This window comes from Ascaphus truei, chromosome 6 (assembly GCF_040206685.1).
Source record: "Ascaphus truei isolate aAscTru1 chromosome 6, aAscTru1.hap1, whole genome shotgun sequence".
NCBI classification, from domain to species: Eukaryota; Metazoa; Chordata; class Amphibia; order Anura; family Ascaphidae; genus Ascaphus; species Ascaphus truei.
In genome coordinates, this window is record NC_134488.1 from 66756933 (window position 1) to 66828716 (window position 71784).

Genomic DNA, 71784 nt, shown 5'->3' on the forward strand with positions numbered 1-71784 from the left:
GGGGATGCCCCCTCATGTCCCCGCTTCCCCCCCCGCTTCCCCCCGGTCCCCGCGTCAGAGAGCACGTCGGGTGATGGGAGCGGGGGATGACCCCTCATGTCCCCGCTTCCCCCCCCGCGTCCCCCCCCCGCTTCCCCCCGGTCCCGCGTCAGAGAGCGCGTCGGGTGATGGGAGCGGGGGATGCCCCCTCATGTCCCCGCTTCCCCCCGGTCCCCGCGTCAGAGAGCGCGTCGGGTGATGGGAGCGGGGGATGCCCCCTCATGTCCCCCGCTTCCCCCCGGTCCCGCGTCAGAGAGCGCGCCGGGTGATGGGAGCAGGGGATGCCCCCTCATGTCCCCCGCTTCCCCCGGTCCCGCGTCAGAGAGAGCGCCGGGTGATGGGAGCGGGGGATGCCCCCTCATCCCCCCGGTTCCGCGTCAGAGAGCGCGCCGGGTGATGGGAGCGGGGGAAGCCCCCTCATGTGGGAGCGGAGCAGGAGATGGGCGGGGGAGCGTGGTGGTGCTGGTCATGGCCTGTGTGTGTGTATATAGGTGTGTATTTATGTGTGTGTGTGTGTGTGTGTATATATGTGTGTGTGTGTGTGTGTGTGTGTATGTGTGTCGGAGTGTGTGTATGTATGTGGGAGTGTGTGTATGTATGTGGGAGTGTGTATGTATGTGGGAGTGTGTGTATGTATGTGGGAGTGTGTGTATGTATGTATGTGTGTGTGTGTGTGTGTGTGTATGTATGTGGGAGTGTGTGTATGTATGTGGGAGTGTGTATTTATGTGGGAGTGTGTGTATGTATGTGGGAGTGTGTGTATGTATGTGTGTGTATGTATGTGTGTGTGTGTGTGTGTGTGTGTGTGTGTGTGTGTGTGTGTGTGTGTGTATGTGGGAGTGTGTGTATGTATGTGGGAGTGTGTATTTATGTGGGAGTGTGTGTATGTAAGTGGGAGTGTGTATGTATGTATGTATGTGTGTGTGTGTGTGTGTGTGTGTGTATGTATATATATAGGAGAATGTGTATGTGTGTATGGGAGTATGTGTGACACCAGAGGTACCTCCCCCCCCCCCCCCCCAATCAGTCAGTCACCCCTGCCCCGGTCAGTCAGTCACCCCTGCCCCGGTCAGTCAGTCACCCCTGCCCCGGTCAGTCAGTCACCCCTGCCCCGGTCAGTCAGTCACCCCTGCCCCGGTCAGTCAGTCACCCCTGACCCGGTCAGTCAGTCACCCCTGCCCCGGTCAGTCACCCCTGCCCCCCTCTCTCTGGTCTCCCCCCATCTCCCCTCTCTCTGGTCTCCCCCCGTCTCCCCTCTCTCTGGTCTCCCCCGTCTCCCCTCTCTCTGGTCTCCCCCTCTCTGGTCTCCCCTCTCTCTGGTCTCCCCTCTCTCTAGTCTCCCCCGTCTCCCCTCTCTCTGGTCTCCCCCCTCTCTCTGGTCTCCCCCGTCTCCCCTCTCTCTGGTCTCCCCCGTCTCCCCTCTCTCTGGTCTCCCCCCTCTCTGGTCTCCCCCTCTCTGGTCTCCCCCCTCTCTGGTCTCCCCCCTCTCTGGTCTCCCCTCTCTCTGGTCTCCCCCGTCTCCCCTCTCTCTGGTCTCTTTCTCTCCCCCCTCTGTCTCCTTCTCTCTCCTTTCTCTTTTTCTCTCTCCCTCTCTCTTTTTCTCTCTCCCTCCTCTGTCTCTTTTTCTCTCTCCCTCCTCTGTCTCTTTTTCTCTCTCCCTCCTCTGTCTCTTTTTCTCTCTCCCTCCTCTGTCTCTTTTTCTCTCTCCCTCCTCTGTCTCTTTTTCTCTCTCCCTCCTCTGTCTCTTTTTCTCTCTCCCTCCTCTGTCTCTTTTTCTCTCTCCCTCCTCTGTCTCTTTTTCTCTCTCCCTCCTCTGTCTCTTTTTTCTCTCCCTCCTCTGTCTCTTTTTTCTCTTTCTCTCTCTCCTCTCTCTTTCTCTCTCTTCCTCTCTCTCCCTCTCTCTTCCTCTCTCTCCCTCTCTCTTCCTCTCTCTCTCCCTCTCTTCCTCTCTCTCCCTCTCTTCCTCTCTCTCCCTCTCTTCCTCTCTCTCCCTCTCTCTCCCTCTCTCTCCCTCTCTTCCTCTCTCTCCCTCTCTTCCTCTCTCTCCCCCTCTCTTCCTCCCTCTCTCTTCCTCTCTCTCTCCCTCTCTCCCTCTCTCTTCCTCTCTCTCTCTCTTCCCGCCTCTCTCTCTCTCTCTCTCTCTCTCTCTTTCTCTCTTTCTCTTTCCCTCTCTCCCTCTCTCTCTCTCTCTCTCTTCCTCTCTCTCTTCCTCTCTCTCTTCCTCTCTCTCTTCCTCTCTCTCCCCCTCTCTGTATCTGGATATCTTATTTACCCTATATATCTTAACTGTCCTATACTACACCAAAATAACCTATACTGCTTTCTTCCAGATCTGACTCAAGCTTCACACGGGAGACATCGGAACCCCCCCCTAACCCAGGAGACAGGTAGGGAACACATTCCCTCCAATGTATAACATTGCGGGAATGAGGTACCTGGACATTGAGGGACTGCGGATCAGGTAAGATCCCAGGCGGGATTGCTGCTTTAGATATTGTGAAGCGGGGACGTCCAGACACTGGTTAAGGGGTTCAGGAAACTAGTCATCCACACCTGGCTTTTATTTCTAGATCGACACTTACACACACACACACACACAACTAAATACATTTGTCAAAAACGAATGTTGTTCTGACTAGGAATTTATTAAATGTATTTTAATTTTAATTATATATTTTATTTTAAAGCGGGGTTGGGGGCGGGACTAGGGGCGGGGTTGGGGCGGGACTAGGGGCGGGGTTGGGGGCGGGACTAGGTGGCGAGTAGATTTTTTGGTTGGGCGAGTAGATTTTTGGGTGATTTGTCGAACACTGTATATATATATATATATTGTGATGTCCACACCACGTTGCAGTCTCTTTTATCCAGATCAAAGGCAGGGAAACGTAGTATTGATACACAGGAGGGTTTATTTGCCAGGTACAAAGCAGGAACAGGGTTAACTTATAACAAAAAAATAGAAACAAAAACCTAACTCCTTTTCAGAGTTCTGACTAATACAGCTTAGTCCCTAACTAACAGTGGGGGAAACTAAGGTCTTTCCCCACTTTAGACACTGTACCTGCATCTTCCCTTTGCAGTATCTCACAGGGCTGTCTGTGTGTGCCTTCAGATCAGCACAGCAGCAGCACAGGAAGCTGTCTGTGCTGCCTTTTAACCTTGAAGCTCATTAATTAGGGCACAGGTGAAAGTGAAGGGCACACACCCTGGAAGGTGCTGGGTCCTATATACCTCCCCTCAAACAACTTCAATATATCACAATATATATAATCAAAAACAAATAGTCGGTACCGTTCTGTGGCTAACTTAATGCTTTTATTTGTGCGAGCTTTCGAGTTACTGTACAGAGATCTCTTCTTCGGGTGATGTTACAATGGATTAAGCCAAAAAATTTACTTTCAAACAGGACAGCTAGGAATTTATTTCTTTGGATGAAGCTTGGCTAACACGGTACAGATACCTCTACAACTATATATGTGTAGCAGGGTCCCCCCTCACCTGCGCAGAGTAGCGGTTACCCCCGCACCATATCAGCTAGCTGAGCGGGCTAGTGCGTCGCCGGGGGCTCCCGGTGGCGACGGAGGCAGAGCGTCGTCATCTTGGTTGTGTCCGAGCATGCGCGGAGGGTTTGCGCATGCACAGACGCGAAGCGGCGGCCATTACAGAGAGGGAGGCAGGTTGCAGATGGCACTCCGTAGTGCAGGGACCCCACAGTTAGGGCGATGCGGCGGCCATTACATAGTTGTGCAGGCTCAGTGGAGACTAGCGGCGGCCATTACACATTGCGCACGCGGCCCCAATGATAAAGAGGTCCTGAGTGGACTACAACTCCCAGCAGCCTCTGGGGCTGCCCTTTCACCCAGATCACATGCAGCCAGACAGCCACTAAGGCTACAGATTCTCATGCTGCATTTGGATACATTGTTGTGTGCTGAGTCAGGAGGCAGACAGTGAAGCACACGAGTTAGTTGGAGCTGGGAGAAGGGAGGGGGAGTTAGTGGTGTGTGTAGGGAGCAAGTGCTCCTACACACTAGGCCAGGTTACCCCCTAGACCCCAGCTAGGCTAGGGTGACCAGATTTTGAAAATTAAAAACCGGGACATTTTTTATTTTTATACATAACAGTTTATTTATTGTAGTACATTTATACTTTACTACCATTAGTCCTTGTTACATAGTTGTGTGTGTGTGTGTTGACCTCACTAATCGAACAAAAAAAAACCCAGATGTGAATGATTCTGAACCCATTAACCAGTGTCAGGATGCCGCCTCTTCACAATTTCTAAAGCCGCAATCCCGCCTGGGATCTTACCTGATCCGCCGTCCCTCAAGGTACTATACTGGAGAGGAGGTGTTCCCTACCTGTATTCCGATGTCTCCCGTGTGAAGCTTGAGTCAGATCTGGAAGAAAGAAGTGTAGGTTACGTCGGTGTAGGTATATGGCAGTTAAGATAAGACAGGGAGGGTGAGAGAGACAGAGAGAGAGGGTGAGAGAGACAGAGAGAGGATGAGAGAGACAGATAGAGAGGGTGAGAGAGACAGAGAGAGGGTGAGAGAGACAGAGAGAGAGGGTGAGAGAGACAGAGAGAGAGAGAGAGAGGGTGAGAGAGACAGAGAGAGAGAGGGTGAGAGAGACAGAGAGAGAGAGAGAGAGAGAGAGAGAGAGGGTGAGAGAGACAGAGAGGGTGAGAGAGACAGAGAGGGTGAGAGACAGAGAGGGTGAGAGACAGAGAGGGTGAGAGACAGAGAGGGTGAGAGACAGAGAGGGTGAGAGAGACAGAGACTGAGAGACAGAGAGACAGAGAGGGTGAGAGAGACAGAGAGGGTGAGAGAGACAGAGAGGGTGAGAGAGACAGAGAGGGTGAGAGAGACAGAGAGGGTGAGAGAGACAGAGAGGGTGAGAGAGACCGAGAGGGTGAGAGAGACCGAGAGGGTGAGAGAGACCGAGAGGGTGAGAGAGACCGAGAGGGTGAGAGAGACCGAGGGTGAGAGAGGGTTAGAGACACAGAGAGAGAGAGAGGGTGAGAGAGACAGGGAGAGAGAGAGAGAGACAGGGAGACAGGGGGAGAGGGAGACAGGGGGAGAGGGAGACAGGGGGAGAGGGAGACAGGGGGGGAGCCACACACTGGTACACACACACTGGTACACACACACTGGTAAACACACACACACTGGTACACACACACACTGGTACACATACACACACTGGTACACATACACACACACACTGGTACACACACACACACATTAGTACACACACACACACACTGGTACACACACACACACACTGGTACACAGACTGGTACACACACACACACACACACACACACACACACTGGTACACACACACACACTGGTACACACACACACTGGTACACACACACAGTGGTACACACACACACACTGGTACACACACACTGGTACACACACACACTGGTACACAGACACACACACACACTGGTACACAGACACACACTGGTACACAGACACACACTGGTACACACACACACACTGGTATACACACACACACTGGTACACACACCACACACACTGGTACACACACACACACACACACAGACTGGTACACACACACACACACTGGTACACACACACACACACACTGGTACACACACACACACACACACACTGGTACACACACACTGGTACACACACACACACACACACACACACACACATACATACACACACACATACACACACACACTGGTAAACACTGGCACACAGACACACACACACTGGTACACAGACACACACACACTGGTACACACACTGGTACACACACACACAGTGGAGTACAGACAGAGGCAGCCACAAGCAGGCAGTCCCGAGCAGGCAGCCCCGCCTCCCCCTGCACCCACCCCCGCGCCCATCTCCCGCACCAAGGGGGGGGGGGATAGGAGCACCGGGACGCAAAGGTACAAACTGCCGCCCCCCCTCCCCCGGCGGGCAGCCACGGGTTCCCGGGGCAGAATGGGGGGACACCGTGCAGCCACCACTGCCCGCCCCCGTGCCCATCTCCCGCACCAAGGGGACCGTAGGGGAAGAGAGCGCCAGGACAGGAGGCAACAGATCAAAAACCCACCTCATATCCCCTAGCGGGCAGGAGACACCGCGCAGAGGAGCCAGGAGCGGGCAGAGACACACCACGTGTGCTCTGCCGCAGGATCGGAAGCCCCGCCCCCCAGGCACGCTGGTCCTGCACCCCGCCCCCAGGCACGCTTATCCTGCCCCCCCCCCAGGCATGCTGGTCCTGCACCCCGTCCCTAAGCACGCTTATCCTGACCCCCCCAGGCACGCTGGCCCTGCCCCCCGCCCCCAGGCACCCTGGCCCTGCCCCCCCCCCCCACGGCGCCCTTCCATCCATTCCCACATGCCGGGCCTTGGTGAAGGATGATGCCGGGGGGCGGGGCTTAATGCCGGGACGCAGGGGATTGGCCAACAAGGTAGGAAACTGCCGGGGGGGGGGTGCATTAGAAAAAAAAAAATACTTACCAGCCGGGCTGCTGCAGTCTCCTCCTCCGCGCCGCCGCAGACTCGCGCACATCAAACAGCGCACCGCAGCTAAATACTAGCGCACCGCCGGCAACGCGGAAAAAAAAAGGGGAACACATGGAGGAAAAACCGGGACATTTCCGGTACACAGAGGAAACCGGGACAGCTCTCGAAAAACAGGGACTGTCCCGGCAAAAGGGGGACGGGTGGTCACCCTAAGCTAGGCCCAACTCACCAGTAGATGTTTAGCTGCTGTGTAGGGAAGGCCCTAAGTAGGGACTTTGCCCTATTAGCAGTTAGCTTAGTCAGGGAGACAGCTGCAGTACTGCGTGCTCTGACGAGGGAGCAGTGTGAGAAGTGTGTCTGGGATCAGACCTGCATCACTCAAGATAGAGGCTGTATGGAGAGATTATCCGGATTGGAAGCGGACGCCATTGCTGCGGATTCAGCGCTGGACGCAGACGGGTCCTTTCCTGTTGTTTGCTGTACTCTGGTGCAGGAGCCCCGGGCAGGTATTTCTACAAGTGCACCAACTTACAGGCGCTGATCACGCCTAGTGGGTGGGTTGCTGGACTATTGGGACACTTGTGTATAGCGGTGGGGTTGAGGTCAAGTGAGGCCAGGTTAAGGGGTGACACGGCTGTGTTGCTGTTATTGATGTGATATGATGTGATGTTATTGTTCTGCCCATATAGTAAACAGTTTATACTTCATTGTGTTTCCTATTTGTGGGTCCTGTGTCAGGGGTCATTCTATATGCCTGGAATCCCTGCACAGGTGGAGGCGCTGTAAGCATACGTTCCAGGATACACTCCAGGCTCCCAGTGGCGGAGGTTCAGGCCTCCTGTGAGCCTATTAGGTATTGCACCACACTGGTAACACGGGTATATTTCCACACCTGCACCCTATCTGCGATTGGGGGGGGGTGCAATATGTGTTATATATATATATATATATATATATATATATATATATATATATATATATATATATATATATATATATATATATATATATATATATATATAGCAAATAAAAATATCACTTGAGCACAGTCACATGTCTCAGACAGGTCTGCAGCCCTGGCTCTTCCTATTATCTCTTAGCATACAGCGCTTCCACTGCAGCCAGGCACTCTGGGAAATGACATGCAAATGAGCACACAGTGTCACCTTTTACTTCTTGTCCATTTTAACACGGACCCCTAAGAATATGCCTGCCGTATTACACAGCGTTTCAGCACAGCCTGGGATAAAGAAGTGCAGAGCCAGTAACCTTACCCACAGAAAGCTATTTGGATTATCTGGGTCTCATCAGTGTGAGGCTTGTGAACAGTGTGTGTAAATATATAAAGAGTGTGTGTGTGTGTGTGTGTGTGTGTGTGTGTGTGTGTGTGTGTGTGTGTGTGTGTGTGTGTGTGTGTGTGTGTGTGTGTGTGTGTGTGTGTGTGTGTGTGTGTGTGTGTGTGTGTCAAATTATATGGGTAGAAGAGACCTACTGTAAAATCAGTATGCCAGATCCAAAAAAACATACAAAACAAACTGACAGACAAACAACATAATATGACAATGAAGAGGGGACTGGGAAAGGGGAGTGGAAACAAAAAGAAAAACGTAAGGATGGGAAAGCCAAAAATAAAACCTTGAATACATGATAAAAATAAAACCACTGGAACTTCCAAACAGTTCTGACCGCTATCCGCAGGATCAACCACCTTCCTCGATACTTCTAAAAACAAAAAGGGACAGCGCGGGCTCCATAGTGTAGCTAGTATAGGTTTTATTGACATGAGCTAAAATCAGGTCACTCACAGCAATTCGGTAGGACATGCGCATCGGACATAAACACCAGTCTCCTGTTGTTCGTCTGCCGGTATGGAGCTGCAATCTCGTGACTGCAGGCGTGTTAATATCTTCCGCGAGAAAAAGTTTCTGAACCCCAACGATAATTACCAAAATTCCAATGTTTTGCCATGATAACCTTCTTGAATCAAAATGAATCTTTTCTTAAATATCCAATAGGGTTTATAGTAACCAATTCCATATCTTTAGAAACAAAATGATGTAGGAATTAAACAATGAGTAATTAAGAGTCATGGTATGTGCAAAACTAAGTGAAACCCTGGTTTTATCAGCTAAATTAAAGGGGGGTAATTAGAATCAGGTGTTTGAAGAATTAGGTAGCTCTACAGTTCTTTTATAATTAGGTAGATCTACACTTGACAGTTGGGATGAGGTTCTTCTGTTTGAACGCAGTGGTTGGTTTTCACCAAATATAAGGTTTCTCATTTAGGCCAAAAAGATCTACTGTTGACTTGTCTGTCCAGAGAACATTGTTCCAGAATTCTTGTGGATCATCTATGTGCTCTTTGGTGAACTTCAGATGGGCAGCAATGTTTCTTTTTAGAGCAGTGGTTTCCTCCTGGCTACCCCTTCCATGAACACCATTCATAAGTGTTTTTCTGATAGTTGAGTTATGAACACTCACATTAGCCAATGCGAGAGTGGCCTGCAGATCCTTGGATGTTACTCTGGGTTCTTTGTGACTTCCTGGATAATTTGCCAGTTTGTTCTTGGAGACATTTTGGTAGGACGACCGCTCCTGGGTAAAGTGACTGTGGTCTTGAACTTTCTCTATTTGTAGACTGTCTGTCTGACAGTGGATTGGTTGGTTTAAAACCAGAGACAGAACATAAAACACAGACAGAGCTCAGTACACATCCAGTGAAACTCATACACGGTACAGTGCCTAAATATATATGTATAAATATCTATTAAATAAAATGGTCTTTTAGTTTAACATTTTTTGTCAAAATTGTTGTAAGCCCCTGAGCCACTGCACGGCAGACCACATTTCCAGGGGTCCCTAACACTAATATAAATACTTAATAACCTGTGCAATACCAGGAAGAATGATTTATAATAAATCTGTCAATATTAGTTGCAAAGTTCTAAGTCTGATTGAAGCTTTTATTCACCTGTACATTACCAGGAAAAGCACTCTGAATTAGATTTGTCACAACCATACTGCAAGCAGGCAAGTTCCCCTGAGTGTGGGAGATGCTAAGCAGTGAGCTTTTAACCATTTAAATGTGGGAGGGGGTAAGCTTCAATTAGGTAGGTGGTTGCCACCCTCCAATCAGCTAAGGTGTCTGTGTTTTATGTTCTGTCTCTGGTTTTAAATATATATTGCCATGCTCAGTAGCACTCCTCTGTGACACTCATATGCTTATATATATGTTGTGGTTATTTTGGGGGTTCAATAGGAGCTTGTTAGGTGTCCAGTATGTTTTACAGTGGATTGGTGGGGCCCCAAATCCTTACGATATGGTTTTGTAACCCTTTCTAGACTGTTGAGCATCAATAACTGCTTTTCTGATGTCCTCTGAGATTTCTTTTGATCGTGGCATGACATGTTTCCACACAAATGTATGGTGAAGACCAAACTCACAAAGTTTCTGATCTTTACATAGGGTGAGGCCTCCCAAACTCACACCTGAAGATCTACCTAATATTTAAACACCTAATTCTAATTATCTCCTTTAATTTAGTTGATAAAACCAAGGTTTCACTTATTTTTCACATACCCTGGCTCTTAATTACTCATTGTTTGTCTAATTCATACATCATTTTGTTACTAAATACATGGAATTGGTTAATATAAACCCTATTGGATATTTAAGAAAAGACTGGTTTTGATTCAAGAAGATTATCTTTTTCTATTTTCTATTAGAAGAAAAACGATGGAATTTCCGTAATTATCATTGTGGTTCACAAACTTTCTTGCCACTGTATGTTGTGATTGAGACTTTATCAACGTTGACTAGTAAAGCTGCTGTTTGTATGAACAAAGTTCCTGCGTCCATCATTGCATCACCAATGCCCAGCCTGCCCGAATCCAGCACGCTGACAGGGTATTAAAGAATGAACAAGCCCATTTATGAGACACAATGTAAACTCCTTAGGATGCCGAGCAGGGAGGGTTACATATATAAATGCACAAATTCAGCTTATTCTCTCACTATGTGTTCCCTGTTACTTTCTCTCTGAATACAACAAGTAAATTATGGTCAAAGAGAACTAGAAAACAAAGATCCCCAATGTTTGCACTCTACTTGAGTAGACCAAAAATAAGGTACAGTTAAATCAGCAAATTGATAACTTACGGAGAATTGTGAAGTGAATCACATGGGCATGGTGATACATATTATACACGAAGAGACTGGTCAAAATCCTCAAATATAACAAAAACAATAAAACTTTTGTAACGGGTATTCCACCCCACCCAATAGCAGATATAGTGTGGTTGCGGGGAACTCAGTGTTACCAGGTGTGGTGCGTTACCTGTTAGGCTCACAGGAGGGCTGAGCTTCCGCCACGGGGAACCTGGGGCAATTATATTATGAGTAACCCTGTACTCGGTGCAGCGCCTCCACCTGCGATGGTTCCTAGCAGAGCAGGAATTGTTCCTCGCAGGACACATATAAATAACCAGCACAACGTATATAAACAATCAATGACTTTACTTGCAGCAACCATAAACGTACTTGCATATATATCAACAGGTGTCCCTCCCTAGAGGAGACACTGACTACTGCGTCTCGCAGCACGCTAATCCCCTATCACCGGGTGATCCCACCCCGTGTCCAGTAACCTCACACAATGTCCCGTACTCTACAGAGAAAGGATATGTGTGACTGCGCAGTCACTATTTAAAGCTAACAGGATTGTTGGTGCACTTGTAGAGTTAGAGTACCTGCCGAGCACTCCAGTGCTCGGATCTGCAACCGCTTCGAAAAGGATCAGACGAGCTCCTACACGATATCCAGGATCCACCCGCGTGGTGATCCGTCAGGGGCGATCCCACCCTGAAGATAGTCCAGCTCTATTTAATGACAGAGACTTGAGCCCAAGTCTCTCAGCAGGAAGCGCCGTGTTCACTGTGTCCCTAACTAACAAATAGCTAATGGGGCAGGGTCCATAACCTAGGGCCTGTCCCTACAACACTCAGCTACTGTGACTCAGGGCTATCTGGGGCCTAGGGGGATGCTGGCCTAGTGCAGGGAGTCACTGACTCCTGCACCCTACCTCCTTCCCCTAGCTGCTCCGGTCACCAACTACTCACGTGCTCACAGCCCGCGAAATGTATCAATCTCCTTGCAGTGAGATGCTGCAGCCCTATTGGCTCCCTGGGGTCATGTGGCTCTGCCCCTGTGCACCCTGGGGGTGGACTGCTCTTCCCTGCACATGCGCGACCTCTCTGTGTCCTGCCGCGATATAGTGCTATCAATGGCGGTGCCCTGCTCCGCGAGCCGCCGGGACCCTCGCGACGCGACCGCGGCCCTAGCAACGGCCCGATCGCGTCCCCGGCAACCGGCCCGCTCACGTCCCCGTCAACCGGCCCGCTCGCGTCCCCGGCAACCCGGCCGCATCATTGGAGAGACGTGCTGTGCTCGCGCCCGCACCGACAGGAGACCTGGCTACATCCTCCCCCTGGTAAAATCCCCAACATCCTCGCTTGGGACACAACTCAACCATGTACAGAAATGATATAATAAAAATGCATTTCAAAATACAACTTAGCACATGCATGACTCTAAACGATATTGCACAATTCTGTGAGCATCACAATCACAGATTGGATCTTGCTCCGAGACCACTGCTGAGCCTCATAATGGGGTGCCCCAATTTGGTCATAGGTTACCCGAGTTGGAGGGTACCTGACTCTTTGGTTCCTGCGGAGCTGTTCTTCGGCAACTCCCTCGGGGGCGTAATAAACACAGTCCTGAGGCTCAGCCTCTTCCCTTGAGGGGAGAATTGTCTCTGAACAGTCTCTGTTAGGCACAAAACACGGGCTCTGTGCATCCAAAGGCTGGCCTGTTGGTGCCACCCTAGTAGGCATTGGCCTACGGGGCCCTTTACCCGTAGCTCCTCCGGGAGATGCCCCTTCTGTGGAGTAGTCCCTTTGAGAGGGTCCTTCCATAGGATCTTCAGGAGATTCAGAGTGGGTCTCGTTATGGACAGTCTCTTGACCCATCTCTGATAAGTCGGGCTCACCGTTGAGCGGTGTGGCCTGTATCTCTGTTTCCTCATCTCCCACTTGTGGGATGGGGAGAAGATGATTACGGTGCCATACCTTTACCAGGCCTTCAGTGTCTTTGATGCGATAGACCGGGAGGCCAGGCATCTGAGATTCTATTTCATATACCCCGTCTCTCCATCGGTCGGCCAGTTTCTTTTCCCGGGACTCCCAGATTTCTAAGCAGCACAGCGTCCCCAGGACGAAGTTCCCGAAATTTGACGTTATGGTCGTATCGCCTTTTATTTCCAGCGTTCAGCTTAGCTGTAGACTTCTCAGCCTGTTGATAAGCCTGCTGTAAACTGTCTTTAAGTCTTTGCACGTATTTGAAATGGGAAGCATTGTGTATCCCATCCGTCGAGACTCTAAGACGTACATCCACTGGCAGTCTCGCCTCTCGCCCAAACATTAGGAAGTATGGGGAGAATCCAGTTGACTTCGTGTCTGGTACAGTTGTACGCATGCAACAGGGCCTCCACGTGTCGACTCCATTCAGTTTTCTGAGCACTCTGCAGAGTTCCGAGCATGTCCAGTAAGGTTCGATTAAATCGTTCTGGCAGGGCATCTCCTTCGGGGTGATATGGGGTCGTTCGTGATTTGGCGATGTTCAGCATTTTGAGCAGTTCTCGGATCAACATGCTCTCGAAGTACCGACCTGGGTCGGAGTGAAGGCGGTTGGGAAGACCGTAGTGCACGAAGTACTTCTCCCATAATATTTTCGCCACTGTGATGGCTTTCTGATCTTTCGTAGGGAAGGCCTGGGCATACTGTGTATAATGGTCCGTGCTGACCAGCACGTTGCATATTCCCCGGCTATCGGGCTCAATGCACAGAAAGTCCATACACACAAGGTCCATTGGGCCAGAACTCTTCAGATGGCCCATGGGAGCTGCTCTGGTGGGCAGGGTCTTGCACTGTATACACCTAGTACAACGGCGACAGTGGCGTTCTACGGCCTCTCGCATCTTGGGCCAGAAAAAGCGGTCTCTGACCAACCCAAAGGTCTTCTCTATACCGAGATGTCCATGCTCATCATGTAGGGACTTCAACACCATGTATTGCAAGTTCTTAGGAAGGACTAGTTGTCGCCTATCCGGGTGGTTGTGGTATTGCACCACCCTATAGAGTAAGCAGTTGTCTATTTCGAATTTATCCATTTCCCGCCTGAGCAAGGCCACCAAGTCATTGGGAGCCCGCTTCAGAAGAGCTGGGTTCTTTCTTTCAACGGCTTGTCTAATGACACTAATGACAGGGTCTCGTATTTGGTAGTCCAGCAGATCTTTCCACCGCAACACTTTGTCAGGCGTTATATTCATCCCTTTTGGATTGCAGTAGGCGGCTGGTACAGCCTGCGACTGGCATCCCAAAGAATCTGCCACCCTTAATTCTGAGAAGGCCACTTGATCGTTGATGATGGCGGCAGTGCTACACATAGCGCGCACCCCTGGTCCCGGGAGTTCTTCCCATTCCTCATCATTTGGAGTAGCACTTAGCCCGGGTCGTCTGGATAGAGCGTCAGCCCCTACATTCAAAGGTCCCGGCTTATACTTCAAGGAGAAGCGGTAGTTGTTTAGGGCTGCCAGCCATCGGTGTCCTGCGGCGTCCAACTTGGCCGAGGTATTGACGTACGTGAGGGGATTGTTATCCGTCCTTACCTCGAACGTAACACCATACAGGTAATCGTGGAGCTTCTCTGTGATCGCCCACTTGAGAGCCAGGAACTCCAACTTGTGGACGGGGTATGTCTGTTCACTGGGCGTCAGACTGCGGCTGATGTAGGCTACAGGCCGAAGACCCTCGGGGTGCTTCTGGTGCAGGACGGCACCCAGTCCATTGAGACTGGCATCCACATGCAGAACGTATGGCTGTTCGGGATCCGCATACGCAAGCACCGGCACTTCGGTCAGACATTTCTTCAATTTCAGGAAGGCCTGTTCACACTCAGACGTCCATTTATCACTAAACGGTTGGCGGGCCGATACAGCCTTCCTTCCGGTCTCTTCAGGGTATATCTTCAACAGATTGTTCAGGGGTTTAGCTCTACCAGAGTACCCTTCCACAAAGCGATGGTAGTACCCACAGAACCCCAGGAAGGATCGTAGTTCTGTGACATTCTCGGGACGCGGCCAGTTCACGACCGTTTCTACTTTGGCAGGGTCGGTGGCGATCCCTTGAGCAGACACGATGTGCCCCACATAGGTCACCGAGGTGTGACAAAATCGACACTTGTCTAGGGACAATTTCAACCCTTCCTTCCCCAGACGGTCTATCACTTTAAGCAGCCTTTCTTCATGCTCTTCCAGAGTTCTTCCAAAGACAATGATGTCGTCTAGGTAGACGAGACACTCCCGGGGGTTCATGTCCCCGATAGTCTTCTCCATCAGTCGTTGGAAGGTAGCAGGGGCCCCACATATGCCTTGGGGCATACGTGTAAATTGGTAGAACCCCAGGGGGCAGACGAAGGCTGTTTTCTCCTGATCCTCCGCATTCATAGGTACCTGATAGTACCCGGATCGTAGATCGAGCACGCTGAACCATTGGCTTCCGTTCAGAGCATTCAGGATCTCTTCAATGCGAGGGAGGTTGTACTGATCCGGTATCGTACGATTGTTCAGAGTTCGATAGTCGACACACAGTCGTACGGACTTGTTATTTTTCCGCACCACCACTATGCGTGACGCGTAGGGCCCCCGAGACTCCGTCAAAATCCTAGCGGTTTCCATGTCTTGAATGACGTTCCTCACATCGTCCACATCCCGCGGGGCGATGCGACGAGAGCGTTCCCGGAATGGGGTGGCATCACTCAGTCGAATGGTATGTTGGGCGCGGCGACTGCACCCCACATCCATCTCACTCGTGGAGAACACATGCTGTCGTTGATTCAACTGGGTTGTCAGCCGTTCTTTCCACTTGGTGGGCAGCGTCGACTCGCCGAAGTTGAAATCCAGATCGACTAACCGCTCATTCACGGCCGCCGCCTTCACCTGGGGCGTGGTTTCTACAGGGCTGACCGGATATATGCAACCCAAATTTTGGTCGGCATCAAATTCCATCAGGAAGGGGGAGAGATTCTGCACATACACGTGGGTGCGGAGAGGAATCTTAGTCGTCTGCTCCCTCACTTCGGGTAGTATCCTATACCTTCTCCGAGTTTCTTCTTCAGGGGTACTTTCCAGAGAGAAAAGCTGATCGTTCCCATCTCGTTCGGGATAACAGCACCAGACGGCCATCCGTTGCACTCCCCCTGGTAATATGATCGTCAGTCCGCGTTGACGATTGTAGAGATCCCCGTGACGCTCCAGGGCATATACCCGATTGCACTCTTCTCTTAGGACGGGATCTAGGAGAGAATTGGCTAGCGGCCACTCGTTAGTCTCTTTCAGGTACGCTCGGATTACCGCTTGCACTATATCAGTGTTGGTTCCCAAGATGATTGGATACTTGCACTGATCTTGGGGCTCCGGGCATACCATTGCCGCTACATGCATGGGGTGTGTATTGCCGGTGTTCAGTTGAAGTATTTGCAGTTGCACCCTTGCAATCCCATCGATGGGGTAGTCTTTATTACTTAACCCCCTAACCTTCATATGTTCGGCCGACCTCAGGGGACAGTGTCTAAGGTGCCGGTCATAGAACTTGCGATATATAATGGTCACTTGTGATCCCGTGTCCAGTAGGGCCGATGCATAGATCCCTTCCACTACCACCCGCACGATGGCCGCGGGGCCTACTTGACTGTAAGCTTCCCGGGGGCGGGCGTCCTCCCCGGGATCGACGTCAGCAGGGACATTGGTGATTACAGCGGGGGGTTCTGAGTCCGACTCGGCAGTTTGTACTCGGCATATCATTGCCCGGGCGGGGTTCCTTCTATTGGGAGGTTTTTCCTCCGGAGGATCCTCCCTTTCCGGGCAATCGATTGAGAAGTGGCCCTTCTTGTCGCAGTTATAGCAAGTGATTTCCCGGCGGTCAGAACGACCCCTGTACGGGGAAGACACTTTCCCGGAGGGGCTAGGTTTGGAGACCCGGACCTTGTCGGCGGCATCTTCTTCCTGAATCGGGGGTTTTCTTGGCCTTCGCCGCAGCCGCTCCCGGAGGTTCACTCGTTGGAGACTCCTTAGTCTTCTTGAGAGTATGCAACTGGGCGTGGGCTTCGTGTTCTTTTATCTCATCTATTAGCTCCTCCCAAGAAGGGGGATCACCTCGCATCAAAGAGCACTTCATCATAATTACAATATGTTTGGGTAGCGCTCCTTTCACAAATTGCTCACGGCGATACTCATCCACCTCTGCGGCCGTAATACGTTTCCTTTTTCGCCGCTCCCATAAGACTGCTTGAATCCTCTGTAGAAAATCAGATAGCTCCTCTCCGTCTTTTTGGCAAAGGTTGTAGTATCTCTTCATCAATAGTCCTATGTCTTCGGTTCGCCCGTAAGCCCGCACAAGAGTCTCTAGCATTTGATGTGCGGTGACGTCCGCGTGCTGATCTTTAGCCATCTGTATTGTGGTGGATGCGGGAGGACGCAGGCATTCCATTATGCATTGACGCTTCACCAACTCGGAGCACGTCCACTCTTCTAGAACCTGAGGAGTGTATTCCCTCCAGACTTCAAACGCTTCTTCGCCCCCGTCGGGGTCGGCTTGGTCCCCGAAAAGATTTTTAGCTTGCGATACTGCTGTTGTGTCAGAGCTTCGGATTTAGCCGCCCCCATGTCTATGATAGTCTGAGCTAGCATTCGGATTCCATCCCCAAAGTTAGAGGACGGGTGGGCAATACTTAGCGGTGGACTGCAATCGGTGGTCGCAGCCCGGTCGGGCCCGCAATAACTCTCAGGGGGGGAAGGTGATGCATGCATGACAACCTCTTCTAAGTTCGTGGGAGAGCTGCGGGGTGAAGATTTTATGGGCAGTTCAAGGTAAACAATAATACTGCAGGAACTGGTCGGGCCTTCGAGCCACAAGCTGGACGGACCCTGGTCTTCAGTTATATCTTGCCCTATACTCACTAACACGGAGCAATACTCCTCGTCCTCCAAATGTTGCTCTAACACTTCTATTGTGGCAGCCTCCCGGAGAATTGGGTGCTGCCTCAGGGCCATTTCTATGGACGAAGACGGAGTATCAACAGGGACAAGGCGCACCGCGAGTGTATTGGGCGGTGGCACTTGCAGCTCTACGGCCCAGTCATACACTTCTGAGCGCGACGGGTACGGTAATGGTGGTGACATTTTGATAGAAAAAAAATGGAACAGGGCACCCCAGGTCTTAATCTCAGCAGCGCCTCCAAATGTAACGGGTATTCCACCCCACCCAATAGCAGATATAGTGTGGGTGCGGGGAACTCAGTGTTACCAGGTGTGGTACGTTACCTGTTAGGCTCACAGGAGGGCTGAGCTTCCGCCACGGGGAACCTGGGGCAATTATATTATGAGTAACCCTGTACTCGGTGCAGCGCCTCCACCTGCGATGGTTCCTAGCAGAGCAGGAATTGTTCCTCGCAGGACACATATAAATAACCAGCACAACGTATATAAACAATCAATGACTTTACTTGCAGCAACCATAAACGTACTTGCATATATATCAACAGGTGTCCCTCCCTAGAGGAGACACTGACTACTGCGTCTCGCAGCACGCTAATCCCCTATCACCGGGTGATCCCACCCCGTGTCCAGTAACCTCACACAATGTCCCGCACTCTACAGAGAAAGGATATGTGTGACTGCGCAGTCACTATTTAAAGCTAATAGGATTGTTGGTGCACTTGTAGAGTTAGAGTACCCGCGTGGTGATCCGTCAGGGGCGATCCCACCCTGAAGATAGTCCAGCTCTATTTAATGACAGAGACTTGAGCCCAAGTCTCTCAGCAGGAAGCGCCGTGTTCACTGTGTCCCTAACTAACAAATAGCTAATGGGGCAGGGTCCCTAACCTAAGGCCTGTCCCTACAACCCGGCCGCATCATTGGAGAGACGTGCTGTGCTCGCGCCCGCACCGACAGGAGACCTGGTTACACTTTATTAATCAATTAACTGTGTGCTAAATATTTACAAAGTGAAATCTGAAAACACGTGATGAGATTATGAATCACAGCTATAGGATCAATAGGCATCCAAAAGAAGTCTACTGGTGTCTAGTTAAATCCTCTTTTTGCCCTCCTACTGTCTCTGTACGTTCTTCCTACCAATTAGATTGTAAGCTCCCCGGAGCAGGGACTCATCTTCCGAAATGTTACTTTTATGTCTGAAGCACTTATTGCCATGACCTGTTATTTGTATTATTTGTTATTTATATGATTGCCACGTGTATTATTAATGTGAAGCGCTATTTACACTAATGGTGCTATATAAATAAAGACATACATACATACCTAGTTTTTATGCCTTCTCCATTTGCAAAAGTATTTTAGCTTCCTCAATCTCACAGATATTTGGTGGTTTATAGCATATCCCTACAAACATTTTCTTTATACTTTTACCTCCACTGCTAATTTCTATCCACAAGGCCTCTACATTTTCATCATTCCCTTCATAAACATCTTCCCTTATAATAGGCTTTAGATCCGGTTTAACATATGCAGCAGGGTACCCTCCTTGCCTCCTCTGTGGCAGTGGTCCCGTTGCTCAGGAGGGTTTGTGCGAGTTGCGTCGTCCATGTTGTGACACCCTTCTGTAAGCCTAACAGGTTAGCACCGTAACACAATTATCAGCTGTGTAGGGAAAGGGTGTTACACATATAAGCATACTCCACCTCCTCTTCTATTTGCTCGATCCTTCCAAAAAAGTGGATAACCTTTTAAATGAACTGCCAGTCATGAGTTTCATCCCACCATGTTTCAGTAATCTGCTTCTTCCTTTCTGCGCCAACTTGGTTTATTCTTTAGAGGTTTTATAGTATTATCTGTATTTACTATGGGTGTCTCGCTGCTGGTCAAACTCGCACTTGTCCCCATTCTACCTCCATAACCCCTTGTTTCCTCATCTATTCTATTCAATTCGTTATCTGTTTCATTCCTGGACCCCCCTTGTGGGACATGCCTTTAGAAGCTCCTGCGCTGATTGTCAGCTATTCCACCCATGCTGCCTGCACACACTGAGGTGCAGTTTGGGGCCTTATTAAGCGTCTTCCCCCACAAGCTCAGGACACTATACTGCCTGGGATCGGGCACAGTTTTGTTAGCAATACTGTAATGCAGGGATGCACAAAATTTTAGTCCTGCATCCCCCTGCCTGCTCAGCCTCCCCCCCCCCCTACCTGGCATCCAGTCAAATTACGCTGCGGGGTCATGTGACGTGACATCACCCCGCGGCGTGATTGGACGTCACGTCGCCAGGGGTCATGTGACGTCACATGACCCCGCGGCATCATTTGACACTGCGTTGCCATGGCGACGCCCGAAGCCGTTGGAGAGAAGTAAGTAAGTAAGTGAGCAATACAGAGGCCTAGCGCACTCCCCGGCATTTAGTTTAAATGCCTTGGGGAAGTGCTCAGGGCCTGTGTAAAAGCCCCCCCCCCCAAAAAAAAATTCTCACGCCACCTGCTCTGAGTGGGCAATAAGAATTAATAATGATGGGTTCCCAGAACAATTCTTTTCTAGCAGGCGTACAATGTAAGAGAGGCTGCTGTATCTTGTACTGACGTAACAAATAAAGTGTACCTATTTCCGTGCCAAATGTTGGCAGGGTCTGCAGGCTGCACTAATAAATGGCATAACGTTTGCGTCAAATGTGGACGTTTTATCTACCCCCTTGAACATCACGAGGGCCGCCATCTTTATGATGCCCTCAGCTCAAAGACGCTGTTCTGGGGTATCACTGATACAGGAGACTTTAACTCTCATTGTTTCCTGCTGAAACATTTTATGAATAAAGATTGCATGATCAGTGTGTTGGACTCTGATAGAGGACAGATAATGGCTATTATCACTGCAGTTAGTGGGTACCCGGAGTCAGTGCGTCCCACGCTGGGGTTCCTAAAGTCTCTACACATTTACCCCTCAAATCTGAGATGATCACCCCCTTATAGCCACAGCCACCGGAGCACGTGGTAGTTTAGTTTTGCACCCCCATGATGCGACAGCCAAATCCACTTGGTAAAGTCTGAGCTGTTAATGTAACCTTCTACTCTTAAAGCGGCAATACCAGCCACGGCTTGCACGGCGAGTGCACACACAACGAACATTGCCAAGATCAGCGCAGGGCCCTGGGGATGCAATGCAAGACTCTTATCATGTATTAGGAAACACAGGGGGGTTATGCAGGAGCGGAGTGTATGTTATCACGAAGGGGCCGACGGTGTCCCCCGCCCCCCCATGTGATCCGATTGGTGCAGCCTAGACCGACGTCCGCTAACACAATGAGAAACCCCGCCCAGCTGACTCCGCTTTTGTCGCTGATTGGTCGTCGAGCTGTCCGTCTGGGCGAGTCCGTACGTTCATTGGACGGGCGAGCACTGCACGTAGCCGACGCAGGGCCGGTGAGCAGTAGTGAGGTTAATTACACGGCGGGTCGGAACTGAGGAAGGAAAATGGCGCTGAGTCAGGGAACAAAGAAGAAAGTGTGTTATTATTATGACGGTAAGAAGCGGGAAACCGGGTCTGGAAAAAGAAAACGCGGGCGGGCGGGAGAGAGGAAAACGAGAAGGCGGAGGAAGAGCTATTCGGGCGAGGGGAGCAAAGAGAACGCGGGTGGTGTGGGGGGATATGAACGGGGGAGAAGTAAAAGGGTGGGAGCGGGAAAGATGGAGGGGAAAGGAAAGAATGCGGTCCGAAGAGGGAAGAGAAAGGTAAGTGGAGTAAAAGAGAACGCGGAGAGGTGGGAAGGAACGAGACTGCCGGAGAGTAATGAGGTGGGAGAAGTAACAGAATACCGATGGGAGAGGCAGATATGGTGGGGGGAGGGACGAGAAGGCGGATGGGGGAGAAGTAGAACGAGGTGAAAGGAAAGAACGCTGAGATGGAAGAGAAAGATTAGGAATAAAGGAAGATGGGGAAGAGAAAGATGTGTGGGGGGGGGGAGTAAAAAAAAGGAAGCGGAGGGGGGGGAGAAGGAAAGAGGAGGGGGTGGAAAGAAGGCAGGAGGGGTGGAAAGAAGGAAAGAGAAGACAGGAGGGGTGGAAAGAAGGAAAGAGGAGGGGTGGGAAGAAGGAGAGGGGAGAGAAGGCGGGACAGGGGGAAGAAGGCAGGAGGGGGGAGAGGTGGGATGGGGAAGAAGGAAAGAGGAGGGGAAAGAAGGTGGGGTGGTGGAAAGAGAAGACAGGAGGGGTGGAAAGAGGGGAGGGGGAAGAAGGAAAGAAGGCGGGACAGGGGGAAGAAGGCGGGACAGGGGAAGAAGGAAAGAAAATGCGGGCGGGGGAAGATATGAACGGGGAGAAGTAAAAGGGTGGGAGTGGGAAAGATGTAGGGGAAAGGAAACAATGCGGGCGGAAGAGGGAAGAGAAAGGTATGGAGGGAGAAGAAAAACAGAATGTGGACAGGAGAGGTGGGAAGGAAAGAGACTGCGGGAGAGAAAGTAATGAGGTGGGAGAAGTAACAGAGAATACGGTGGGAGAGACAGATATGGAGTGGAGGGGATAGAGCGCGGGCGGGAGAGACAGATATCGTGTGTGTGGGGGGGGAGAATGCAGAAGGGGGTGGGAGAGACAGATGGGGCAGGATAGAGAACACGGGATAGAGAAAGATATGGAGGGGAGGAAAGAGAAGGTGAATGGGGGAGAATTAGAACAATGGAAAAGGAAAGAACGCAGAGGTGGAAGAGAAAGATGGGGAATAAAGGAGGATGGGGGGAAGTTAAAAAAAAAACAAAGGTGGGAGAGGGGAAGGAAAGAAGGCGAGAGAGGGGGGAAGGAAAGAAGGCGGGAGAGGGGCAAAAGGAAAGAAGGCGGATGGGGAGAAGTTAAAGGATGGGAGAGGGAAAGGAAAGAACACGGTCGGTAGAGAAACATGGGGGGATAAAGATGAGAAGTGGGGGGAGAATTTAAAAAAAATGCGGACGGAAAAGAAGGGGGAGATAAGAGAGAGAAAGCAGAAGGGGGGAAAGAACGCTGGTGGGAGAGACAGATGGGGAAGGCTAGAGAACACGGGATAGAGAAAGGTATGGGGGGGAGGAAAGAGAAGGCGGATGGAGAAGTAGAACGAGGTGAAAAGAAAGAATACGGAAGAGAAAGGTGGGGGAGAAGTAAATAATGAAGTGAAGGCGGGAGAGGGGGGGAAAAGGAAAGAGGAGAAGTGGAAGAAGGAACGAGAAGGCAGGAGGATGGGGGGAAAAAGGAACGAGAAGGCAGGAGGATGGGGGGAAAAAGGAACGAGAAGGCAGGAGGATGGGGGGAAAAAGGAACGAGAAGGCAGGAGGATGGGGGGAAAAAGGAACGAGAAGGCAGGAGGATGGGGGGAAAAAGGAACGAGAAGGCAGGAGGATGGGGGAAGAAGGAACGAGAAGGCAGGAGGATTGGGGGAAGAAGGCAGGAGGATGGGGGGAAGAAGGAACGAGAAGGCAGGAGGATGGGGGGAAGAAGGAACGAGAAGGAAGGAGGATGGGGGGGAGAAGGCAGGAGGATGGGGGGAAGAAGGAACGAGAAGGCAGGAAGGTGGGGGGAAGAAGGAACGAGAAGGCAGGAGGGTGGGGGGAAGAAGGAACGAGAAGGCAGGAGGGTGGGGGGAAGAAGGAACGAGAAGGCAGGAGGGTGGGGGGAAGAAGGAACGAGAAGGCAGGAGGATGGGGGGAAGAAGGAACGAGAAGGCAGGAGGATTGGGGGAAGAAGGCAGGAGGATGGGGGGAAGAAGGAACGAGAAGGCAGGAGGATGGGGGGAAGAAGGAACGAGAAGGCAGGAGGATGGGGGAAGAAGGAACGAGAAGGCAGGAGGATGGGGGGAAGAAGGAACGAGATGGCAGGAGGATGGGGGGAAGAAGGAACGAGATGGCAGGAGGATGGGGGGAAGAAGGAACGAGAAGGCAGGAGGATGAGGGGAAGAAGGAACTAGAAGGCAGGAGGATGGGGGGAAGAAGGAACGAGAAGGCAGGAGGATGGGGGGAAAAAGGAACGAGAAGGCAGGAGGATGGGGGAAGAAGGAACGAGAAGGCAGGAGGATGGGGGGAAGAAGGAACGAGAAGGCAGGAGGATGAGGGGAAGAAGGAACTAGAAGGCAGGAGGATGGGGGGAAGAAGGAACGAGAAGGCAGGAGGATGGGGGGAAAAAGGAACGAGAAGGCAGGAGGATGGGGGAAGAAGGAACGAGAAGGCAGGAGGATGGGGGAAGAAGGAACGAGAAGGCAGGAGGATGGGGGGAGAAGGCAGGAGGATGGGGGGAAGAAGGAACGAGAAGGCAGGAGGATGGGGGGAAGAAGGAACGAGATGGCAGGAAGATGGGGGGAAGAAGGAACGAGAAGGCAGGAGGATGGGGGGAAGAAGGAACGAGATGGCAGGAGGGTGGGGGGAAGAAGGAACGAGAAGGCAGGAGGGTGGGGGGAAGAAGGAACGAGAAGGCAGGAGGGTGGGGGGAAGAAGGAACGAGAAGGCAGGAGGATGGGGGGAAGAAGGAACGAGAAGGCAGGAGGATGGGGGAAGAAGGAACGAGAAGGCAGGAGGATGGGGGGGAGAAGGAACGAGAAGGCAGGAGGATGGGGGGAAGAAGGAACGAGATGGCAGAAAGATGGGGGAAGAAGGAACGAGAAGGCAGGAAGATGGGGGGAAGAAGGAACGAGAAGGCAGGAGGATGGGGAAGAAGGAACGAGAAGGCAGGAGGATGGGGAAGAAGGAACGAGAAGGCAGGAGGATGGGGGAAGAAGGAACGAGAAGGCAGGAGGATGGGGGAAGAAGGAACGAGAAGGCAGGAGGATGGGGGGGAAGAAGGAACGAGAAGGCAGGAGGATGGGGGGAAGAAGGAACGAGAAGGCAGGAGGATGGGGGAAGAAGGAACGAGAAGGCAGGAGGATGGGGGGAAGAAGGAACGAGAAGGCAGGAGGATGGGGGGAAGAAGGAACGAGAAGGCAGGAGGATGGGGGAGAAGGCAGGAGGATGGGGGGAAGAAGGAACGAGAAGGCAGGAGGATGGGGGGAAGAAGGAACGAGAAGGCAGGAGGATGGGGGGAAGGAGGAACGAGTAGGCGAGGATGGGGGGAAGAAGGAACGAGAAGGCAGGAGAATGGGGGGGAAGAAGGAACGAGAAGGCAGGAGGACGGGGGGGAGAAGGCAGGAGGACGGGGGGGGGGAGAAGGCAGGAGGAAGGGGGAGAAGGAAAGACGGCAGGAGGCGGAAGAAGGGAGGACGCAGAAGGAAAGACAAGGCGGGAGAAGTAAAAGGATGGGAGAGGGAAAGGAAAACACGACGGTAGAGAAAGATTTGGGGGATAAAGATAAATGACAGAGAAGAGAAAGATGTGGGGGGAGAATTTTAAAAAATGCGGACAGGAAAGAAGGGGGAGATAAGAGAGAAAGATGGGGGGACTGGAGAAAGATGGGGGGGGGGGAGAGAAAGCGAGGGAGAGGTAAAGATGAACCCGGGTGGGGAAAAAGGTGGAGGGAAGGAAAAATAACTCTGGAGAAGGAAAAAAGAATGCGGACTGGAGAGGGGAAGAAAGAACGTGCAGAAGGAGGGAAAGGGGAGAAAGATATGGGGTGGGGAGGAAAATGGATGGGAGAAGGAAAGGGGGGTAAAAAGGTAAGGGGGAGAGAAGGGGTGGGGGAGAAGGAAAGTGAAGGCTGTGGAAGAAGGAAAGAGGAGGGAGGGAGGGGGGAAAGGAAAAGACTGAGGGGGGGGGAAAGAAAGAAGGTGGGAGTGGGGGAGAAGGAAAGAGGAGGGGGGAAAGGAAAGAGAAGGCGGGCCGTAGAGAGATTTTGGAGGAGAGAATGCAGGCGGAAGAAAACGATATTGGGGTGAGAGCTTTATGGAAAGGGGGAGAGGCAAGTAATTGGGGGGTGTCTTCCTGTGATTTCTGACCCCCTCCCCTCAAATGTTTTGCCTTTGCAGGGGATGTTGGTAATTATTACTACGGGCAGGGACATCCCATGAAGCCGCATCGTATCCGCATGACACACAACCTGCTGCTCAACTACGGGCTGTACCGCAAGATGGAGATCTATGTAAGAGCTGGCGGAAGGAGGGGAGAGAGGAGTGTGCTAGAGAGAAGTGGGGGGTGTGGGAAGTGTAATACCATAGAGAGAGATATTCTAGATAAGTAGGCCGTGCTGGGAAGCTAGAGGTTAGGAGGCTCTGGGCAGGAGGTAATACTTTACTGTAAAAGCAGTACATGCAGGGAGCAGCTTCCCAGCAGAGGTAAATACAGAAAAATAATTCAAAGCTGCTTGGGATAGACACAATGGGGTCCTAAAAATTTGAAAGAAGAAAAGTGGTAATATAATGGGATGTGATGCTTCACAGCAGGCAGGAGAATGGGCAGCGAGGGTCAAGTGGTCCCTAACTGGTGATAGTTTGTGTGGCGTGATTGGTCGCTGAGGGACAGGCTACCCTTTACTCCTCCTTTCTGCAGCTAGAGAGGTGTATGAGGGTCAGCTGTGCTATCTAACGCAGACCTGCCAACTCGATGGTCCCCAAACAGTAGGTGGCAGTAGCCTCACCCGGTCAAAACAGTTGGCAGGTATTCTTAAAAGGGCCTCTAAACCCCCCCCCCCCCTCCTCCCCCCTCTATCCACAGAGACCTCACAAAGCCAATGCAGAAGAGATGACCAAATACCACAGCGACGATTACATAAAATTCCTGCGCTCCATCCGGCCGGACAACATGTCAGAGTATAGCAAGCAGATGCAGAGATGTGAGTCTATGGGATGAACCCAAAAAAGGATGGGCGTTTAATGCTTCCTTTAAAGTGACTAAACCCTCTCTGCATTGTCACCTGTTAAGTCTGCATGGAATGAGTGACCCTCTATTTCTCTCTCTCCCCCCAGTTAATGTCGGAGAGGATTGCCCGGTGTTTGATGGACTCTTTGAGTTCTGCCAGCTCTCTGCGGGCGGATCTGTAGGTAAGCCTCTGCCAGTGCCACTGTCACTGACAATCTGCCCACGTGGGCCTCACAGATCAGGAGCGGCCCTCTAACACACCACTTACCAATCACCTTCTGTATCCATTCCCTTACTTGTCCCTCTTTTCTCTCCTACTTATCTTTTCCTGCCTTCGCCGCTATTTTCTATCGCGCCTGCCTCTTCAGTGAGGTTTTTATTAAATAATATCAATGTTCTGTGTAATCTTCTCCGCGTGGCAAGAACTCCCTGTGCTTTATTACATAAGGAGCTGCTGGCACTTCGGATTGAAGCGCCCCTCCACTCCCAACGCCTTTATCACCAGGCAGCTCCTTCTCCATTTCATGTGTTTCTCTCACTGGCAGCGAGCTCCGTTAAACTGAACAAGCAGCAGACAGACATCGCTGTTAACTGGGCGGGTGGGCTTCATCATGCCAAGAAATCAGAGGCCTCCGGGTTTTGCTACGTCAACGACATCGTCCTGGCCATCCTGGAGCTGCTAAAGTACGTAGGAGCCCTCCCCCTAACCTTCCTGTGACACGTAGGAGCCCTCCCCGTAACCTTGCTGTGACACGTAGGAGCCCTCCCGCCCCCCCCTAACCTTGCTGTGAAGGCAGTTACCCCTGCCTTCTCTGAGGGAGGTAATATGGTTTGTTACCCCTGCCTTCTCAGAGTGAGGACCCTTCCTTTTCATAAGAACCGGCCTCTGCTTGCCTGGATAAGCTATGCACTACCCGTCCTTTCTCTCAGCCTTTCCTTGCACTCCCCTCAGGTATCACCAGCGAGTACTGTACATAGATATCGACATTCACCACGGGGACGGAGTGGAGGAGGCATTCTACACCACGGACCGCGTCATGACAGTCTCCTTCCACAAGTACGGAGAGTATTTCCCGGGCACTGGAGACCTGAGGGTAAGTAGGGACTGGCCCTTTTTGGTGTGAGTGAGGAGACGGGCATCAAACTTTATGGGAACTATTTGTACATGGGCTGCCCTGCTCTCAAGCACTTACAATCCAATTTCTATCATTTGCACAAAGCATTGCACATCGTAAGTAATCAATGTGGAAAACCGCAATATGTGTACATTCGTTGTAGGTATCTTTTAGGGATCAACATCAGATTCAATTGTAGTGTATGGAGCTTTCCAAACCTCATAGGTTTGGTTTGTTTTGTGTCCCAAGGGTTTTGATATTCCCTCACTCTGTATTAGCCACTTCAGAACCCACATGACATCACGTTCGATGTACTCATGAGAGTATAAATACAATAGAGGGATAGGTGCACCAGGTGTTGCAGGAGTACATGTTAGGAGGTTGTAATCCAAGAGATCTTGCAATCTAATCCTCTTGTCAGGATATCGGAGCCGGAAAGGGGAAATACTACGCTGTCAACTACCCCTTGCGAGACGGGATTGACGACGAATCTTACGAGGCCATATTCAAGCCGGTGAGTTACCCTGTGCATGGCTCTGGGCAGTGTGGGGCGGTATGTCCCTGGGCAACGCTGACGTGTACCCTCTATGTGCCAGGTGATGACTAAAGTGATGGAGATGTACCAGCCCAGCGCTGTGGTGCTCCAGTGCGGGGCGGACTCGCTGTCTGGGGACCGACTTGGCTGCTTCAATCTGACCATCAAGGGTGAGTTACTGTACAGGGGGGAGGCATCCCAATATTTACTCTGTTTCCACCCAATACCTAGCATAACTTTGTAGGGATAAAATCATAACCATTTGAGTACATAGGAAACCAGTATTGGCCACAGAGCCCTCACTAAACGCTCTTACCCACTGCACATGGACGCCTGTCCGTTTGCTTCCAACATATGGAGTTGTCCATGCTATGGTACTGAAAGTTGGTTATTCCCGTTCATCTAAATGTATAACTAACATATATAGCCAACATATACATATTATTTATTTATATATAAAATATTTTACCAGGAAGAATACATTGAGAGTTACCTCTCGTTTTCAAGTATGTCCTGGGCACAGAGTTAAGACAAATAATACATGGTTACAAATACAGTTACATAAGTGAACAGGGTATACATTATATACAAGGCACTACATGCACAGTTAAAGAAAATATATATTATGGGCATATGTTACAGTTACAGACCAGACTAAAATGTGAAACAGCCTTAGTTTTGAAAGAACTTAAACTGGTGGTGGCTGTGAGAGTCTCCAGTAGATTGTTCCAGTTTCGGGGTGCACGGTAAGAGGAGGAAGAGCGGCCAGATACTTTCAGCCTTGGGACCATGAACAGTCTTTTGGAGTCAGATCTCAGATAAGTGCTGCATGTGGTAGGGTGAGGAGCTTGTTCAGATAGATGTGTGCTTGCCCAGAAAATATTTGAAGGCAAGACAGGAAAGTTGAACTTCGCGCCTAGACTCAAGTGATGACCAATTGTGTGTGTTAGTTGCATTGGAGAACAAAACGACATATTGAATTGTAGAGGGTATCAAGTTTGCGAAGGTGGGTTTGGGGTGCTGAGCCGTATACTATGTCTCCATAGTCGATAATTGGCATTAGCATCTGCTGTGCGATACGCTTTCTGACCAGCAGACTTAAGGAGGTTTTGTTTCTGTAAAGTACACCTAGTTTGGCATAGGTTTTGAATGTCAGGGTATAAATGTGCATCCTGAATGTTAAATGGCAGTCAAACCATATCCCCAGGTATTTAAAACTAGAAACAGGAGTTAGGGTGGTGTTGGCGTTGGTTCTGATTTGGAGCACAGTCACTGGAAGCTTTAAAAATTTACTCTTGGTCCCAAATACCATTGTTAGTCTTGTCAGTGTTTAAAAACAGTTTTGTTTTGGGAAATCCAGTTTTCGAGTCTCAAAGTCTGACTGAAGTATGTGTTGAAGGTCAGAGAGGCTATGGCTGTGTGCATATAGGATTGTCATCTGCATACATGTGTATTGAGGCTTCCTTACAAGCTGTGGGAAGATCATTGATGAACACTGAGCAGAGTAGCGGCCCCAGAACAGAGCCTTGTGGGACACCACAGGTGATATCCAAGGGGCTGGAGTTAGAGCCTGAGATGGACACATGTTGGGATTTACCTGATAGGTAGGACTGAAACCAGTTTAAAGCATGCTTCCCTATTCCAGAGCTCTGGAGTTTAAGCAGGATAGCATGATCAACAGTATCAAAAGCCTTTGCAAAATCTAGGAATACTGCACCAGTGAGTTTTCCCCGTTCCATTCCACACTGGATTTTCTTGCAAACTTTTAACAGGGTAGTTACGGTGGAGTGTTTGGGGCGCAAGCCAGATTGGAATTGGTTAGGGAAATTTGTCTTGGTATAGTAATTGCTTAATTGGGAGGGAACCCATTTTCCCATGACTTTGGATAGTTTTGGTATAAGAGAGTGAGTGTTTTTGTCCCCACTTTTGAAGATTGTGACAACTCTGGCAGTTTTCCAAATCTTACGGATATGGCCTGCCGACAGAATAGAGTCGACTATGGAAGCAATTGGTTTGGCAAAGCTGGGGCACCAAGTCTTAGGAACTTGGATTGTAGTAAGTCAGGTCCACATTGGCTGCTTAGTTTTAGTTTGAGGAGCGCTTGTGTAATCTCCTCTTCGGATACTGGGCCAAATGGAAAATTGTGGGCAGTGTTGGGAGGGGGTGGGGCTATATGGGTACTCCCAGGTTGAGATTCATGTTTGTGGTCAATAAGTTAGTAGCACACCCCACAAAGTAATCATTGAATGCATTTGCAATGTCAGTGGGGTTTGTCAGAGTAATATCCCCCTTAGTGATATTACTTGGTTGTTGATGGTTAGAAGGCTGGAATATATTGTTGATAACCTTCCAGAAGTTAGCTGGGTTTGATGTATTCTGGAGGAGATTGTCAGAGTAATATTGTGCGTTTGCATGTCTTGTTTGCCTTGTGCACATGTTCCGCATGCATCTGTAGTTTTTAAGATCCTTGGTAGTGCCAGTTACTTTGTAGCTTTTCCAGAAGGCATCCCTGAACTTGTAGAGTGCTATTCTGCGTAGTGGAGCATGGGTATCACAGATTTTTAAGAACTCGGATTGGAAATAGTCGAGCGCAGAATTAGGGTCGGGAATTAAATACATTCTGTGCCAAGGGCAGTTGGTAAGGTCAGACAGAAACTGTTGTGGGTTAAAGTTTCTAAATGTTCTAGTGAGATAGGAGAAAGGAAGAGGCACACAAATTGTAGTGGAATCAAATGATTTCAAATGTATTGATGCATCAGAGCTAACAATAGCAACGTTTCAGGACAAGCAGTCCCTTCCTCAGACCAAACACCAGAGGTGTTTGGTCTGAGGAAGGGACTGCTTGTCCTGAAACATTACTATTGTTAGCTCTGATGCATCAATACATTTGAAATCATTTGATTCCACTAAAATTTGTGTGCCTCTTCCTTTCTCCTATCTTGCTATTACTTTGGATCCAGCTTTGGGACGCCAGGATCAACGGAAGGTGAGCACCAAATGTAAACTCCTTAAAAAAAAATCTTTAAAACCGTGGTGTGCCACCTATAATCTCCTTTGTAAATGTTCTAGTGAGGAAAACTTTAGGGCTTGATTGGGGTGGTTTAATTTTCCTTACAAAGTACACTATTGTATGGTCACTGACAATGTCAGGAAGGATGCCAGAGGATTGGATTCTGCTGGGATTTGAGGAGAGAATCCAGTATAGCAAGGAATGGTTGTGCGATTTCAGGTTTGTCCGTGTGGGTTGGGAAATGATTTGCGATAGGTTAAGTGACTTGATTTGTACAGGCAGTCCTCGTTTTACAACGAATGGCTTATCCAACGCTATGCAATGCATACCTATGTTCATTTTTACAACGCCAAAACGGTTTATCCAACGCCCTTACGACGCTTTGCAAAATTGTTTTGTGTATATCATATATATGATACTATATAATATATTATATATTATGTTAAAGTGTATATATATATATATATATATATATAATACAGTATATATGCACTATATAATTTGTGTGCTACATATCTTATTGTCTGCGTAAAATATTTTGTGTATTTTAGCATTAAAAATGCCGTCAGGAACGGAACCTTTCATTTAAACAGTGTTCCTATGGGAAAACGTGTTTCGCTTTACAACATTTCGCTATCCAACGCATTTTGAGAAACGCATTGTGTCGGATAACCGAGGACTGCCTGTATCTGCATTGTGTGTTTTTTTGGGTCAAGCCAATTGAAGTTGAAATCCCCCAAGAACGAGCAGCTCACTCTTCTCATTCAGAGAGGAGCCAAGAAACTGGGTGATATCAGTCAGGGACTGTAGCGGGGTGATAGATGCCAGCAACCAAGATGGGATTAGAAAAGGGGAGGCAGATTCTGACAACTAGGATTTCAAGAGGGTGGGCTTGGGGGGCAATTTAACAGTGTAAATTGTAAGATATCTGCAATATAAAATAACACCCCTCCTCCTCTCTTTGACCTATCTCTCCTAGAAATGGAGTATCCCTGAATGGCGATATTTGCATATGGGGTTTTAGGGGTTAGCCATGTTTCTGTAAGAACGATGGCTTTGGGTTTATGCATAAGTCACCATGCTCATAGTTCATCCAGTTTGGGCAGCAGGCTCTGGATATTTATATGGTTGACGGCCCTTTTTTGGAATTTGAAGTGGGTATTCTCAGGGGTATGGGACAGAGTTGAAAAGGGTGGACCTGGGTTAGGTTCACTATCACCTGCTAAATAGAGTAATAGTATGAGTAGAAATTTGGAAGTTGTAAATTTGTGGTGTTAACCATTAGAGTGAGCGGGGGTTGGTGTGTTGGTTTTCAGGCCCGTAATATAGTGGGCGTGCTTGCTGTGGTGTGCACGCTCGCGGCACTTATAATTAGCTGTGGTTAGCCAGCCATTCTATGCCAGGGCCGCGCGCGTGCACAGCAGTGAGCGTGGAGCCGGACGATAGGGGGGAAGACTCGGTAAGTAAGTTTTCGCGACGCTACCGCGTGTGTGCGTGTGTGCGCGTGTGTGCGTGTGTGCGTGTGTGTGTGTGTGTGACCACTTTAAATGCATCACTCTTAAGTTGCCAATGCGTCCCTTAGACTGATGTTACATTTATACATCCAAGTAGTCACATGACCCTCCCCCCAATAAATCTGCCTGTTAGACAATTAGCAGCACACCATTTAAAAAAAAAAATAAATAAAATAAAAAAAAACTTTTTGATATTCAAACATACCAAGATCAAAAATTAAGGCAGGGTGGGTATTTCTTTTAAGTGGGTTGCAGATCAATCAGTGGGTTAAAAACATACATGTGAAGAGACAATGCAATTAGATCCATGTCACATCAGCTGTGTGTGTGTGTGTGTGTGTATGTGTGTGTCAATATATTCTCACTTTAAATACATCACTCTTAAGATGCCAGTGCTACCCTGCTGTATAGCGTGAGCTCTTCAGAGCAGGAGTTTTACTGCTGTCTGTTGATGCGTTTGCTGAATTATATCAGAACGTCACTGTATACTGTACAGGGCAGGGCACATATATTATTAATATGCATACATTCACTGTAATGGGGAGAGTGTAAATATTGAGGACATCTCAAGCACTCCATGTGGCAACATGTTTCCTTATCGCTAGCAGCAGAGAATGGAACAGTATTACGCACTTGTTCATAACTGGCTCCTGTAACCAGCTGTCCGCTCTCCTCAGGTCACGCCAAGTGCGTCGAGTTCATTAAGACCTTCAACCTGCCACTGCTGATGCTGGGAGGAGGCGGCTACACCATCCGGAATGTGGCTCGTTGCTGGACGTACGAGACGGCCGTGGCTCTGGACTCCGAGATCCCAAACGGTGGGTGTGACAGGGAATTGTGTTTGTGAGGAGGGTGGTATGGGGGAGGAAAGCTGTAGACACCCCATGCTTTTGGAAGGTGCGTCTCTCTGCAGGTGTTGCTGTGATGGGCGAAGTAAAAAAAGGACAGAGTATAGGAAGGTATTATTTATCACTACGGCTCCGTCTATCTGAAGATGCAAAAAGTGTGTGTGTGTGTGTGTGTGTGTGTCTCTAATGTAGGTACGTACGTACCTAGACTTGCACAATCCTGCGGATCCGGGGAAGGGTACAAGCTGCGGCTGCTTTGCCAGGTTCTATTCTCTATCTGATCCCTTGCTGCTTGGGGAGCATCGGTCCGGTTCCTCTGGCTTTCCCTTGCAGTGAAGAAAGTCTCTCTGGCTACGCGTGTGTAAGTGGACAGTACAAAAGCCATGAATGCCAAAGAAACTACGTACTCCACACTGATGAGGGTGCATGTTGCACCGAAAAGTTAGGTGCTTCTGCTTATTTAAATCATTACATTAACTGAAGTTTTTGTTCAACGTTTCTTTGGTGTGTTTGACTTTTTGTAGTGTTGACTTTATGTTGCTATTCTGACCAGGATTAGACTAGTTTTTTTAGCACCCAGATTTTTTTGGGGGTACATTTGATAGTGTTTTGGGGGGCTGTCTCTGTTCTATAGTTTGCTGGATATCTGTTTGCGCGTATTTGTATAAGGTGCACGGGGTATATATTTGTGTTTCTGATGTGTAAATGTATGAGGTTGGCTCGGACCTCTGATCTCTCACTCCTCGCCCATCAGAGCTTCCATACAACGATTACTTTGAGTACTTTGGCCCAGACTTCAAGCTGCACATCAGCCCGTCCAACATGACAAACCAGAACACGAATGAGTATCTGGAAAAGATCAAGTGAGTGCGAAGAAGGGCAGGAGATATCTGGGGAGGAGGGATATTGTCTCTGCTTTGGGGTTATTTTATTTGTACCCTAAGTGTCCGCTGATAGAAGTGGTACGAAGGAAGATATGTGATTCATAAGGAAGGTCAATATTTTTGTAGCCACGTTGGACCTGGAGAAGTGCAGATTAGTTGCCGGTTGTCATACAGTTTAATGAATTAACATGCTTTTCATGAATAGAAGTGTACAGAACTTTCCGATGCCTCACTAGTTTTATTATTCAGTACAGAACATTACGCATAAGAAACAGGCCTGTGAGGTTTGTAAAGGGTTGGGGTAAGTGGAGGTTCCCCCTATACTGAATCACACTATTTGGGTTACCAGTTATACATTTTTCTTCCAAGTGAAAAATGGCTGTGGCTTCCTGTTGGATGGACATTTAAATCCTCTTTAAAAATCAGAAAGTGATGATCTCGATGTTTGTCTTGAAAAATACAATTAAAAAGTTTGAAATAAAAATCAGAAAGTGAAGCTGGTAATGGGTGGTCCCCGTAGCTGAAAAGTGCGATTTAAGCTATGAAGGACCCCCTGGTTAAAATCCTGTAATTAATAAAGAGAGGTCCAGTTTTGGTGGGATTATGCTTACAGTGCCCTGCCTCCTGCCCCCTCCCACTCCCAATCTGTGTGTGTATTTGGTTGCGACCTGTTCTGCTCTGCACAGTCTGACTCGCAGCATCTGTGTTTCAGGCAGCGTTTGTTTGAGAACCTGCGCATGCTCCCACATGCTCCCGGAGTTCAGATGCAGGCCATCCCCGAGGACTCGGTGCATGATGACAGTGGCGATGAAGATGAGGAGGATCCCGACAAACGCATATCCAGTAAGGATCAGCCAGAGCGGTGGAGGCCTGAAGTCCTGCGTCCTGCACACTCACAGCTTCTCTCTTTCTTTCTCACAGTCCGGTCTTCAGATAAGAGGATTGCCTGTGACGAGGAGTTCTCGGACTCCGAGGATGAAGGGGAGGGAGGCCGCAGAAACGTGGCCAACTTCAAGAAGGCCAAGCGTGTCAAGACAGAGGAGGAGAGGGATGGGGAGGACAAGAAAGGTGAGGAGAACTTACCAGGAGCTGCTTAACCATCGCACTGTAGCTACGAACCCAAAACTGTGCAGTGACTTCTTTTTTTGTACCTTCACTACTAGAAAGGGAAAGAAACGGGTAACATAAAATGACGCACACGACTGGATCGTCTCATTTTAAGCTTGCATTTCTAAATACCCTTTTAGTTTTGACACACTTGAGAGCGCAGGTATATAGTTTGCTGAGCACCTCCAAAAAACTATAAATCGGCTGCTTAGTGTGTCCTGTGTATGCAACAGCGAAGACTCACTAGCCACACACGTCCTGACACCGAGGCATTCAGTCCAACTTTTACTGAATAAATGGGGGTGGGTTATCCAAGGACCCCAGGTTTCTGATGAGTTGAGCAGCATGGCAGGATTCCTGTATGTGATGAATCGCCGCTGTTGCTGCAGTGTTTAGGATGATTTCTTTGTGCGCTCCCTGTATTGGTGTAATAATAATAAATCTTTTCTCTTGCAGATATAAAAGAGGAGGATAAAGTGAAGGATGAGAAGACTGAGGCAAAGCGGTAAGATTAGTGTTGATACTGTGTTAATGGGGTAATCCTGGGGTGGGGTGTAGTAGAGACCCCTATGGCATTGTAACTACAGACCACCATTTGTATCACGTGTTCTGATATCACGTTATCATGCATGCCTGTAGCTCGTCCCCTCTTACGTTGTACTGCCATGCGTATTATGTCGGTGCTAATAATGACCAATGATCCTCCCTTGAATCTTCCCACAGGGTGAAGGAAGAGACCAAATCAACCTGATCCTGGGGGGTGAGAGCCCAAGACGACCGGTCCTCAGTGTTTTATATTTTATATACGCTCCTGTACAGATACACCTATATAAAATATAAATACCTGCACAGTTTAAATTATTACTGTCCCTCTGGCTGGGGGCTTCAGAGTGTGGGGTGTATTGTAGGGGAACAGTGCCCCTATCTGTAAAATTCTATGTTTTTTGGGGTTTGCCCTCTGTCCCTCTCTATCCCTGCAGAGGGTGTGGGACAGTGAACACCAGCTCTCTGCTGCCCTCCTGTGTGTAGGAAAATTCTAACAGAGGATGAGACACGCACTCAATATCAATGGTAATAGAGGTGGGGTACTTAGCTGCCGGTGCGCTGGTCCTGGGGAGCTCCTGTAGTCCCAAATGTTCCAGTACAAAGAAAAAGAAGCAGGCACACGGTCTTACTCAAAAGGAGGTTTAATATGCCATAAAGTCCAACGTTTCGGCAGTCAAATACTCAAGGTGAGAAAGGTGGTATTTGACTGCCGAAACGTTGGACTTTATGGCATATTAAACCTCATTTTGAGTAAGACCGTGTGTTCTTTGTATAGGAAAGTTCTAACAACATTTGCTGCCAGTGAGAACCTCACTTGGTTTTGTTTTTTTTGGGCATTGTTTTTAACTTGCCTCTGTAGGGAGCAGCGGTACTTGTTAGTACATCCCTGTGTATCACACACCTCCTCCCCCTGCTCTCCCCAGCCCCACTCTGATGCTCAGGCTGGTCTTCTCCCTTCCATTGTGTGTGTGGGAGTAGGGGGAGTCACACGCCTTACACTCAGGATCCAGGTGGTGTCTCGCAGGGGGGAGGGGACCTAGCCATCTTCCATATGGGGTATTGGTATCCCTGTGGGAGGGCACGCTTGTCACCCCCAAGGTCTTCAGGGATTCACTGTCCGGTTAATGCTGCTAACTCTACTCACGTTTCAATGTTTATTTTACAAAGCGGAGGTTTTAGGTGAGTGGGGGGCCTGCGATTTGGGTTTCTGCATTTAATCTTGTGTGTGGGGGAGGGGGGGGTTGTCGTTTTTTTTGTGATTGGGGATTTTCTTTTTTTTTTTTTTATGGTTCATTTCTGGAGACTCTTTGTAATAAAACCTGGTACAGTTATACCACAGACACCTGTGTGCTTCAACATGTGCTAACTTTTACTTTACTTTTATGAAAGTGCACCTTTTTTTTTTTTTTTTTTAAATCACATTATCACGCAAGAAGCAGTAAAACATAACTTATGTTGGAGGAAACCGCAACCAATTCTATTCACTGTCGTGTCCTTGTGTAAGAAGCAGATACCACCCCATCACAGTTACAGCATCAAAGAGAAATGAAAAGAATTAGAGGCTGGTTGAAGACTTGTTTTGGAAAAATGCGCAAACTTTTTAATGTAAATGTGCTGGATCAGCGGTGCGCAATCTGTGGGGCGCGAGACTGCCGACGGGGGGCGCGGGGTTTACAGAGGCCCCGCGCGCTTCCCGAAGGCACTTAAATTAAGTGCCGGGGGAGCTGCAGGGCCTCTGTAAACCATACTTACCCGGGGCTCCGGCGGCTTCCTCCCGGCGTCGCCATGGCAACGCGGCGTCAAAATGACGCTGCGAGGTCATGTGACGTCACGTTGCTATGGCAACGTGACGTCATTACGCCGGTGCGAGGGTAAGTTGGGGTTGGGGGGGGGGCGCGGGAGTGAGGGGACAGCCGACGGGGGCGCAGGGAAAAAAGTTTGCGCCCCCCTGTGCTGGATGGTGCTTAGGCTTACCACATATTGCTATGTGAGGGTTCTTGGCATTCTCATTCCTTACCACCAGAGGGAGCTGCTGCGTTTCTCGGCTTTACAGCCTCACCCTATCTGTACCAGTGCAGGGTGGGGATGTTGCACTCTTTCTATATAATACAGAGCTGTATACATACACATGTGAGGATGCTGTGCTTATTCTGTGTAATATCAGCTAGCAATACATATAGATACACTTCTGTATAGCATGGTGATGCTGTGCTTGTGATGTAGAATATACCCACGGCTGTATTGTGTGGTAATGTGTTAACACTGTTACACACTGCAATATTAAACAACTTTTGGTAATCCTTAGTGTGCACCAGCCTGTTTCACTCTGGCCCGCATTACTCCCTGAGAGTTCCTAGTTTGCAATGCTGCTGGCTTTAGACCTATGTAGACAATAGTTGATAAGCCCTGTACGGCAAGATTGTATGTTCATTTCTGTTTAGCTCCCACACTGCTGCGTAGTCATGAATATTACTTTTTTTTTAATTGGCCTTTCATAAGTAGTGGAATGAGTGGAAGTGTCGTGTCTGTTGTAGGAAGTAAAGATACAAGTACCTGGGATCCAGTACCACTCTGATATTTTAACAACTTTTGAAGTCACATCCTGTCTGCTCTCCGGATTACTTTATTACTATGGAGGTTGAGATCATATTCCTATAAGTGTTCAACCTTGTTTTATATGACACTCGGTCACGTAATCCCCCCCGTCCCCCAAGAAAATATCATGGAGCTTATTATTGAAAACGTCACAATTCCTGGGAGCTCAAACAGCCATGTTCGTAACCTGGTTTATGTATGTGTGTAATGAAGGACACAACAAAGCACTCTAATTTTGCCCCAGAGGGGCCTGCAGTCTGTTTCCTGGCAGCAAAGGGGTTAATCACTTTTACCAGAGCAGCACTGCTATGTAGCAATATTACTGGCGTTGCATGGGGTTAATTAGCCCTAGTAATTCATGAAGCTGGGGTGCAGATTATAAACAGCTTCACACCAAGATTTTTACTTGATAACCAGCTTTTATTTGTCCAGTTATCTTCTCTACCCTACCAGCAACACTTAGGCCTTTTCTTTTGACATACATGCAGGGGCTAGTTTTTTTTCCCCCTCCTGCCCCCTTCTCTCAAGTGATGGTTTGTTGCAAGCAGATCCTGGCACACAAGCTGTTATTTCCTGGGCTTTCACAGGTGCTGGACTCTTCCAGGAACCTGTTCCTGTTGGGGGCATTAGTTAATGTTATCAGACTGGATAGCAGTTTGCTCAGCAAAATAACATTCTCTCGTTTTGTGCTCCTGTTCTAAACCTAAAAATCCCGATTGTGTGACTAACAATGGCCGCCTTTCAGTTTCAATCAATCCTTCAGTCAGTGTAATGCAGCAGCTACAATGTATCCTGATATGATGGTAATATCTAATGTTGCAGTTTCAGCTCAAACTGCTGGGAACATTGCAACGCTTGGGGGGGAGGGGGTGTTAAAACCTGTTATAAAAATGAAAGGCTGCTTTAAAACGGCATTGGTTTTGAATTTAACCCATAAGATTGCACATTTTGATGATTTCAAATGCTGGAGCAGAGATTAAATGTTTCAGCGCTCATTTCATACCCAAAGAGATCAGTATTAGAAAGTGTCAGTTTGAAGTATTAATGCTCCCTATTTAAAAGCAGTCACAATATTTGAGTGGTTGATTTCCCCCTATCTGCCTCTTGTAATCTGGGCTTCCACTGCATTCAATCTGATTAGTGCTATGTTTCTCTGGCCCCTCTTACATGAACCCTTTTCATGTAAACGAGGGCTCTTTAATATGTGGCCCCCGCCAAAGGTCCCGCCCCCTAAACCAGCTGCCCTGGGTAATTTCATTGTAGTTGCTCGGGTAGCCAAGTATATTTGTCATACTTAATGCCATTCTAGCCCTGGAAATATAGGGTACAGATGCTTACAAAAAAAATATGAAGTACAGCAATTTTAGAATTGCAATGTACAGCTGGCCCCTTGACTGAAATGCTTTCTAAGCTGGCTCTGTGGAAAGCTACACCCAGTGTATCATGGCTTACCCACTTACTCTCACAATTTACATTGGAAAACATTATTCTGGCAGTGGCTTAAGGTGGCACCCACACAGGTCAATAAAATCTTGTAGACACTGCAGTATAAAGGGGTTAAAATTTATTTTAAAATTTCACAATGAAACCAACTTCTTCATCTAGAAGTTAGAAAAGTCACAACATAACCCGACTAAAATTAAAAAGTGTATTTACAGAAATAAAAGTGTTTCACAAACTCCCAATTGGCTCACGTAAAACACCAGCAGCTGAACCGCTTCAATTCCCCGTATTAGGGCGAAGCACCCAAAGGCACCGAATGGGTTACAGCCTGGTGTATATAGACAAACGCTTAAACAGACATGCCAAGTGAGGAAAATTAAAATGTACACATAGGAGAGGGAATAATGTAAGAGTTGCCTTCCTAGAGCTCTGAGCTGCTGGTCATATTTAGATTTTAAAAAAAAAATTTTTTTAAAGGGACAGGAGACCCTGAACTTGGAAGTCCAGCAGAGTTTAAAATGCAAAATCTCGTGTGCAGGACATCTGACTATGGGGGGGGGGGGGGGATTCTCCATGAATATAGAGCAGCAGCCTTGAACATACCATCAGACCAACTAAGATCATACTAGGTTTATCTTTAATATATATTTTCCCTCTGGTGGTAAATGAGTATGAGGTTATTTGGAGGGATGTAGTGTTCAGTCTGTACCATTTTTTTATGCCATGGAATGGAAGCTGCCCACAGCCTACACACTAGTTTCTGCTTTGACCCCTTCAATGCAAAGCAAGCCTCTGGCAATGGAGGGGTTACAGAGCAGAAGGTATATAGAAAGGCAACATTTGGCACATAATACAGGTTCAAATCACACCCCACAAGTGTAATACTGAACCCAGGAGGGGGGGGGGTGTAAGGAGGGGGAGGCTCAATGCACTAAAGTCTTTGGGGTTGGGTTTTTCAAGTCCCCTACTACTCCTCCTTCTGGGGCTCAGTTGTCGGTTCTGTGCTGGGGTCAGACTCAACGGGTTTTGGGGTCTCCTCAGGGGGAGACACTGCGGCAGGCTCTGGGGTGACAGCGGCATCTTCAGGAGGTGGGGACGCTGCCTCAGGCGTGGAGTCTTCCTGAACAGCCTCAACATCCACAGCCCCCTTATCTGCCTCTGTGGGAGAGGTAGCATCCCCTCCCTCTGGGGCAGCGGTCTCCTCTACTGCCCCAGTGGGAGTCTTTTCTGTGGCCTTAGGCTCTTTCTTTGCTTTACGAAAGGGGTTTCCGCCCAGCCTGAATGGTTTCTTGAAGGAGAATCTCTTCTTTTTCTTGGCCTGCTTGCCAGGGGGTTCCTCAGGTTTAGGGTCCCCTTCCGCAGTGGGAGCCGGTTCGATGGCCTCCCCAGGCCCCACCTCGGCCACAGGCTCAGCTGATCCATTGCTGGGTGCAGTGTCGCCGTTCTGCTTCTGGGGGGCATCACCATTGGTCTTTACATGGCCATTCTCCTGTGGGTGAAAGATGGGATGGTGGGAGGTTATTCTGATGCAAAGATAATCCCCCGAGAGAATATAGGAAATACCCCCGATGTCACCCCCACCTCTAGGGGCATTCCCCCATGACCTCATACTCCCCCGTCCACCGACATTCAATCCAAAAAGGAAATCCCCTGTTTGGCTTCAAACCAATATAAAATCCCCCTGACTGATAATATAGCCCCACCGTTAACCATCCCAAGTTGCTGGGGACTCCGGCCCCGTTCACATTAAGTCTCTCATGTACCAAGGGAGGAACAATGGATAGGGAAATGAGGGCAGTATAAAGAACCTGCAGGGAATGTACAATTTGAACTCGCACACACCTGGGGTCAGAACACCGGTCTCATTCGCGGCTGGGTAGATCATTCCCTCTATGGGTATATTTTAGGGGCACAGAGAATTGACCCCTCCCACCCGCAGACCCCAACTCCCGGGACAAGTGATGATGGGGAGGAATTCAATCCCCAGCACACAAAACGCCGGGGCAGGAGACAGACAAGATGCAGCACCCAATCCCACTAATTATATACACAGCCTATTACACATTCCCAGGGTCTTACCTGCTGCTCGCCATCCTTGCTCGGGGCGCGGTCTGTGCTCGAGGTCTTGGATTCCAGGCTGCCCATCTCGAGTATATACGTGTGCCGTGTATATATATGTATAGTATTTATATACACGTGTCTGTGTACAGTGATGCCTCTGCTCTCGAGGTCTGCTAGGTCCTGTAAATCTCAGCCTTCTCTGCACACCTAACGCTTCTCTGCTCCGTTCCTCTCTCGCTCTGCATGTTTAGCCCGCCCCGTTCATATATATAGCGCCACTGGGGACTGGCTTAGCCAATCAAAGAGGAGCGCGGAGCATGGAGGGGGGTTGGCTCAGCCAATAAGAGGCGGAGGGCGGGACCGAAGTGTACACTATATTCTGAGCGGCCGATACGAGTGAGGAGGGGGGTTTCACACTGTGACCTGGGGCAAATAGGCACATCAACCGGGGACGGGTGGGGTCAGTGTTAAATACTTGGGGAACAGATTGGGAGTGTGAAAGGGGCATCAAGGAGAGAGTAAGAGAATAATAGCGAGCAGTGAGTGAGTGAGGGCCAGAAGAGGGGGATAGAAAAGAGAATAGAGTGTATGTAATATATACATTTTTTTCCCCACACTACATATTACGTTCATTATGCACACATATACACGTAGCCACATTATGCACACGTTGTATACACAGCATGTCTCTGGCTGGGGTCAGCATAGGAGGTTATGGGACACATTCCTCAGCTGTGGAACTTCCTGCCCTGTGCGAGGATCTGTTTGTGTGTGTCTGTGTGAGGGAGATTGGGAAAAAGATCCAGGGGTGAAATAAACTCCTTCCTGTGTGTAACAGCATCTCAAAAACTAAATACAGAATCAAATCTGTGTAGGTCAGTACTAGGGATGAATATTCCTGAAAGAATATATACAGTATATATATTATTGATTGCATACTTTAACTGTATATAGCAGGGGGAACACAGCGAGAGAGGAAACTGACAATTCTTGGAGTCAGGAAGGAATTTAGTTTTCCCCTTCTGAGATATCATTGAATGATATGTCACTGGGGTTTTGTTTTGTTTTTTTCCTTCCTCTGGATCAATATACTGTAAGTATGGATATAGGATAAAGTATCTGTCATCTAAATTTAGCACAGGTTGAACTTGATGGACACGTCTTTTTTTCAACCTCATCTATTAGGCTGAGTCCAGGCTCCCTGCTTGCTCGCTGAGGCTCAGGGAAAGTGGGTGCTTTCCCTGGCCTTGCGGTTGCTTACCGCACACGCCGTCAGCGGGCCTTCAGGGGGCGGGCGCGTCACTGGCCGGGGTCGGGCCAGTGACGTCACGGAGCTGGTTCGCCCTCATTGGGCGAACCGCTCACGTGACCGGCCTGTCTCGCCGGCAAGCGTGGGAATTTTAAATTCCCCTAAGACCTGCGCTTCCGCAAGCACGCGGAAGCGCAGGTGAGCCCCTACTAAAGCCGCTCTAATTGCGGCTGTAGGGGCTCAGTGCTAAGCGGGAGCGCGCCTCAGTGTGCTTCAGCAAGCAAGTAACATGGCCGAGGCCTTATCTAACTTTGCTGAAAGACAGCCATGGGAAAAGGCAAAGTCTCAGATATACACAGAGACCCACATTCTAGTGCTGAGTATTAATACAGATTAATTCCAATGAATGCAAAGAAGGGCGAACTATGGCATGCTAAACTTAATTCAAATGAATAGGAGCAATGGCATTCTAAACTTTAGCATCCTTTAATGAATCTAGGCCAGAGCGAGGTAGAACAGGCAGATCTCTGCCGTCCATGACACTCCAGAACTGTATGTATGTCTTTATTTATTTAGCGCCATTAATGTACTTAGCGCTTCACAGCAGTAATACATGTGACAATCATAAATAACATAACAGATCATGGGAATAAGTGCTTCAGACGTAAAAGTAACATTTAGGAAAAGGAGTCCCTGCTCTGAAGAGCTTACTGGTAAGTGCGTCTGCAAGGGGCCAAGCTTTATGTATCAGGTGTAAAGTGTTAACCACAGAGCTACTCATATGTTTTGTTAAGCAGGTGTGTTTTAAGGTGGGTCTTAAAGGTGGATAGAGAGGGTGCTAGTCGGGTATTGAGGGGAAGGGCATTCCAGAGGTGTGGGGCAGTCAGTGAGAAGGGTTTAACCTTTCTGAAACAGATCCTTGTTCTCATCAAATTTTATTTAATATTTATTTAAACCATCAATAAATTAATATTTTATTCATAAAGATCAAAGTTTAAACCCCAACAAAATAAAACAGAATGAATTGATGTCCCTATATAATGATTCCTGTATACAGTACCCCTTTAGACACCTGCAGTCAGCACTGCCCAACACTCAGGGACATACTGGCATATATAAGTCAAGCACATGGCTGTGCAGGGGAATTCCCCTCCGTGGTTACATCTTTGTGGCAAATTATAGGAGCAATTCCCATATACTTGTGGGATAGAAATCCCCTGGATAGGAACCAGTTTTCCAGATAAATTCCCCAAACACATCCAGAAAGCAGAATATGAAACTGAAAGCGAGGAATAGAGCTGATATGTTAGAAGCGGAGATAAATTGCTCAGAGATATTTCATATCTAGTTTGCACGTCTGGTTGTGAAAAAAGAAACCCAGAAATATCGAGCCAATGAGGGAGTATATCTATCTGTATGTATATATATATATATATATATATATATATATATATCTGTCTGTATATATATATATATCTGTCTGTATATATATATATATATCTGTCTGTATATATATATATATCTGTCTGTATATATATATATATATCTGTCTGTATATATATATATATATATCTGTCTGTATATATATATATATCTGTGTATATATATCTATCTGTGTATATATATCTATCTGTGTATATATATATATCTATCTGTGTATATATATATCTATCTGTGTATATATATATATCTATCTGTATATCTATCTATCTATCTGTATATCTATCTATCTGTATATCTATCTATCTATCTGTATATATATCTATCTATCTATCTGTATATATATCTATCTATCTATCTGTATATATATATATATATCTATCTGTATATATATATATATATCTATCTGTATATATATATCTCTATCTATCTGTATATATATATATATATATCTATCTGTGTATATATATATATATATATATATATCTATCTGTATATCTATCTGTATATCTATCTGTATATCTATCTGTATATCTATCTATCTATCTATCTATCTATCTATCTATCTATCTATCTGTATATCTATCTGTATATCTATCTGTATATCTATCTGTATATCTATCTATCTATCTATCTATCTATCTATCTATCTATCTATCTATCTATCTATCTATCTATCTATCTATCTATCTATCTATCTATCTATCTATCTATCTATCTATCTATCTGTATATCTATCTATCTATCTGTATATCTATCTATCTATCTGTATATCTATCTATCTATCTGTATATCTATCTATCTATCTGTATATCTATCTATCTATCTGTATATCTATCTATCTATCTGTATATCTATCTATCTATCTGTATATCTATCTATCTATCTGTATATCTATCTATCTATCTGTATATCTATCTATCTATCTGTATATCTATCTATCTATCTGTATATCTATCTATCTATCTGTATATCTATCTATCTATCTGTATATCTATCTATCTATCTGTATATCTATCTATCTATCTGTATATCTATCTATCTGGGGTGAAAACAGCAGAAGATTAATCAAAATACATTATTAAAGTTAGTATATATATTTTCTTAAATAAAGTTCTGTTCCAGTTTGGATTTTGGTAAATATCCTTCCAGCTCTCCCTCGCCTGGGGCATAGCACTTATATCAGCTATAAAGTGCAGGTTTACACTGTCAGTGCTATAAAGTATGTGTGGGTCCGTCCATGTGTATCTTTGTACATGTAGATTTGTTGTGGGTTATGATACCTTTTAGGGGCCGACGTCATGGTTCTTCCTAGGAGAAATTATAGTGTACCGAGCTTTTCAAACCTCACAGGTCTCTTCTATGTGTGTTGTGGAGGTTTCACAATCCACAGCAAGTTTACATTTTTTGAGGACCAATATGGCTACCAGTACTTTGAACTATATCTTTGTACATGAGTGTGCATATGTTTTGACTATGGAGTATCAATGTATGTTTTAATATGTATCTATATGTCTGCTTGTGCATCAGTGCGTCGGCGCGTGCATCAGTACGGGTGCAGGTGCATCAGTGTGTCTGCATATGTATCAGTGCGTCTGCGCATGCATCAGTGGGTGCATTAGTATGTCTACGGGTGCATAAGTGTGTCGGCGCTTGCATCAGTGCGTCTGCGGGTGCATCAGTGGGTGCATTAGTATGTCTACGGGTGCATAAGTGTGTCGGCGCGTGCATCAGTGCATCTGCGGGTGCATCAGTGGTTCTGCACGAGCATCAGCGTCTGCGTGTGCATCAGTGCGCGTGCGTCGGCGCGTGCATCAGTGTGTCTGCGCGTGCATTAGTGTGTCTGCGCGTGCATTAGTGCATCGGCACGTGCCTCAGTGTGTTTAGTAAATTTGTGCAGAGGTTAAAGACCATCAATGGCTGGTATTAGAACTCAGCAGATATAAATTGAATTGGTGAACTCTCTTCTGGGTTAATTGTCTGAGGGTATCAGCAGGGACCGCTTTGCTGCCATAAATGATAACACATTGAAAGACAGAAGTTTCCTCCACTGCACACAGGATATGTAAGACTTGTTATCTTAACTTAATCATTTTTATTTGTAGATGACATCAGAGTGCAATAAACATGATTACATTAAGATAAGAAGTCTTACAGATATAAATTGCAGATGGCACCTGTTACCCCTTCTCGGCAGCGCTTTAAATGTTGCTCTGCAGTGCTTTGCTGGCCTCTCTGGCAGTGAAGGGGTTAAAATGCATGCTTGCACAGTTACACTATATCTGCCCTACTCAAGTACCCATCTGGCACCACCAGCTTCTACTGATCAGCACGCGGCTCAGTGTGTCTCTGAGCTTCGCGTGTGCGATCATATAGCTATTTTTTTGTGTATACAGTATATCTGTCTCAGCATACATACATACATACATACATACATACATACATGTATGATAAGTGAGAAATCCCCACTCCTACAGGGCGTGTGTCCATATGTATGTATAGACCAGCAACCAAGTACCCAGCCCTTCCCAGAGCAGACATAAGAATACATTATAATGCAATCATTCATACGTGGAGTCCCTGTCCCAAAGAGCTTGCAATCAATCAACAGATGTCCACACACACACAGAGATATACGCATGTGCGAAACATCTCAGCTTCCAAGCCGGCTGCTCTACACGTACTGCAGGTTACTTGTCTGTCGTCATGGTAACCGCAGCGCTGCTCTTGCGGAGGAGAGATGCTGTGCTGCAGAGCGATGCCCCCTCCTGTCTCCCAGCGTGACAGGCCCTGCGTCGAGGGGTCTACACAGAGAGCGATTTGGGGGGCACCATGGGGGCGGTAATCTGTTACAGGGGTGTTTAAATAAGGTTGAACGCTCACAATGATGTGCGAATTGTGGCTGCAAAATAGGACCTGTTAGTGTGTAGGATTATTATTCTCACTGTGTACTCTGTTCTGTGCAGTATAATACGCACATTGTAACCCTTTCAGTGCCAGAGATACCTGCAATGTACTGCAAAGCAATATAAATATACCCATATACATGTATGTATATAGGGGTGATAATGGTGAAAGGCAGGGGTTGCAGACCTGTCTAAGGCATGCAAATGAGCACACAGTAATATTTCCATTTGCTATATATATATATATATATATCTATATATCACACACATATTCCTGTTTACTGCTCTATTAACCTCTTTGCGGAGAGGTTTTCAACATATTGCGCTGTGTGATATATATCACACAGCGCAATATGTTGAAAACCTCTCCGCTAAGAGGTTAATAGAGCAGTAAACGTGTGTGTGTGTGTGTGTGTATATGTATGTATATGTAATATCAGAGATATTGTAGTAAAGATGCAAAAGAATATTTTATATGGAGACGTCACCGCCCCCTCCTCCCAAACCTGCTGCCTGACTCTCCCCCTCCTCTTCCCATTGAGAGGGTGATAACCGCTTTAAAGGATCTTGAATGTGTGTTAATGAGTCCTAACGACCACCCCCTCGGGGCCCAGCAGCATGTCTGACCTCCCCACAGGCGGTGCTTGGGTATTCCACTTGTGTAATTGTTAGGTTTTAGACAGGCTAGTGGGGAGGGCTATCTGGGTGATGGGAGACATCCTCATTCGAAGTAAATTAATTAAAGTGACCAGTCTTTTAAACTATTTACTGCTGGAGAGACCTGCAGAACTGTATACTTCCTCTTAAACTGTTAGAGGGGCCAGCATGCATGCAGAGTGATATATATCTATAACACGCAGATAAATATACCTTTAACACAGAGCAACATATATCTATAACATGCTGAAAATATATATATATATATCTATAACCCAGAGAAATATACTGTATGTATATAATATATATATATATCTATATCATCTTCTTCAGCCCTTGTCGATCCACTGCTGGAAGAAGGCCTCCCTAATGATCTTCCAGGCACTGAGGTTGCAAAATAGAAAAACAAACAAGTGCGCAAAAGAAAATATTCATATAATCATGTGTAAAGGTGATACTAAATAAATAAATATATCACACACCAAAAAACAAACAAACTCGTGATATGTGGGTGATTATAGTAAACTAGTGTTACCAAATAGAAGAGCGTCTGCTGCTGTGTAAAGGGTAGCCCAAGACCCTGATATCTAGAAACAACAAAACAAAACAAAGCGCAAAACGCTCATCGTGAATTTATAAAAAAAACAATGTTTATAAAATAAGTGTTTCAAGGTTCTGCGTACATCAGATAAGAAGTATAGGCACATGAAGCTACAATGTAGCTGTTACCGCTAACTGTGACCAGGAACTGCAAAAGGTTCTTTCATCAAGGGTCTCGCCTCCTATCCCGCACATTCAGCAAGGGTAGAGCAGCAACCGATGAGCCAGTATTTAGGCAGTCTTTCAAACAGTCCCAAAGTCCAAATTAGTGCGTCAATGCACCCGATGGAGCCGGAGAGTAACCAGCTCAACCTCGTAAGGCAACGTGCAGCATCCGGTCTCCGCGTCTCACTGCGTGTCGACGAAGATTGATGACGTCACGGCGCATGCACCGAGGAAGGCGGTTAATCGTATAGCGTATAACGCAGAGGGACACAAAATACTCGATATCCTTGGAACTCAAGGGAGATAAAAATAGATGGTTGAATGGTACTCAACCATCTATTTTTATCTCCCTTGAGTTCCAAGGATATCGAGTATTTTGTGTCCCTCTGCGTTATACGCTATACGATTAACCGCCTTCCTCGGTGCATGCGCCGTGACGTCATCAATCTTCATCGACACGCAGTGAGACGCGGAGACCGGATGCTGCACGTTGCCTTACGAGGTTGAGCTGGTTACTCTCCGGCTCCATCGGGTGCATTGACGCACTAATTTGGACTTTGGGACTGTTTGAAAGACTGCCTAAATACTGGCTCATCGGTTGCTGCTCTACCCTTGCTGAATGTGCGGGATAGGAGGCGAGACCCTTGATGAAAGAACCTTTTGCAGTTCCTGGTCACAGTTAGTGGTAACAGCTACATTGTAGCTTCATGTGCCTATACTTCTTATCTGATGTACGCAGAACCTTGAAACACTTATTTTATAAACATTGTTTTTTTTATAAATTCACGATGAGCGTTTTGCACTGAGGTTGCAAGCCTCTCTTCCATGTTGCTCCAACACTTTTTCTGAGTGCATCCTCCCATTTTACTTTTGGTCGTCGTCTTGGTCTTTTAATCTCTTGGAATCCTATCGAGTACCATTTTTATGCAACGATGGTCATTTCTCCTTGCGATATGTCCTGCCCACTGCCATTTTAATTTCTTCACCCTTGTCTTTTGTCTCCCCACATATGTCCTATACCATCCGGTTTGGACACCGTCAGCTATAACTGAGATTATGTGCGTTCGTGGCCCCTGATCTTGGGTGTACACAATCGGGACGAATTCAGGTTACCATGACAATCTGGATGCCGACACACCATGTAAACACTGTGTGCTGACGTTGAATACTGTTCATGCATTGCTGTTGCATGCGAACCAATCAGAAACACTTCCTGGTTTACAGCTAACCAGCGGGTTCGAGAGGTGCAGGCTAAATCGTCACGTCATACCATTTCATAGCGCTTCTTGGGGTGACTTGTTCAGCATCTCAGCACCACCCACGGAGAGAGTGAACAAGAGGAACGCCACCCTTCGAACTACAACAGACATCCTAGCTGCACTATGGTCTAAATTGGTTTGTGGAATTACTTTCTAAAAATTGATATCCAGACTATCAGCAGTTTCTGTCTGTTTTCCACTTATTATAGTGTGCATCAGCTCAGGCGTTCTAGGGATCTTTGCAATTTATGCTTTTGTAGAGCGTTATTTACATACATTTTCTCCTTGAGGTGCTGGACTGAATTTTGTTCAACAATATTGACTTTTTTCACCTGGATTGCCTTTTTTTCACCCGGTTTTACTTCATTTAGTTTATCACTTCAATTTAGGGCGTTTTTACAGAGTAAAAGGGAAGTACCATTGGACACCTATTGCCCTTTGGGAATGGGCCTGAAGAAGGGGTCTTAACCCTGAAACGTTGCCCCCCTTCCCCTGCCAGAGGAGACAGAGCACTGCACAAACGAGTGAGCTTCACGAGGCTACATAGGATTATGCTGAGCAAAGCATGGGAGGAAGCAGGAAGTATTTAAAGGCAGAACAGACCAATAGGGACAGGGGGCGGAGTGGAAGCACGGCCCCAGCGGAGCTGGGATAGGCTGCAGGTAACAAGGCAGGGAGGAGAGCCTTGCCACACAGCTGGGGATGATTGCACATCATCGCGTGTGCGTGCCACGCGGGAGAGACGCGCAACGCGCGTGGGAGGCGGGAACAGGTTCCCTGCAGCAGCTAGAAGAGCTGCGGGTGAGTGCGCGCTCTGTAATGAGAGCGGGGGAGCGCGCATGGGCAGGAACAGTGGCCGCGGCAGCAGCAGGTAAGGAGGGAACACGCCGCAAAGGATGTGTTCCCTGATTCCTTACATAGGGAGTGTCTTCCTTTGGATGCACCGTGAGCATCGGCAGCAATGGTGTTCTACCGACTCTCTCATGTTAGGCCAGAATAACCAGTCTTGTATTAAGCCAAAGGTTTTGTCCACTCAAAGAAGCCCACGGTCATCGTGTAGCGATCGTAGGACCATATGCTGTAGGTTCCCGGGTAGAACCAGCTGCCTTCTATCCGGGTTATGGTATTGAACCACCCGATAGAGTAGACCCATGTCGATTTTGAACTTGTCCTACTCGTGCATTATTACGGTGACCGTGTAGCTGGGAGCATGCTTCACTAATGAGGGTTTGTCTTGCTGGACGGCCTGGCGGATAGCTCCAGCCACTGGATCCCGTATCTGGTACTGCACCAGATCTTTCCAGGTGATGATCTTGTCTGGGATGATATGCATACCATCTGGGTGGCAATAGGCAGCAAGGAGAGCCTTGGATTGGCATCCCAGTGGGTCAGCAATCCTAAACTCTGAGAACGCCACTCTGTCTTCCACTATGGCGGCAGTGGAGCACATGACCCGCAATCCCGGGTCCAGGGAATTGTTCCCAAAGACCGTTGTCAGGTGTGGCACTCAGTCCCGGCCTCCTGGACAGAGCATCGGCTCCGATGTTCAGGGGCCCCGGTTTATACTTGAGGGTGAACTGATAGTTCAAGGGAGCTGACGTATGCTACTGGCCGGAGGCCAGCCAGGTACTTCTGATGCAAGAAAAGAAATAACAGACAGGCGCACTAAGGGACAGGATCTTTAATGTTAAAAATAAACACGATTTACAGATGTACCAAGTGGCAACCAAATCAAGACAAAAATGACAAGTAAAGAATTAAAACGAGGGTTAAAAAACTGGCTTTCACCAACATATGGCGGAGGGGTGAGGCAGGACAATAGCGCATCCACATTAGTACTAAGAAAGGATCCGGAACTGATCTAAGTACATACCCAGCCAGGCAAGTAGAAGCGAACAGCCCTGCACAACCTCCGCCTGCAAACTCCACGGGAAGAGTCTCACGTGCGAAACGCGTAGAGGTTCCTCTGGTGTACTCTCTAGAGAGAAGAGGTGATCGGCCTCATCTCTGCCCGGATAGCAGCACGCTGCGTACATGATCCTCACTCCCCCTGGTGGAATCTCGGTCAACCCCTTGGTGTGATTGAATAGGTCTTTTCTCAACCCAGGGGGAGCATGTAGGGAAAAAACAACAAAGAAAAAAACACACTAAGTGCAGACAATAGTGTTCAAGGGTGGAATAATATGATGCTTGGCCCCTATGTGCTGCCTACTCGCAGAATGTCAGTAGGGCAGATGTACATGGAAAGATAAAGACATACTTCCATGGTGCAGATCAATGGTATAAGGATAAACTTTATGTAGTAATAAAAATGTGCACTCACAATGTTTAAAATCAATACAAGCGTTTTGTCACTATATAAGTGATAAGGAGTGTAAGGGTGGTTGCCGCAGCTCACCGCACCGCCGACGTCCCGGATAGGCTTTTCCACAGACTCCCCGTGGCTTCCTCTACACCGTATCAGTGTGGGGATCTCCTCCAGCGGTGTCTCCGACGCGACACGTCACTTCCGGTGGGCACGATCAGCTCCGTCGCGTCACTTCCGGTTCGGCAGCAGATTGACAGCTCGCAGCATCAATCCTCTCACTATACACTATATTCTTTTAGATCACCATATGTGTGTTAAATATTCACTGTATTCTAAGTGATCACTAGTATTTAATTAGCGCCAGACACTATATTCTTTTAGATCACCATATGTGTGTTATATATTCACTGTATTCTAAGTGATCACTAGTATTTAATTAGCGCCAGGTCTCACCAATCACGTTGTCACATTGTGATTGAATAGGTCATCATATCCTTCCTGGGCCGGGACCTTGCAGCGCTCTTCCTTCAGAACCAGATGGATCCGTAGAGAAGACAGGGATTGTTTGCCGGTCTCCTGTAGATAAGCTCGGATCACCGCCCACACCACATCGGCGTTGGTCTCCAAGATGATTGGAGAGCTTGGGTGTTCACGAGGCTCGGGGCATACCACAGCCTCCACATCCATGGTGTCAGACTTGCCGGTGTTCAGCTGTGGTATATCTAGCCACACTTTTATCACGCCATTGATGGGGTAATCCTCAATAGAATTGAGAGCAGGACTCGCTACGGAGCGCTAAGCCACGCCCCCCAGCGGTTCAGCCAGTGAGGGCGAACCTGCCGGGTGATGTCATGGCCGCACCCCGTCACTCCCTCACCACGCCCCCCCCCCCGGTCTTTTGTTCTGCAGGGAGACCCGGGGAATCGGCGTGCAGCGGAGGTACTAGGGCCTCAGCCTAAGATGTTGGTGTAAGGATCCGTCATCCGCGCCCCTTCCGATGCACTCCCTGCTTACCCAGACCCGCGATTGGGTGTCCTGCCTCTGCTGCCTCCTGCAGCACATCTCGCAGACCAGTCATTCCCAGCATAACGCGGGAGATCCCCATGGGTTTCTTAATCAATGCTTTATTCAGTTCGAAATTATGCCTTATCGTTTTCCCTCTCAAATATCCAAGGTGGCGTATATCATTTTACTCCTCACCGATGACACACTGGCCTGGGCTTCCCCCATCTGGGAGCAAAGATCGGACCTTACTCAGGACATAGGACTATTCGCCCGGGAATTACGCAGAGTCTTTGACACACCTGGTCGCAAGGTAAGTGCTTCTTCTCTTTTCCACATTTCCCAAGGAAACCGTCCTGTCACTAGATACGCTCTTGAGTTTCGTACCATCGCTGCTGAAACCGGATGGAATAACAAGTCGGTATCAGCTGCCTTCTGGCAAGGCCTCTCTGAGACATTAAAGGATGAACTCGCTGCACAAGAGCGTCCTACCGATCTTGAGGAGCTGATAGCTATCTGCATCCGTGTTGATCAATGGTTACAGGAAAGGAGGTCCGAAAGATCCTGCCATCGCCTGCTCACCCCGAGAGTGTCTTCTCCCCAGGTGAGCACACCGGAATCTTTTCACCCCAATATCACTGAACCCATGCAACTAGGTGGTAATAAGTTTTCTGCCACAGAGAAACAACGCCAACGCAACGCCAGTCTCTGTCTGTACTGTGGCAATCCCGGTCATCTGGTACTTCATTGCCCCCACAAGTCGGGAAACGCCAGCTCCCAATGAGGTCCAGGGGAATCACATTGGGAACACTTTCTTTATCCCCTATCGCAGCGAAACCACCTACCAGGATTTTGCTTCCTGTTACGCTCACCGTCGAGGACTTCCACGTTTCTGCACTGGCCTTTGTGGATTCCGGGTCGGAAGGTAATTTTGGTGATCAAAGTTTCGCCGAAAGGAATAAGATCCTCCTCGTTCACAAGAGATGCCCGGTGGGATTGGAAGCAATTGATGGCCGACCTCTGCAACCAGCATTTATCTCCCTTCAGACCATCCTCCTTCGTCTTCATACTGGTGAGGTTCATACAGAGGAGATCCAGTTGGATGCCATCCACACACCTTCGATGGATGTGATTCTTGGTCTCCCATGGCTGCAACATCCCAATCCACACATCGATTGGTTTGGCAAGGATCCTGTCCTGTGGAGCCCCCTCAGTTCCAAGAACTGTACGGTATCCTCCAAAAGTATCTGTGGGGTCTCTATTCCCAAAGAAGTAAAGGTTAAATTGCCTGAGGTCTACGCCGAATTTCGCGATGTTTTTGATAAAGCCAGATCTGAGGTCTTACCCCCCCGCATTATCCGTTCAATTGTCCAATTGATTTGCTTCCTGGCTCGATACCTCCCTGGGGAATTTCTTATCCACTTTATCTCCCCGAGACTAAGGCCCGGGCCATAGAGGGGTGAGGCGATCCGAGCCGCGCTGACGCTGAGGCTCGCCTGCTGAAATCTGGGCGATTTCATGCCCATACAGGCGAGCCAGCGGGCGCGATCGGAGCCGGGGGGAGGTGGTTGGAGGCGGGGCAGTGACGTCGCTGGGCCAATCGCCCGCGCGCACTGACGTCAACGTCACGGCACCGCCATGACGTTGACACTGCTGTGCTGTGATTGGAGGTTTTTAGCCGACAGCGCGCTGAAAAACAGCTTGGCGCTTGGCTAAAACCTCCAACTCGTCAGCACGCCTACAGACGCTCGCGTGAGCCCCCTCTCAAGGCATCCTCATTGAGGATGCAGGGGCTCAGCGCGGAGCGTCCGCACGCCTCAGCACGGCTTGTCCGTCTATGGACTCGGCCTAAAGCTATGAAGGAGTATATCCATGAAAAATTACACAGGGGTTTTATTCGTAAATCTTCTTCTCCAGCCGGTACAGGTTTCTTTTTTGTGAAGGAAAAAATGACAGATCACTACGACCCTGTATTGACTACATAGGTCTTAACAAGATCACCATTAAAAACCGCTATCCTTTACCATTGATTCCTGAACTCTCTGATCGCCTCCAAGGAGCCAACATTTGGTAAGGATTCGCCAAGGAGACTTTAACAAGATTTTCAAAGATCTGCTCAATCAATTTGTGGTAATTTATCTGGATGGCATAATGATCTTTTCTAAATCCTCACAGGCATGTCAGCCATGTTAAACAGGTACTTCTACGCCTACGGGAAAACCATTTGTTTTTCAAGCTGGAAAAGTGTCACTTCCATCAAACTTCCACAGCTTTCCTGGGCAATATACTTTCTAACACGGGTCTCACCATGGATTCAGCTAAGGTAAAGGTGGTTCTGGATTGGCCTCGTCCCACTGCCCTCAAGGCTGTACAGCGCTTTCTGGGGTTTGCTAATTATTACCGCAAGTTTATTCAAAATTTCTCCTCAGCAGTAGTCCCCATCACAGCTCTAACTAAGAAAGGTGCGGATCCCGCATCATGGTCGCCGGCAGCTAATCAAGCTTTTGACCACCTGAAAATCGCCCTAGTTTCTGCACTTATCCTTATCCATCTGGATCCCAAGCTACCGTTCACCTTGGAGGTAGATGCGTCGGACGTCGGAGCCAGTGCTATTCTCTCTCAGTGGAAGAACCCTCAAGCCAGACTCCATCCCTGTGTTTTTTATTCAAAAACATTTTCTCCAGCGGAACAAAATGATGACGTCGGTAACTGGGAACTCCTAGCAATCAAATTAGCTCTTGAGGAATGGAGACATCTGTTGGAAGGTACAGAGAACCACATGACTATTCTCACCAACCACAATAATTTGATCTATATCGAGGCTGCTCTACGGTTAGGGGCTCGTCAAGCCAGGTGGTCACTTTTCTTTTCACGATTCAATTTTATTATCTCTTTTCTTCCGGGTTCTAAAAATACCAAGGCCGATGCTCTCTCCCGCCAGTTCCTGGTAGACGACAAAACCGAGGTTCAGCAGAAACCTATTCTTCCCTCCAAATATATTCTTTCTTTTCTCACATGTTTGATGCTTTGAAAGACATTGTACAAAAGCAATCTCACATTCCGGAGGATCTCGTAGTTCCTGATGGTCGATTGTTTACCCCACCAACTCATCGGAAGAAGGTTCTTGAATGGGGTCACTCTTCTAAGCTTTCAGGACATCCAGGTACTAGAAGGACCACTGATCTCGTGGAGCAGATCTTTTGGTGGCCCGGTATGCAAAAGGACAAAGAATTTGTTGCTGCGTGCCTGGCTTAAACCACCAGGACTCCTTCGACCACTTCCCATCCCGGACACACTTGTCCATGGACTTTATAGTCGAACTGCCAGTATCTAAAGCAATGAACACCATCTTAGTTGTGGTAGCTCGCTTTTCTAAGCAGTCTCATTTTATTCCATTAAAAGGCCTCCCCAACTCTCCCAAATTGGCAGACATCTTTATCAAAGAAATCTTTCGCCTCCACGGGGTACCATTGGTCGTAGTCTCCGATAGTGGGTCACAGTTCATATCCAAGCCCTGGCGCTCCTTCTGCCAGCAACTAGGAATAGCGCTACATTTCTCTTCAGGGTATCATCCCCAAACCAACAGCCAGACCCAATGAACCAATCAGTCCCTGGAGCAATATTATATTCGGTGTTTCGTTTCTGATACTCAGGACGACTGGTCTGAGCTTTTCTGGGTTCCGGACAGTTCCGAGAGAAGTGACCCTTCTGGCCACAGTTGTAGCAGATTACATCATTCTGGTTCGCCTCGGTCCTGGAGGTAGGAGATCCTCTAATGGGCGTCTGCGGCGCAGAGGCAGGTGCCTTGGGAGAACGATCGTCATCGGCTCTTTCGGCCTCCTTGGCTTTTTCCTTGCGTGAGTCTTCCCTTCGAGTCTTCGAGGGAGTCGCAGATTTCTCTCCTCTGGACGATTCACGAGTTCGCCCAGGGGTCTGAAACTGGAGGATGACCTCCTGATCTTGGATTTGGTCCATGAGGTCCTTGTAGCTAGGAGTGAAGCTCCCTACAGGAATTGTTTGGGCCTGTAATCGTCCAGTTCTGTTATCCGGATTACCTTTTTGTGGATCAGTGTCCACAAGGCTAGCTACAACCACTGGAGGAACTCAGACAATTCCTCATTCTCCTTCTATTTTAGGGCATGGAAATGGGCCAACAACGCAATAGGGTTGTCCCTTTTGCCGTAGGTCAAGGCTCGTATCAGATCTTGAGCCTCTGCACCGGCGTGGCACTCTCCTGGTCTGGCCGACGCCAGGATCCTCGGTCGCAAATATGATGCCACTTATCGTTGGAGTGCCATATTACTGGCCTCCGGGCAAGAAATATAACAGGAAAATGCACCAGGGAGGTTGGGTGCCCAGGGTACCTCAGTACTTTGGGGGAAACCCCACCAGGGTGTGGACTCACTTCTTCTTTAATCTTCTATCTTCTTCTGTTGTAATCCAAAGTACCCCATGTTAAATCCAGCAACGGAAATTGCCTCAGCGTCTTCTTGAGCTAAAATGACATGGAACAGGCCTTATATAGGACCTGTGACGTCACATTTTAGGGTCAGATGGTACAGCTCCAATCCGATTGGACGCTGTATCATGTGACCATCTTTTTTAAGGATGTGATTTCATCTCCAAGGAAGGTACGTTACATCCTTAAAACCACATAGCTCATATCACATGGTATTTCAGCCAATGGGATTGAAGACAATCCCATTGGTTCCTGTGCCCTGTGATATGTTCCATTAGGTAAAAGGATGTGACATCATTCCTTAAAGTGATGTCACATCCTTTTTACTCATGGGACATATCACATGGTACAGGAACCAATGGGATTTTCTTTAATCCCATTGGCTGTAATACCACGTGATATGAGCCATGTGGTTTTAAGGATGTGACGTTCCTCCCTTGGAGATGACGTCACATCCTTAAAAAAAATTAAAAAGCCATTCAAGTTTGCAGTGAATGACGTCGCGGGTCGAGAGCTTCCTGAAACGCCATGATTCTGAGGGTGAAGACTTCTAAAGGTAAGATAAATATTGAATGTATGTAAATGTCTTTTTTCAGGTTTTTTGATTGTACTGTATTTATTTCATGTTTTTGATTGCCCATTGACTGCTAATGTATTAATCTGTCCCCCGCACAGATAAATACAGTAACAGGCAATGCATTGTTTGGCAAATGCTTGTTTACAGTTGATTGTTATTTTTTCTATTTCTGTTTATTGTTTCCACTATATTGTTTGGTATTTGGATGGCTTGTTTTTAGTACATTTTAAGATTTGTTCGCGGTTTTATGTCTTGATTTGTTTTGTTGGTTAGGTGTTTCTTTAATTGTATTCTAGTATTTTGGGATAACATCATTTTTATTCTTTAGCGGTTTTGGTGTTAGAATAATTTTATTGATGTGTACTTGAGGCTTTTTAGTTCTATTATTGTTGTGGTGTTTAGGTGCTTGTTTATTTCTTTAATTTTTGTGTAATGTTGTGCTTGATTGTTTTAATAGGTTGGCAATTGGTAGTAGGTTGGATGTTCAGGCCTACTGGGTGGAAGCGGGAGGGGTTAACCTCTTCATTATCTTAGCGGTAGTAACCGCTAAGGTAATGAAGGGTTTAATTCCACCCGCAACACTACCCCCCCTCCACAAGGCCTAAACACCCACCAAGGGCCAAACACCAACTTCACCCACCTCCGCTACCCAAAATAAACCGGGCGCTGAATGAAGTTGCCTGTAAATGCATTTTTCATGCATCTGATTCCTGCCGGGGGCCTCCGGTGCTTGAATTAATGTGTATCCGCTCCGGAGAGCCCGGTATCAATCCGATGCAGGAAAAATGCATTTTATTTTCTAAGTCCCCTCTCGCCGCCGCCACAGAAGCTTCTTGACAGCTTCACGCCAACTTTTTCTGGCGAGAGGAATTTGGGAGTAAATCGCCATTCTAGAGTCTTGATAACCTTATCGAGGCTACTAAAATTACACGAGTTTCAAAGCCTGCCAATAAGTGGCTTATCGCCGCTCACTTGGCGATGTGTTTTTGACGGCAGCAAAAATTGGCGATTCAGCCCACTTACCGAGGCTTTCTAAATCGCTGTAGGCATTTTTGGCCGATTACAGCTAAAAAGCCTCAGTAAGTGGGTTATGAAGGCTGCTAGCATAGGCCCCATAGTCTTCAACGTCTTCTAGGTCTATTCCATTTATTTAAAGAAGTAGCCTGATTGGTCTAAAGTTCTTGAGGTCTTTTTGTCTCCTATCTTGTGGATAGCAGACACCATTGCTCCATTGCGCTGGCATTTTCCTGTTCTTCTTGCAGCATATGTAAAGAGTTTTGCCAGGCGTCTTTCAAGATTTCAGTTGTGATTCCATCTTCCCCAAGAGCCATCCCATTTTGCATTGGTTTTATTGCTTTTGCCGCTTCTTCTGGAAGGACGCATGGTACATGAGTGGTTTCTTCTCGCTTGTCCTTTGCTTGATGATGCCAGTGTTATCTGTGTCTGTGTATAATTTCACCTAGAAGTCCTCAACTTTTTTTATGATCAGTGAACAGTACTTTATTGTTAAACCATCGTCTTGTGCAATGATTTGCTTCTTTACAACCATTGGTCGCTGCTTTGTCTTCTTTAAGCTTTTGTTATCTTCAATAGTCTTCCTCACCGTATCACAGCTACCTTTCCTTACATCTTGTTATATGTTTGCGGATTGTCTTGCACAGCTCTGCATATTCAATTCTTTTTCTTGCACCTTGGGATTGCTTTATTTCTTGTCACCTACTCACGAATTGTTTTTTCATGGGATATTTGATTTTCCTGTTTTTTGTTAGCGATTCCTCCAGTTTTATTATGCGCTTTCAACTACAATCTACATAAGTTCTTTATAATCGCTTGTTAAAGTGTCCCCGTGCATTTTCAACACGTTCTAGGATGTTTGGCCCCCCGGCCTTTTGACCGAGACCACACAGCCTCTGGTGCGCCGTCGCCACCAAAACTCACCGCATGGCACCTCGCTGCTGGAAATTTGGCCGTGCGCGCTCCGACCCCGATGCTATGTTTAAATGTCCCACAGTATGTGGCCCCCACTCATGTCAATATCTTGGGCGGCTACAGCTCCGAGTCCCGCACGGGACATTTAAAGATGGCGCGTAGGAGCGGCGGGCACACGGGACATTTAAAGATGGCGCATAGGAGCGGCGGGCACACGGGACATTTAAAGATGGCGTGTAGGAGCGGCGGGCACACGGGACATTTAAAGATGCTGCGTAGGAGCGGCGGGCACACGGGACATTTAAAGATGGCGTGTAGGAGCGGCGGGCACACGGGACATTTAAAGATGGCGTGTAGGAGCGGCGGGCACACGGGACATTTAAAGATGCTGCGTAGGAGCGGCGGGCACACGGGACATTTAAAGATGGCGTGTAGGAGCGGCGGGCACACGGGACATTTAAAGATGGCGTGTAGGAGCGGCGGGCACACGGGACATGGAGCAGCAGCCGCTCAGTTCTAGTTTCAATTCTCTAATCTTATTCTTGAGGTTCTTGATGTTGATTGTTTTTGTCCTTTTAATCAGTTTTCTTCTTTCCAACTTTGCATTGAGGTGTAATCTGCATCGAAGCAATCGGTGATCACTCCTTGTTTCAAAACGGTTAAAGCAGCGGTTTTCAGCCTTTTTTTGGTTAAAAAACCCTAGAATTAGATGGTAAAATTCCGGGGAACCCCAACCCTCTGTCTCCCCCCCCCCCCGTGTCTCTATCCCCCCTCTCTCTGTTCTACGCTTACATGCCTTCCCTCTCCCCCCCTTACACTCCCTCTCCCCCCCTTACACTCCCTCTCCCCCCCTTACTCTCCCTCTTCACCCCCCCATACACTCCCTCTCTTCCCCCTTAGACTTTCTCACTCTCTTCCCCCTTACACTCCCTCCCTCTGTTCCCCGCTTACAAACCTTCCCTCTCCCCCTTAATATGCCTTCCCGCTCCCCCCTTACACTCTTTCCCTCTCCCCCCCTCTGGCCCCCCATATGCTCCTTCACTTCCCCCCTTACACTCCTTCTCTTCCCCCTTACACTCCCTCCTTCTCTCCCCCTTACACTCCCTCCCTCTCTGCCCCTCCTCACACTACCTCCGCCTCTCTGTCTCTCACACTCTCCCCTTCTCTCTTTTCCATAGGTTCCATTCCATGTCCATTTTCTGTTTGGATTCTTCTTGAAGAATGAATGAATGATGTAAAAGTTTGCACAATCTGCAAATTCTACCAATCTGTCCCCATGTTCATTCTTGTTACTGTAACCATACTTCCCAACTGATGCTTCGTCTTTCTGATGGGCGCCAATCTTTGCATTCAAATCTCCCATAGTGACAATAAGGTAACAATTTCCTTTGTTGTTAAGCTGATTGATTTCATTGTACAAGTCTCGTACATCATTCTCTGCATGACCTGATGTTACAGCATACACTTGCATAATTTGAAGACTGTATCTCTTTGTCAACTGAATGATTGTATTGTATTGTATGTCTTTATTTATATAGCGCCATTAATGTACATAGCGCTTCACAGCAGTCATACATGTGGTAATCCAATAAATAATAGATAATATAAATAACAGATCATGGGAATAAGTGCTTTAGACATTAAGGAAGAGGAGTCCCTGCCCCGAGGAGCTTACAGTCTAATTGGTAGGTAGGGAGAACGTACAGAGACAGTAGGAGGGAGTTCTGGTAAGTGCGTCTGCAGGGGGCCAAGCTTTATGTATCATGTGTTCAGAATAGCCACAGTGCTATTCGTATGCTTCTTTAAGCAAGTGTGTCTTAAGGTGGGTCTTAAAGGTGGATAGAGAGGGTGCTAGTCGGGTACTGAGGGGAAGGGCATTCCAGAGGTGTGGGGCAGTCAATGAAAAAAGGTTTAAGGCGGGAGAGGGCTTTAGATACAAAGAGGGTAGAAAGAAGACATCCTTGAGAAGAACGCAAGAGTCTGGATGGTGCATAACGAGAAATTAGGGCTGAGATGTAAGGAGGAGCAGAAGAGTGTAAAGCTTTAAAAGTGAGGAGAAGAATGGAGTGTGAGATGCGGGATTTGATCGGAAGCCAGGAGAGGGATTTCATGAGGGGAGATGCTGAGACAGATCTAGGAAAGAGTAGAGTGATTCTGGCAGCAGCGTTAAGGATAGATTGTAGGGGAAACAGGTGAGAGGCAGGAAGGCTGGACAGCAGGAGGTTACAGTAATCAAGACGGGAGAGAATGAGGGCCTGAGTCAGAGTTTTAGCAGTTGAGCAACAGAGGAAAGGGCGTATCTTTGTTATATTGCGGAGGAAAAAGCGACAGGTTTTAGAAATGTTTTGAATGTGAGGGGCAAATGTGAGAGAGGAGTCGAGTGTGACCCCAAGGCAGCGTGCTTGGGCTACTGGGTGAATATCGTAGTTCCAACAGTAATGTGGAAGGAGGTAGTAGGGCCAGGTTTGGGAGGAAGTATGAGGAGCTCTGTTTTAGCCATGTTGAGTTTAAGGCGGCGGAGGGCCATCCAGGATGATATAGCAGAGAGACATTCAGAAACTTTGGTTTGTACAGCAGGTGTAAGGTCGGGTGTTGAGAAATATATTTGTGTGTCGTCAGCATAGAGGTGATAATTAAACCCCAAAGATGTTATTAGGTCACCTAGAGAGAGTGTATACAGAGAAAAGAGAAGAGGTCCCAGGACAGAGCCCTGGGGTACCCCCACAGAGAGATCAATAGAGGAGGAGGAGGTGTTAGCAGAAGAGACACTGAAAGTACGATGGGAGAGGTAGGATGAGATCCAGGATAGAGCTTTGTTCCGAATGCCAAGAGTATGGAGAATGTGAAGGAGAAGAGGGTGGTCCACGGTGTCAAATGCTGCAGAGAGGTCGAGTAATATGAGCAGAGTGTAATGACCTCTGACTTTGGCAGCATGGAGGTCGTCAGTTATTTTAGTGAGGGCTGTTTCCGTGGAGTGAGCAGTGCGGAAGCCAGATTGTAGAGGGTCTAGGAGAGAATAGGTGTTGAGACAATGGAGCAAGCGAGCGAATACAAGACGTTCAAGAAGTTTAGAGGCAAAAGGCAGGAGGGAGACAGGCCGATAGTTAGAAAGACAGGTAGGGTCAAGCTTGCTGTTTTTGAGTAATGGTATGACTGTTGCATGTTTGAAGGAGGATGGAAAGGTTCCAGAGCAGAGGGAGGAGTTAAAAATGTGCGTGAGCGTAGGGATTATAGTAGGAGCAAGAGGTTTTAGGAGATGGGAGGGAATGGGGTCATGAGGGCAAGTGGTAGAGGGAGAAGAGGCAATCAACAGCGACACATCCTCCTCTGAGACAGTGGAAAAAGAGTCAAGGAAGGCAGGAGGAGAGTTAGAAAGAGGTGTAGGATGGGAGGAAAAAACAGAGGGGATGTTCTGACGTATGGATTCCACCTTTTCCTTAAAATAGTCAGCAAAGTCCCGAGCGGAGATGGAGGAAGGAGAGGCAGCTGAGGGTGGTTTGAGTAGAGTATCAAAGACAGAGAACAGTTGGCGTGGGTTAGACTTGTGCATGTTGATTAGTGAAGAAAAGTAGGCTTGTTTAGCTTGCGAGAGGGCAGAGTTGAAACAGGATAGCATAAATTTGTAGTGAAGGAAGTCTGCAAGAGTATGAGATTTCCTCCAGAGGCGTTCAGAGGAACGAGTGGAGGAACGCAGCATGCGCGTGTGGGAATTTAACCGGGGTCTAGGGTTAAAAGGGTGAGTGCGGCAGAGAGAAAGCGGGGCATGTAGATCAAGAGAGGACAAGGCAGAGTTGTAGCTCCTGACCAGGTTGTCAGGGTCTGTAGCAGAGCTTAGAGAGAAGAGGGAGGAGTGTAACGTGGACTCAAAGTCAGGTAAGTGAATAGAGCGTAGGTTTCTGCAGAACCGGGGGGTAGATGGAGGTGGAGAAGGGGAGAAGCGAGATAGAGAGAATGAGATGAGGTGATGGTCAGAGAGAGGAAAATGGGAAATGGAGAAATCGGAGAGAGGGAAGTTCTTAGTGAAAACCAGGTCTAAGTAGTGGCCATCCTTGTGGGTGCTGGCTGCAGTCCACTGTTGAAGGCCGAAAGAAGAGGTTAGAGAAAGAAAGCGGGAAGCTCAATGTGGCAATTGAAGTCCCCAAGGAGAAGAACAGGGGAGTCTGAGGAGAGAAAGAAAGAGAGCCAGGATTCAAAGAGAGAGAAAGGCAGAAGGGGGATGAGTAGAGGTAGGTGGGCGATAGATGACCGCCACATGGACAGGGAGAGGAGTGAAGATCTGGACAGTGTGAACCTCAAAGGAGGGAAAGGCAAGAGAGGGGGGAATAGGAAGAGTTCGGTAACGGCAGAGAGAGGAGAGCAGGAGCCCCACATCTCCACCCCTGCCATCAGGGCGCGGAGTGTGGGAGAAGTAAAGGCCACCATAAGAGAGGGCTGCTCTTTCCGATAAGATTTCATACTCCACTATGTTGTTTCTCTATCACTTGTTAATGATGAAGCCTTCTCCACTGATTCTTCCATTATCTGTACCTCTGTAATAGAATAGGTGTCCGCTTTTGAGCTCAATGAGGCCTTCATGTTTTCTTTTAAACTTCACGAAGGCCAACCATATTCCATTTACTCTTTCACGTTTGTCTTTCAGTTGTTGCAGTGCTGCTTCACTGGAGAGAGTCCGACAGTTGTATGTAGCCAGATTAAGGTTTGAATGACGGCATTTGTTTAACCCCCTGGGAATCTTAGCATTGGCCAGGGCAAGCTTTAGGACACGCTCAGCGAGGCAGTTGCCTTGGGCCCCACGCCTCCGACGGGGCCCTGTGCTTCCAACTCTTGTCGGCGCCGGGATCCAAATTCCGCCCGACAGGAGAAGAGAGAGCTGGAGAAAGGAGCTGGGGAGTCTCTGAACTGAAGCCGGACCGCTGCTCTGCTGCTCACCCCAAGGTAGGGACGGGAGAGGGAGGGTGGGTGCTTGTGTAGCTGGGGGAGGTATGAGTATATCTCTCTCTCTCCACCCAGGTCTGTGTGTGTTTGTGTATCTCTTTCTCCCGCAGGTCTGTGTGTGTTTGTGTATCTCTTTCTCCCGCAGGTCTGTGTGTGTTTGTGGCTCTCTCCCCCCAGGTCTGTGTGTGTGTGTGTATCTCTCTCTCCCCCCCAAGTCTATATGAGTATATCTCTCTCTCCCTCCAGGTCTGTGTGTGTTTGTGTATCTCTCTCTCCCCCAGGTATGTGGGTGTTTGTGTCTCTCTCTCTCCCCCAGGTATGTGGGTGTTTGTGTATCTCTCTCTCCCCCCAGGTCTGTGTGTGTATCTCTCTCCCCCCCCCCCCCAAGTCTATATGAGTATATCTCTCTCTCCCTCCAGGTCTGTGTGTGTTTGTGTATCTCTCTCTCCCCCAGGTATGTGGGTGTTTGTGTCTCTCTCTCTCCCCCAGGTATGTGGGTGTTTGTGTCTCTCTCCCCAGGTCTGTGTCTGTTTGTGTCGCTCTCCCCCCAGGTCTGTGTGTGTTTGTGGCTCTCTCCCCCCAGGTCTGTGTGTGTGTGTATCTCACTCTCCCCAGGTCTCTGTGTGTGTGTGTGTGTGTGTGTATATCTCTCTCTCCCCCCAGGTCTGTGTGTGTATGTATCTCTCCCCAGGTGTGTGTGTGTGTGTGTGTGTGTGTGTGTGTGTGTGTGTGTGTGTGTGTGTGTGTGTGTGTGTGTGTGTGTGTGTGTGTATCTCTCCCCCCAGGTCTGTGTATGTGTGTATCTCTCTCCCCCCCAGGTCTGTTTATGTGTGTATCTCTCTCCCCCCCAGGTCTGTGTGTGTGTATCTCTCTCTCCCCAGGAATGTGTGTGTGTATCTCTCTCCCCCCCAGGTCTGTGTGTGTGTGTATCTCTCTCTCCCCAGGAATGTGTGTCTCTCTCTCCCCCAGGTCTGTGTGTGTGTGTATCTCTCTCTCCCCAGGAATGTGTGTGTGTGTCTCTCTCCCCCCCAGGTCTGTGTGTGTCTGTGTATCTCTCTCTCCCCAGGAATGTGTGTGTGTGTCTCTCTCTCCCCAGGAATGTGTGTGTGTGTCTCTCTCCAGACCCTACCTGTCACGGGAGCAGGGGGGGTCCATCTTTGGCCCTGGTAGCAGAGGAAGTACTCACTGCTTCCGGTGCTTACTGACAGGCTCCTCTACTGCTAACCCCGCCCCCACCCTTCTCTGCTGCTAACCCCGCCCCCACCCTTCTCTGCTGCTAACCCCGCCCCCACACTTCTCTGCTGCTAACCCCGCCCCCACCCTTCTCTGCTGCTAACCCCGCCCCCACCCTTCTCTGCTGCTAACCCCGCCCCCACACTTCTCTGCTGCTAACCCCGCCCCCACCCTTCTCTGCTGCTAACCCCGCCCCCACCCTTCTCTGCTGCTAACCCCGCCCCCACCCTTCTCTGCTGCTAACCCCGCCCCCACCCTTCTCTGCTGCTAACCCCGCCCCCACACTTCTCTGCTGCTAACCCCGCCCCCACCCTTCTCTGCTGCTAACCCCGCCCCCACCCTTCTCTGCTGCTAACCCCGCCCCCACACTTCTCTGCTGCTAACCCCGCCCCCACCCTTCTCTGCTGCTAACCCCGCCCCCACCCTTCTCTGCTGCTAACCCCGCCCCCACACTTCTCTGCTGCTAACCCCGCCCCCACCCTTCTCTACCAGGCCAATCATCTCTCTGCTCTGCTCCCCGCCACCGGCATCTGCTGCTGCGCCAATCAGCTGCTCTTCTCCCCACCGGCATCCCCTGCTCTGTGAGACTTGGGACACAGCAAAAAACGGGACATTTCCAGGTATGTCGGCCCACCGGGACACAGCACAAAAAACTGCTCACCCTAGCTTCATGACATCTTTTTTTGTATCAAGTCCATTGGGCCCTGCTCCGTTGCATTGATCAGGGTGTGTTGCCCCCTTCTGTGTCATAAAGGTGTTGCACCAGGTACATGTTATAACGAGATATAAGGCTGCGCTTATAGTGCCGGCGATGGCGACGCGACGGTCGCTGAAAAATCAAATAGAGATGACTTCCAGCGATCGCGACCAATCCGTCGCTCTGTCGCGTCGCGCTTACTATAAGCGCAAGCGACGGCGGCAATGCATTTGTTTCGCCGCGACGTTGCGTCGCTGTCGCGGCACTATAAGTGCAGCCATACAAACACTGCTGTTCATTTTCCCCTTTCCTTAGTGGTAGAAGTCTCTGCCGGCGGTTGAGGTTCTGTAACCCTCCCCCCCCCCCCCCCCCGGCTTACTGGAAGACAGATAATTAGGAACTTTTCTTTACATGTGACACAGCCACAGGCTTTTTCCAAAATTGCCGTGTGTCACCGCACATCACAGCACCAGTGTACAAACTCGCACCTATATAAAGGCACATACTTACACATATACCGTGTACCGGCATACCCCGCTTTAAGGACACTCACTTTAAGTACACTCGCGAGTAAGGACATATCGCGCAATAGGCAAACGGCAGCTCGCGCATGCGCCTGTCAGCACGTCCTGAAAAGCAATACCGGCTCCCTACGTGTACCGAAGCTGTGCGCAAGCGGGGAGCCTATAGAGCCTGTTACAAATGCGTTATTTACATCAGTTATGCACATATAGGACGATTGCAGTACAGTACATGCATCGATAAGTGGGAAAAAGGTAGTACTTCACTTTAAGTACATTTTCGCTTTACATACATGCTCCGGTCCCATTGCGTATGTTAATGCGGGGTATGCCTGTGTTACATACATGCTCCGGTCCCATTGCGTACGTTAATGCGGGGTATGCCTGTGTTACATACATGCTCCGGTCCCATTGCGTACGTTAATGCGGGGTATGCCTGTGTTACATACATGCTCCGGTCCCATTGCGTACGTTAATGCGGGGTATGCCTGTACTCGCTTGTCTATACACAAAGACAGACGTGCGCACACGCAGACGTCAGACTTCCTGTTACCGAAAAGTTCTGCATTTCTCAACCCGGTATATTGGGGGGAACCTGTGACATCCCTGGTATTAGGTCACGCAGAGGATGCTGTGACTTCACTTTCACGCCCATCTCTTTTCCTGGCACACACGACTGTATTGTCTGCAGTGTTCATTGTCAGCTGGCAGTGTCCCAGAGGTGGCTGCACGATTGAGCTTGCTGTCTCTGCTCTCTCTCTCTCCGGATAACCTTGCTCTTATCTGCCCCTAGTTTCCATCCCTACTTATTTGTAACATTTCATTCATTTTCTTGGATAGCCTCGGAAGTCATTTTATCAATAGCTGGGTTACTAACCCTTTCACGGCTGCGGGGGCTTTCAAAGAGCATTGTATTTGTGTATATTTATTTAATGTAACCATGTACTGTTATTATAACTCTGTGCCCAGGACATACTTGAAAACGAGAGGTAACTCTCAGTGTATTATTTCCTGCTAAAACATTTTATAAATAAATAATATATATACACGTGTGTAGTATATATATATATATATATATATATATATATATACTTCAGAGAGATTCCTGGTAAAATATTTTATAAATAAATAATATTAATTAACCACAGACACTTCTGGCTACAAAGGGAATACGTAAAACAGTATTTTCACGATGCTTCAAAACGGCAGTTTTCTTTATTTGGGGGGGGGGGGGGGGGGGGGGGGATTTATTAATACAGTAATTATAATATTTGCCCTGTTCGCTCACAGAATAAAACTCCTTGTAAGCTTCGGTACAGGAAAATGTCCCCCATTTCTCAATATACTTCATCCATTACCGGGGTCAGCACCACTGCTTTTCCACAGGGCTTGGAGCAATGGCTACTAGGAAATCTTTTCTTCTGCAAGCAATGACTTTTTGCTCTGCAATCTGTCCCTGGGACATTGCTCTGTAGGCAGTAAGCAAGCGAAGGGTTAACTCGGTTCCTATAGAGGAGGGGGGTTGGGGCAGGAAGCTTTAGGAATTTCCTAGGTCAGTGGGAAGCTTGTGGGGGGGGGGGGGGGCGAGGGGGGGTGGAGGCAAGGGTTTAGGAAAAGGATGTGATTAATGAGGGGGTATGTTACTACTCCCTAATTTTCATGGGGGTGCTGCCACCAGGTGGGACAGAGAAGGAGAAAAGAGGGAGATATGAGGAAGAAGTGGGACTGAGAGAGTGGGTGACATAAGAGTATAAGAGATAGTAAAAGGAAGTCAGAAAAAAAGGAGAGATGTGGACAGAAAAGACAGTCCGGGGGAGGGGGAGAAAAAAGGAGGTTGAGGGCCAGAAAAGAGAAAGGGGGGAGAGAGGGACAGAGAAGATTGCGGAGAGAAAGCGCCAGAAAGGCAGAGGGTGGGATAGAAAGGCTCAGAAATAAGGGGACCAAAAAAGAGGGGGGAGGGAGAGGTCCAGAAATTAGTGGGAAGCGAGAAAGGGAAAGAGAGGAATAGAGAGAGATACACAGATATATAGAGAGAGTGCAGCTCTAACTGTTTTGTTAACAGAAAAGTGAAATATAGACTGTGTGTATGAGGCGCTGGCCCTTTTCTGTAAACTGCGTGTGTGAGACAGACCATGTGTGCGAGAGACATACAGTGTATGCCAGAGACTGTGCGAGAGAGAAAGTGTGTGAGAGACAGTGTGAGGGTATGACAGTGTGTGTGTGAGACAGACCATGTGTGCAAGAGACAGTGTGTGCAAGAAAGACTGTGTGCCAGTTTGTGAGAGTGTGCACAAGAGACAAACAGTGTCAGACAGTATGTGTGAGTGTGTATGGGAGACAGTATGTGCGATAGGCATTGCGTGTGAGAGACAATACGTGTGATAGACAGTGCGTGCAAGAGTGTGCAAGAGACTGTGTGTAAGAGAGACAGTGTGTATGGAAGACAGGATGTGTGTGCAAGAAAGAGATTGTGTGTGAGAGACAGTGTGTGTGCGTGAGAGAAACTGTGTGTGTAAAAAGGAGTTTGTGAAAGAGACGGTGTGTGTGAGAGACAGAAACATACATATACTGTATATATAAGTTCCTCAGTATTAGGTGGTACCTTTTTTATTTGGACTAAATTTATGTCATAGGAAAAGCTTTTGAGAGTTCTATCTTCCTCAGGTCAACAATATATATATATATATATATATATATATATATATATATAGATATAGATATAGATATAGATATAGATATAGATATAGATATATATAGATATAGATTTTGTGATTCCTATTTCAATATAAACATGATATTATGCTCCCGTTGCTATACATGAGATTTCAAGACCACAAACAGGGGAAGGAGAGGAGACAGACATGGTGCACTGTATACTGTATCTTCCCTCTGTCTCTCTTCCCAGCCAACCTCAGGGCTCTGCAGAGCATTGCTCAGCTAACCCCTTGTCTACCAGAGACACTCAGGACACTGCTGAGCCCTCCTTTCCCTGGTACAGACCTGCATGGCATCACTCCATTAACCCCTTCCCTGTCAGAGACCTGAAGGGCAGCACTCTATGAACCCTTTCCCTGCTGGTGATCTGCAGAGCATTGAGCTGGCTGTGTGAGGTTATAACTGCAATGTTCTGCTGACTCTCTGATGCGGTGATATATTCTTACATCAGTGATTGTCATGGTTACACAGATGCTGTTACCATGGAATCTGTTTTGGGGGGAGTGCTGCGGGATACAGCCCCCCCATTAACAGCATCATGTCTCAGTGATGGAGGAAACACAACAAGAGGGGGTTGGGGAGAGGGAGGGAGAGGGGGGAGAGAAAGGCAGAGATAGAAAGAGTGGGGTTGGGGAGAAAGAATGGGGGAGGAGGGAAAGAGTGTGGGAGATAGAAAAGGAGTGGGCGAGACAGACAGAGAGAGATGAGGGGGAGGGGTGCAGAAAAACACAGGAAAGAGATAGAGAAGGAGACTGAGATAGAAGGAAAAATATCAGCAGAGGCAGAGAGAGGGAAGATATGAAGAAGAGAGGGGTAGATAGAGAGAAGGATGGTGGAGAGGAAAGAATGAGATGGGCGGAGAGGGAAAAGAGGATAAAAAGATAGAGGGGCAGAGCGAGAAAGAGAAATCAGTACTAGGGATGCTCTGGTCCAAACCAGTCGTCATAGCAACAGATTCCTCTCCGCAGCTCGATTAAATGAACTGTGCAAAATTCTCAGAGCTGAGAAGCAAAGTAATTATATCCCGGCAACATGTCTCTCATATATATATATATAAATA

The 71784-nt window shown here is 48.1% G+C and overlaps 2 protein-coding genes across 2 annotated transcripts; one reads left to right on the forward strand and one right to left on the reverse strand.

The window, feature by feature from the left end:
- The first annotated feature begins 21043 nt into the window (after positions 1-21043).
- On the forward strand, positions 21044-36285 carry HDAC1 (histone deacetylase 1). Its single transcript, XM_075604687.1, has 14 exons — positions 21044-21199; positions 25586-25698; positions 26271-26388; positions 26522-26596; positions 26960-27098; positions 27367-27508; positions 27951-28043; positions 28126-28234; positions 33266-33406; positions 34191-34299; positions 35033-35163; positions 35242-35388; positions 35884-35932; positions 36151-36285. Exons 1-14 carry the CDS (start codon positions 21151-21153, stop codon positions 36176-36178), a joined length of 1443 nt encoding a protein of 480 aa, XP_075460802.1. The 5' UTR covers positions 21044-21150; the 3' UTR covers positions 36179-36285.
- A 3832-nt stretch (positions 36286-40117) lies between these two features.
- Positions 40118-42318, reverse strand: MARCKSL1 (MARCKS like 1). The gene is made up of 2 exons (XM_075604688.1): positions 42091-42318; positions 40118-41500 (listed from the first exon to the last, which is right to left on the reverse strand). Exons 1-2 carry the CDS (start codon positions 42154-42156, stop codon positions 40979-40981), a joined length of 588 nt encoding a protein of 195 aa, XP_075460803.1. The 5' UTR covers positions 42157-42318; the 3' UTR covers positions 40118-40978.
- Positions 42319-71784: the final 29466 nt, after the last annotated feature.

Coding starts and splice junctions, on each gene's coding strand:
- HDAC1 (XM_075604687.1), top strand. CDS start 21,151: ATGGCGCTGAGTCAGGGAACAAAGAAGAAAGTGTGTTATTATTATGAC. Junction 21,200..25,585: donor AGTGTGTTATTATTATGACG/GTAAGAAGCGGG, acceptor TTGCCTTTGCAG/GGGATGTTGGTAATTATTAC. Junction 28,235..33,265: donor CTTCAATCTGACCATCAAGG/GTGAGTTACTGT, acceptor CGCTCTCCTCAG/GTCACGCCAAGTGCGTCGAG.
- MARCKSL1 (XM_075604688.1), bottom strand. CDS start 42,156: ATGGGCAGCCTGGAATCCAAGACCTCGAGCACAGACCGCGCCCCGAGC. Junction 41,501..42,090: donor GCAAGGATGGCGAGCAGCAG/GTAAGACCCTGG, acceptor TTTCACCCACAG/GAGAATGGCCATGTAAAGAC.